Source organism: Pseudoliparis swirei, chromosome 22 (assembly GCF_029220125.1).
Source record: "Pseudoliparis swirei isolate HS2019 ecotype Mariana Trench chromosome 22, NWPU_hadal_v1, whole genome shotgun sequence".
NCBI classification, from domain to species: Eukaryota; Metazoa; Chordata; class Actinopteri; order Perciformes; family Liparidae; genus Pseudoliparis; species Pseudoliparis swirei.
In genome coordinates, this window is record NC_079409.1 from 15,502,080 (window position 1) to 15,563,027 (window position 60,948).

A 60,948-nucleotide genomic window follows, 5' to 3' on the forward strand; every position below is an offset into this window, starting at 1 on the left:
AACAGAATTGCAACTAAAGTGCAAAGCACAACAACTTCAAGTTATGTTACTTTGGTTTAAGCATGTGTGTATAGTGTTCAAGCAACGGACAAAAACTGTAACAGTTCACATTCTTTCGATCTCAGCTCAATGCAACTACAAAATAATAATGCATGAATGCATCGGTATTAATAATGAATGAATGCATCACTCGAAGGGTGATCGTGTTCTGCACATTTCATTTGTGACTTGAAGAACATTTAGTTGTAAATACCTCTGTACTTTTACTCATGGAAGATTTTAAGTGCAGAAATAGAAATGATCCCTCAATGTGCCGCCGCCTGTTGTATCGACTATCAGGTTAAGCTTTAATGGAAACAGTCAATTGTTAAAGGTGTAGTGTTTCGGATTGTTCTCAGGTTGAGCTACATGTCTGTCAGCTGTTCTTATTTGTAGTTGAGTGAATAAAGAAAAACTATTGTATAATGATCTCTGCCATAGAAGATCAGATTCTGGGAAATTGGGCAACTCTGAGGAGGGTATTCTGTTTTAGCAGATTTTGTTTTTCTTTATTCTATTTCTGCCAATAGAGTTCCTTAAAATCTTTAACTCAACATCCACTCACTATATTTCTTACAGAGCTACAGTGCATATACCTTGACTCATGTTGATGATTTCTTCTAGATCAGATGTATTGTACTCTTCAAACATTTGTTATTGTTATTGTTCGTTCCAAAATGAGATAATCACACACGCCGTCGTTAAATAAAGTGTTGTTGCTATGTAACCGAGTCCAAATGTCATTCCATCACCAGGTAGTTATTAGAGGAGGATGCAAATTACGTTCTGTGGGCCTGATGGGGACCATAACGTTCTGCCTGCCATTGTCAGAGCACTAAATGAATCACTCTTACCGTGACCGTAAAAACACACGACGGCATAAAGCGGGTAACTGGAGAGCAGCGTATCTGGTGAGCTGAGGAGTCGGTTACCACCGGAGCAACGCACAGGTACCCCGGTGAAGGTGGAGTTGGCTACGAGTAAGGCCTCACTTTGTGGTACGGGACGCCAAAGCGCCAGCTGTCAGTTCAACCAGGAACGCTGCCAGTGTGTGTGTGTGTGTGTGTGTGTTGGGGTGTGTGTGCGTGTGTGTGTTATTGGTGCCAGTAAGAGACAGTGCCAGCGGTGAAGTGGCACTAGACAGATCTAGTTTCCCACCCTGAACAGCAGTGTGTATGTGTGTGTGTGTGCATGCGTGTGTGTGAATGTGTGTGTGTGTGTGTGTTGTGTGTGTGTGTGTGTGTGTGTGTGTGTGTGTGTGTGTGTGTGTGTGTGTGTGTGGTGTGTGTGTGTGTGTGTGTGTGTGTGTGTGTGTGTGTGTGTGTGTGTGTGTGTGTGTGTGTGTGTGTGTGTGTGTGTGTGTGTGTGAGTGTGTGTGTGTGTGTGTGTGTGTGTGTGTGTGGTGTGGTGTGTGTGTGTGTGTGCATGTGTGTGTGTGTGTGCGTGTGTGTGCGTGTGTGTGTGCGTGTGTGTGTGTGTGTGCGTGTATGTGCGTGTGCGTGCGGTTAAAGTTACAGCAACAAGTCTGCCAAATCGGACCAGGGCCGATGTCCATTAATCGAACCGCGCCAATCTTAAAATTCTACGTTATTGTTGTTCCAAACTACACGTGTGTGTACATTCACATGTAAACATGTGTTACTGTAGCTCCTGATTCTCAGCTAAATGCAAGGGACACATTTCCAGGTGGCAATATTAAAGCTCAGAGTGAGTATGGAGAGCAGAAAGTCCCCTTAGGACAGATGGGAGGGGTCAAGGACACACGACATGGTGGTGTCTTTGTGTTCATGTTAAATTTCACTTTTACTTGACAAAGAGTCATTTCAACCCACATGGCGTGGTTCACCAGCGCGTTAACACAGTGTTGGGATATGACCAGTTGGGGATGAGAGAAATTAGAATTTTTATGATACGGAAAAAAAAGAAACAAGTGTCTGAAGCCAACGTCCCGTATAGGTTTAGGTCTGATGACTTCTCGTTGTGTTCATTGTATGCTCTTCATTCAATTCCAATGAGGTGTTTACAATTTAGTAAAATATGTTGTACATATTCCTGTCATTTTATCCTCCTCCTGTTATGGTTTCTGTGGTTCCTTCATCATGTCAATAAAATGCATGAATGAAAGCAGGATGGCGACACTCCAAGGAAATTAACATCACAGCGCTTTGAGAGCGATAAGGATGTGACAGACATTTAAAGCATTAGCCTCCTCCATTCCTTCATCTTTCTTTGGTTTTATAGAGATGTGAACATCACACACACATATACAAAAACACACACACACTCATGGAAACAGCAACAGTGGACACAGCAGGGATGCCATCAGCCCCCTGAATGATGTCACATCGCTCCCACCGCCCAGAGAAACCCTCCATAATGCTCACGCCTCCTCTCTCTCCCAATGTCTTACAGATGAGGATTTTTATTTTCTCCACTGATTTAAATCTCCTAAACAATAACCAGGTTGACCTACACATCTATTTGGGATCCAAAGTGGACAATGCAACTGTTTGGATAAAGAAAAGCTAAAACTATAACTGCACCTGTTGACAAGATGCACACATCTCCTGAAAATGAGCTTCTGTCAAGAGTGAACTTTCACCCTCAACGATGAAACACTTGTTTGTAGACCTGAGTGTTACTGTGACTCACTGGGAGTCACATGTTGGATCCGTATGTTTTATGTCCAGTTAACAATTACATTTCTGTTTCCAACCATATAGTGTTGACCGATAGGACTTCAACCAGCTGCACACATGAATCTTTTAGGATATTTTGACTTCGCCGTCATCCTTGAGGCAGTGCAGGAGCAGGTCAGGAGGCGGAGCAGGGAGTGGGAAGTGCCTTTTGTTTACAGCTCCTTGATATTTTTTCATTGTTAGTTCTTGGATAGCCAGATATTTGCTCCCGGTGTATTACTGTATGGTGATAATACATGGTGCATGTTTTGTGTTTGGATAAAACCAGCATGCGAGCCACAACTGCACCCCTCCGCGGTGCCTCACCCCACAGCCGTCATGGTGCCCACAGGCCTGGTTGTCAGCTCAGCCCTCATATCCTCCAGTTGATATTCTACATGCACAATGGAGCTTTGAGTTCAACGCTAACGGGAACATGCCAGCAGACTCGCAATGACAGTTCCAACATCCTGGTGTTCAGCAGGTATATTTACCACGTTCACACATTTAGTTACCTTCGCATTGAAAATGCGGAAGGTTATGTTTTGATTGCTGTGTATTTATTACCTTCGCATTGAAAATGCGGAAGGTTATGTTTTGATCGTCATGTATTTATTTATGTATTTATTTATTTATTTATTTGTATGCGTGTTACTCGCATAACTAAAAGAGTATTAAACCGAATCGCATGAAATTTGGTGGGATGATTGGTTATTATCCGGGGACCATTTGATTAGATTTTGGGATCGATCGGGTCAAAGGTCAAGGTCATGAAAAGGTCAAAATCTTCTTTTTACCATAGCACGGTCAATTTATATCCAATTGACATGCAACTAATGCCAAAATGTTCATAATTCAATGCCCAATCTTGTGGTATGCGACGGTATGCGCTCTACCGAGTGCCCGTTCTAGTTTATTTATTTATTTGTATGCGTGTTACTCGCATAACTAAAAAAGTATTAAACCGAATCACATGAAATTTGGTGGGATGATTGGTTATTATCCGGGGACCATTGATTAGATGTTGGGATCGATCGGGTCAAAGGTCAAGGTCAAGGTCATGAAAAGGTCAACATCTTCTTTTTACCATAGCGCGGCCAATTTTAATCCAATTGGCATGCAACTAATGCCAAGATGTTCATAATTCAATGCCCAATCTTGTGATATGCGAAGGTATGCGCTCTACCGAGTGACCGTTCTAGTTTAGTGTGTTAGCATGCTAACGTTTTCTTATTATAACTAACCCCAAAGTACATCTGAGACTGATGGAACAGCGTCATTAGTTTTGCAGGTGTTTAGGCAAAACAAAATATTGGACTTGGTGGTTCTACGGGAAAGTTCACAGTAACATCGACAATTTTAAAATTCATCATCTGGGAACTGGGAATGATAATGTGAAATTTAAATTACATTTATTTATTATTTGTTGAGGTATTTCAGACTAGAATAATTATATACATATAGATACGCTATTAGCATGGACAACAGTATTATACGCGTTTGTGAGATCTTTTGTATAAAGCTATATCCATTTCGGTTGTACATATTGTTCATACATCTTTATATTATGTGATGATTGGTCAAGCTCTTTGGTCACTCAACTTAGTCATGGCTAACAATTTTAAGGAGGCTAGCTCAAGCAGAAGCCCAAACAAGCGGAAAATCCAAACGGTGTTTGATGAAGTTCTTGATGTGTTGTGTGTTTAACCGAGAGGAAACAAATCTGGAGGTACTCTGCTCGACTGTTCTCAGATAAAGACAAGCAAGCAAATATGTGGAGGCTCTCTCAGTACTGCAAGGTTGACATTGAATGCTACACATGAGACGTGATACCCGGGTCACTAAGTTAATGTACATGCCCCCCCAGCCACACAAAAACAAGGAAAGTCAATCGTGAGCCTCGTACCTGACAGATTGTTTAAGAAGGTTCCTTCTTGTTCTTGGAAACAGTAGTTTGACCCAAACATGTTCTATGGATCTATACGCCGTTATCTAGTCCTTGATGATGTCCTCTCCATCCGGTGAGGAAGACCATGAGATACAGCTGAAAGCCCTGGAAAAAGTTGGTGACCATGAGTTGATTTTTTTCTTTGGCCCAAATGAAATGTCAATTATTCTATTTTCTATTTTCTGTACCGAGCTCTCTGGAATGTACACACCATACACACAACTCGTGCAGAACGAAGTTTAGTGGAGGACTTGCTGGATGTAAAACACGAGTCCTTAAACTGCCACGAAACACAAATGCACACACAGGTCAAGAAAAAATGAATCAGTCCCACTGTACAACAGCGGCTCCCACACAGAATGAGCCCACTGCGCCCCCCCCCACCCCCACAAAGGGACCTCCAGTGTGGCGATGCAAAAACAATCACACGAGCCACGCACATATGAGGAGAAATCCGACAAAGCAAAGGATGGTGGTGATTATGACACATAGCTATGCCACCCACAGTGGTGCCTGTGCGAGGGCAGAGCACATCCAACTGAGCAAGTGTAACACATGCTCTGTGTCAGCCCTCCCCTGCACTGGCATGTAATGTATGACACATAGTTGAACCACCTACAGGCCTGCTGTCTCCACGCCCAGCTGCTGCTGATGATGATGATGATGATGATATGGGGGGGGGGGGGGGGTGAGTTACGTCCAAGAAGACAGATTATATATCGTACTCTGGTGGAAAAAGCTGTGTGTGTGTGTGTCTGTGTCTGTGTGTGCGTGATGGCCTAGTATTACTTGTTTTTGTTAAAATTTTGTTTTCCAAACGTCACTTGGGGGTAAAACAAATTAATGTAGCGCTGAACGTCATCTGCTGTTGCATCCCACCCCCCAATGTGGCGTCAGGGGCATCTGTCCAGGAATATTATCTGTATTTGATGAGCCGTGTGGTATCGGTGCGTGCATTCGGTGGCTTGTGGCCACCTTTGGGTGATCCAACATGGGGCGAGGGTGAGTCTGCAATAAGACTCGCCGTCTTCTTGAAGGTTTTCAAGAGACCCAGACTTGGGTCACTCACTCTGGGAGGATGACTAATTTGACGATGACAGAGAAGTAGAGGCTGTTACTGGATCTGACCTCTCCCACACACACAGTGCTTGCCTCGCACACACAAACACAAGAGCGGGGCCATAGTCAGGAATATTTGTGATGAAAGGTGAGGAATTTCAATACATTGTATTCTTCTTTATTTTATTCCTTTAATCTTGTCAAATGTTTCCGCTATTGTTGCAATCTAATCATTGTGTTTGTGACTTTGAAACGGATGAAAAACTGGCATAACATTTGCTGAGCAGATTTAAAGTTGAAACTATGTATTTCTGACTTGCGTCACCATCGGGTCAGACTTCCATTTCACAAATGAACCGATTTTCCAACTCGTCAGTTCAACATTTACAATGTGCTGTACGTTGCCATGCTGCCACCATCCCTGTAACAGGGAGGCTAATAATGATTTATTTTCACTATCAATTAATCTGTTGGTGAATTTTATGTTCATAACATGTCAGCAAACAGTGAAAAGTGCCCATAACAAATTGTCTTCAAAGTGCTTGTTCAATCCAAGATTTCAAGTTTATCATTTAATTCAATTCAATTCAGTTTTTTTTTCAGCCCATTATCACAAATTACAAATTTGCCTCAGAGGGCTTTACAATCTGTACACATACGACATCCCTGTCCCAGAACCTCACATGATCCGGAGTTTTTGTGTCTAGTTTCCTGTCTTATTTTGAAGTCCCTGTCTCTCGTGTCCTCTGTTTCCCTGCACTTCCTGTCCCTGTGATTGTCTGCCCTGTACCTGATTGTTTCCACCTGTGCGTATACCTTGTGTGTCTTGATTGTTTCATTCCCTTCACCTGCCCTCAGCCACTCTTGTCTCGTTATTGTCTCATGCCGTACACCTGTTCTCCCCCCTATTCATTGTGCCTGTCTTTCCGTTGTCTCCTTAATCTTCTTGTGCCTGTCTTAATGAGTGACTTGAACCTGTTTGCCAAGTAAAAGAGAGCTTTTCTGTTTCTTACCTGGAGTCCTTACTTGTTCCTCTGTGCATGAGCTCTTGCCTCACTCGATCCGTGACGAAGTTACAATGATACAGAAAAAAGAAAAGCAGAAGATTCATAACACGTTTTAAGCTGAACGTGGAAAATAATGTTCTCTTAATAGATGACTGATGAGAACATTGTTTTGCATTTAAGCAGAAATGGAATATCCTTTTAATAAGTATGTTTTCTGGGTGGTATAATCACCTGAATATATAATTGTTTTGAAATAGAGCAACATTAGCAGTTATTTGGATAACCTAATGAATATTTAATCTACTTTTAGCTCTGGTTTGGTGTCCACCAACTGTCTCTTTAGATGTTAAATGCTCCACTATGTTCCCCAACTATTTTCTAACTTTGTATGTGGTTTGGTGCTGAGCATGGAGGGGATTGTCTGTTTTACACGCTATTCTCACTGAAAACGAAACAATGGTGATGAGGCTGGTGACAGTGAACCAGAACAGGGATCTGAAAGTTGCTATAGAGCTCCGTAGAGCCGAGGAGAGCTGCAGTCAGGTGATGATAACTTAATGGGGTTTGTTAACATAAGCGGCCCCTCTCATTTACCCAGCTACAGGTCATGTGATCCAGCGTAGTCGCCTTAAAAACGGGGCTAAAAAAAGTTATTTGTCAATCCACTTGCGCAGTGAGTCCAAATCAACTGCACTGAGTGGAAGAAGGTGATAGTAAGACGGACGTCGTTGGTGAGACGTGAGAATGAATGAAGATAAGGAAGCAAAACAGCGTGGGATGGATGGGAGGAAGAGAGCGTGCCCTTTGGTCACTGAGGATCGGAGAGGGGAAGAGGAAGCTCTGCACTGTGCCAATAGGAAGAGTTTGTTCCTCCGTGAGATACAGGAGACAGTGTCAACACACACAATGTGCTCAATATAGCTACTGTCACACGGCCAGGCATATCTCTCTCTCTCTCTCTCCACCCTGACACTTGCACCTTCCTCAACACCCATCCTGCCTCGCTCACGTTCGTCTGTCTCCCCCTCATCTGAACAGGTTACATTCTTCCTTTCCCTCCCCTCGGTCCTCCCCCGCGGCCCCCGTCCATCAATGTCACGTCCCCGCAGCTAAATTAACTGATCTCCCTTCCTTTGCTCTTGTTCCCCTTGCCTCTCCCCTCGCTCTCTGTATATATTACAGGCTTGACACGCTGCCAGACATTGGTTTAATATAACACACATTCTCTGTGCCTTCCAGCCGCTCTCACATTACCCTCTCTTTCCAACTCCCACCGCCCGCTTTCATATGGGCACTGGCCGCTTGCTTTTTCCATACTTTACCCACCGCAAAAGGAGCTTTTTGTTCTTGAATAGCTCCCTCATTGCCATGGTAATCCAACAAAAAGAGAGTGCGGTTTTTCTGTCTAGGGCCTCGAGAATGAAAATAGTAAGTCATGATGGCTTTTTTGTAAGTGGCCCTGAATCCGAGAAATCAGTGTGCAAATGTATCATGAAGTAGTCGGAAGTGTGTATCTGTATGGTGTGTGTTGGTCCGAATTTATCACCGAGCCATTCCCCAAACGTGTGGTCTTCTACTTCTTCCAGGTGGAAATATTGTTGCCACCTCGGCCTTCCTGTTGATCCCCCTCTTCCTCCGTCTCACTTGTCCTCCAACGTCACCCTCCCCACACCCTTCCTTCCGCTCCTGCACCACCCTCACCACTCGCTGTGGTAATCCCATTACTCATGTGCGAATACCAGCTGGGGAAGAGAGGCAGGCAGGGAGGCAGGGAGGCAGGGAGGGAGGGAGGGAGAATGTGGACAGAGGATAACTGTGTAAAGGCCTCGGGTCTCAACTTGACAGTTGGAGTTTTTTTCAAATTCTTGTCCTATGAGAAGAACATATTGATTGACATTGCAAATTGTTTCACTGTAATTCGAGAAGTGTCCAAACTGTGAACCTTTATGACCTAAGGAGGTCAGAAAAGTGATTGAGAGAGACAGAGGGAGTGATATCTGGCTGTGTTTCGCGACGGTTGGACCGGCAAGCTTGAAAATAAACAAGTTCTTTGATGACAAAGGACCCATTGACTCTCTTATTCCCCTCCTCTCTTTCTCTCTCTTTCTCCCAACCCTTACACAGCTTTGCTCTCTTTTCCTCTCTCCCTCTCTGTCTTTTTTTTGCTTTCTCTGTTTCGAAAAGCGTGAGGATGGAGGGTGAGAGCGTGTGCGCGTGCATGCATGGGTCTGTGTGTGTGTGTGTGTGTGTGTGTGTGTTGTGTGAAGGGGGGAGGCATTAACGGCCACCCTGCTGCACTTGTTGTCCCCTCAGCTGCCGGCTTTTTCTTTCATCCGGCCTGCTCTCCTCTCACCCTACACGCCTTTTAGTCCAGGCACCCTTCTTCCCTTCTCCCTTCCCTCTCAGACAAGAAGTGAAACGGTTTTTTCTCCTCCGTCCAGGTTCTCCACCTGAATAATTAAAGCTGTTGATTTGCATGCGTTTTATCCAACTGAGGTTGATTATGTAAGATCCCTTGCTGAAAGTCAAAGATAATAGGAGCACTTACGAAGAATAGGTGAATGAAAAAAAAGCCAGATAAAGAGAGAGTGAAAGAGTTTGTGTGTGCGTGTGAGTGTGTGTGTCTGTTTGTCACCAGTGGCATGAATCATCACATACCCTATGTACATATTACACCTCTGTTGGTTGTTTAACGCCCCGTCCAGGAAATATAATCCTGCCTGGCTTCCACTGGTTGATGAAATCGGGTTCTGCGGGAATATGCATTGTTTTTGTGTGTGTGTGTGTGTGTATGTGTGCGCACTGCCTGTGGTGGCACTGGTTAGTGGGCTACCACACCCATTGTCCACGGTAATTACAATGAGTCGAGCCATCTGTGTTGTAGAGGCCCAGACCAGGAGAAACCGGAGTGTGAGTGTCAGTGCTGAGTGGATGATGCTCTGCAGTTGCACCACTGGATAAAACAGTTTATAGAGTTTTTGACCTTCTTGAGCCACCATACATTATCTTAGTTGATCTCATTCTCATCGTCCATTCCTCGTTGGGATAACTCATCTATCACTTCACATGTGATAAAGAGTAAAGAGGATGGGGGGTGGGTAAGGCTTTCAATCTATAGAGGAGATACCAGGAGATGCTCACACCCACCCTACTGCAAATGGCCACATACACACAAACAGCCCAGTGACAAAATCTCCGCTCTCCTTTCATTCTCTCTGTCTTTCTCTGCGGAGCGTCTGTCTGTCACTCTGATTAGGAACGGACAGAGTCACATAAAGCACGGAGGGGATGAAAAAGGGCGGGATGGGAGATAGAGGGAGTTACAGATGATGTGGAACCAATAGGACAAGGCTCTTCTGTGATACACTCTAATTGTCAAACACATCATCAAGTTCACTCGCCAAGATCCAGCTGGGTCTAATTTAACGGCATAATGCATGAGACCCTTTTTTTCTTTTCTTTTTTTAAAAGAAATGTGATAAAGTAAGTGAAATGTATCTTTTCTTACTCTGCAGAACAAAATATCAAATATCAAACACATCCTGATCATTATGATCAGGCATGTACACAAAGAGTAAATATTTTCAAAGATGCAACTTTTTACAAAATATGTAAAGGTGTCTACCTGTGGTAAAGAGTTAGTAGAAAGAGGACATTCACATTCACATTCAACAAAGGTCTCTGCCCCCGGGAGCACTACGTACTGCTCTAAACACGACTGAAAGCAAACACACTGCAAAAGTGTTGTCTGTTAGACAATAAACTAAAACAACAACAACAACAACAGAGTACTATCCTGTAATGGATTGTGTCTTCTGCATTGGCCTTTTTATATTGAAAAACGTTTTCAATGTGATTGCTAAATTCCAATTAGATGTTGTATTCGCAAACATTTCTTTATAGTTTTATAAACAGAAATATTTTTTGTTGTGGCCAAAATAGATTAAAATGGGAAATAACACTGACAATGTTCTCACACCTTCAACTCCTGAGCGTGTAGCTCAATATAATAATGACCCGAGGAGAGAAAACGAGTGCGAGGCAGGCAAAGAGAGGCAGGCATGGAGAGGTGGCAGAGGATGGAGCGGGAGGAGGAAGAGAAGAGGTGTGAGAGTGACGGAAGGTGGACGGACGTATGGATGGATGAGTGGTAAAAGACGACTGGACGGAAAACAGCCGGAGTAGCAGCAAAGTAAAGAGGGAACGAGGGAGAGAAAACAGGAGAGGTGGATAAACAGACAGAGTGAGGGAGGAGGAGGAGGAGGACAGAGGGAGGGTGCTGAGTGAAGCACTGTGTTCATCAGTGTTCAGAATGTACTGTGCTGTCGATTTGTCTGTAAATGTCATCTCCTGCTTGAGTAACAATGGAGCTCACACACGAGGCAGAGGCAACATTATAAACACACACATCAAATATCAGAGAGGAGACGCCGCGCTTGTCCACCCGGCACTTAATCCCATCATCACTTTCCCCCCCTCTCTCTCTTAGCTGTTTGTCTTGTCCTCTCGTCTCTCACTCGGGGGACGCTGAAGAGCTCTTCACCTCAACCGGAAACAGGGAAATCAGAAAATGGGGGGCGTACAGGTCTACGGGGGATGCATGCCACAGCAACACACAGAGAAAGAGGGGAATAGTGCATCTGGTTCCCACGTCAGGTGTGTGCAGTGGGTTTCCTGCTTTGAAGAAGAAGAAGACAGGATAGCTGTTTCCCTGACTGAAGGTTCAGCATCCCATTTGGTTCTTCTCTCTGGGTCCAGTCTCTTATCAGGCGGAGCAGAGCACGTTTCCTGAGCCTGTCAGAGAATGGCCAGCGCAGGGAGGAGAAATCCTGTTTGTAAATCACCGTGCTGGGACGCCGCTGCTGTCAGAGGACTTTGTTTACTTAGTTTTACAACTGCTCTCTTATCCTGTTGACAAGGCGGCGGTGTGCATCGCTGATGTCCCAACAGGGTTATAACAAAAATAAAAACACACACGAAGCATCCACTGCACCAGGTGCCAATGTACGAGAAGGCAAAAGAGGAGATTCTCTTCACCTCCCATTGAGGCCTCATAGAGGCCGCACGTATCGATAACACGTGTACGCCTCCTATCAGAAGAACATCACAAGGAAGCAGACGTCCGGGTGTTCAAGGTGACAGGAAACGTGTCCGGGCATGACACCGCTCCATCAAACCAGTCATGCTGAACTTCTGATCAAGTGAAAGTTACATAACACATGAAAGCATGTCACGATGTAGACATGCACACGTGCTAAAGAACAGTCTGGTTAGTGTACATGTTTGTCTGTGTGTGTGTGTGTGTGTGTGTGTTTGCAAGTTAAAGTCCATGATACAGTTGGCTGCACCTTTGAAGAAAGAGGAAAAATGAGTTAGTGACATGAGAAACTGGCAAACAGGATGCAGGTTCATATTCAAATCAACCACAATATTTTGTGTTTTTTTTCGTTGTTTTTCTGTGAATTTGACATCAGATTTTTTTTAATTCTCCATATTAGAGTTTCACTCAATTACAATTGTAAAATGATGTGAAATTATTGTCTCTTGATACAATTTCTTGAAATAAAGAATGTCCATCTTCCAAATGTTTTAAAAGAAAGTTTAAAAAAAGGCTTATTCTTGTTTCCTATAGTTCCAATTACGGTTCAAGTACGTTGCACATTTGACGAGTTGAAAGGTGCATAACATTACCTATAGACATATAATAAAACAATAAAATAATAAAACAATAAACAAGACATAATTTAAACATACTTATCGGAAACAACAACCAGACAACAGTACTTTAAAACAAATATATATTATATCATAAAAGTGCCAAGTGGGGCAAAATAAGATGAGTATTATTCTTGTTTTCTTGAACACAGGCAAATTCAAAGAGGCTTTATTGGCACGAGCGTATTGAAAGACAATATTGACAAAGCCCAATCTACAAGTTGGTAGGAACAGGGAAAAGCACAGAAAGGTGTGTATATGTGTGGTTATACACCTGTGGCCTTCAAGTTTGGAGATGTGTGCTCACAACTGGGTCCAAATATCAACTTACAACAGTGAATCCAAACTTAGACCATAGTAAAGTTGGAACACATTCTTATTTTCATTATTGATCCACCTGTATACTTTATTTTTGTATTACTTAATATGTTGTTCTATAAAATGTCCCACCATAAAAAAAGGTGAAAAATGTCCATCACAATTTTCTGTCTCTGGCCTAAATAGGCGGTTGTCGCTAAAGAGACCGGCAACAGATGTTACCCGCTCTGTGTTTTAAATATAGATCTTGAATTCAGTTCAACAGCCTTTGCATATTGGACCATGATTGGCTTCCAAATTGGTTGTGATGCCATGATTGCCTCCAAATGCTTTCCTTTGAGCGGATGCATGTGAAAACAGCTTTTTAGATTCACAGCAACACACATTAACGCACAGTGAAGAACACACAAGTAACAACATGTACTTTTGAGGGGAGGTGGATTTAATATCCTGAATGCATAACTTGTTTTTAGTATAATTCTTGCATTTCATATTTTCAGATTTAATCACTGAGGCTTTCATATTTAATTTGCCAATGTAATAAGTGTAATTATCCTGATATGAAAGGGCCTAATTAGAGCCGTAACCCCCGACTGACGCAGATGGACACCGTGAGCCGAGCCGCTATCGCGCCTCTCTCGAATCGCAGGATTCGGATGTGACGTCACCACGGCAGCGCGCTGTGGCGGTCTCCAAGCAACGCCGCGTGCTGCAATGACGCCAGCCCAGGCCCCGGCTCGTGGTGAGTGGGCGTGCCTCGCCAAGTTAGCCCCCCCCCTCCTCCTCCTCCTCCTCCCCCCACACCCCGTCAGTGTGGGCGGGCCCCGATCAGAAGAGAGCGAGCGAAACACGACACCCGGAGGACGGAGAGACGCACGGGGGGAGGAGAGAGCAGCAGTGAACGGTGCGAGAGTGGAGGACTTAAAAAAAGTCCGTAAAGAAAGAGAGGTTCCTCTTTAACGTTAATTTCTGTCAAAGAACAAAGCTTTGCGGCGAAGAGATGTCAAACGGCGACGAGGATGCGGTTGAGAAGGTGTAAACAGCGAGCGGAGAGCTAGCGAAATAACTTGTTTAAAAGAAAGAAGGAAGAAAAAGAAAAAGGCTTTTCGGCTGTGGGTCGAGTCGGGGCGGTCGGTCGTTTTCCGCGACGCTGCCGCTGCTTGAGCAGAATTCAACGCTGGTAGTTACGGGACGAAGAAGCGGGGGCCAGCAGCGAGGTCTCGGGCGCGCGGACGGGGGGGGGGGGGGGGGGGGAGCAAAGCCACTCGGTCGGCAGAGAGCCGGGGAGACGGACCCGGGAAGAGAGAGAGAGAAAGAGCCGCTACAAAAAGTTTTCAGCGCATCTTCCTCACCTAGTTTTCCAGCTCGGGAACCAGAGGGGGGAGGAAGAGGAAGAGGCAGAGAGACTGACTTTTTTTTTTTCTCTACTTCTTTTCCACAAGCAACTTTTGTGGAATTCATCCCGTTCAGTGAACTTTCATCCGCCGGCTGTCGAGCGACGCGACACGCAGGAAGACATGAAAACACCTGGAGACAATGGTAAGTTATTGCGAGACTCTCGCTGCGAATGTGTAGCCACCATTGTGTGTCTCGTTTGCTCGCTGCGGTCGCGTCCCCGTCGGCGGAGCTCACAGGAACCGAGTCGCTGATTCACGAACACGCCGCGGAGTTTATCGTCGCGCGCTTCCAATCACAAAACCTGTTGATCTTATTCTTGGCTGTTCTCGGATCAGCGCCACGGTCCGTACGTTAGATAAGAGACACGGACACCTGGTGCGTGTTCAGTACTGTACTCCCGCTCAGGAGGAAGTGGTTAAACTACTGTAGAGTTGTTACGGCCACATCCTCCGTGACACACTTGACAACCTTCATTTCACCATCCGCCACCTCGGAGAGAACGGACTGGAAATCCTAGAGTGAGAGAGAAAGAGAGAGAGAGGGACGTGTTGATAAGTTACTGAGACTCTTCCTCTCCTGGTGGCGTTGAGGTGATTGGGTCTGGCCAGGTAGACACGCAGGGAGAGGATATTCACCCAGTTACTTGGCAAACATTTGTCAGGTACTTGGCCTGTCAGCATATTGAAGTGAGAGCCGGTGGGGGGGGGGGGGGGGTTCCAGTAGTCAGCTGAGGTCTGCGTCTTCCTGTCTAATTCCTGAAATGCTTGCATACGTTTGTTCTTACTCTCTTCTCATGAAGCCGATGCTTTCTTTTTTCAAAAGGAGGAAGTGGGAGTTTGATCATTTGTGCCAGTTATCCGTTCTGGGTGTCAGTAAACACACTGCCTGACATGAACCTTTCTTTTAACCTTTCTTTTAGTTTCAGAACTAACTATAAATACTGGATTAGTTTCAGAACTAACTGTAAATACTGGATTGGTATAAGTTAATTGGACTTTGTTTTAATCTCAGGAGAACCAGTGGATGACATCTGAAAGTGTATGACATTGGTGTGAAATCCACCGGCCGGTGTAAAACAAAATATACATAGTTGATTTTTTTTTTCCTTTGCTCGTGACTGACAAACTGTGTGGGACCCACTTGGGATGTTCCCCTCCCTTCCCCCACCCTGTCCCCTCCTGACTCCCGCTGCACCCAGCCTCAGCCCCTTAACCCTCCACATTCCTACACACACACACACACACACACACACACACACACACACACACACACACACACACACACTCCTTGCAGCAGCCCCAAGGAGGCTGCCATGACATCACACCACGTCCCACCACAAGTAGCCCTTTATTACAAGGAACTCAGCATTTGTGTGGCAGCAGATAGCTTAAACCCTTCAGGGAGGATAATAAAAATTGATTGTGCTTCGGTTACTGGTTTGATGTACGCGGTCGGTGTGTTTGTGTAGTAGGTTGGTTGTGTTTGCCTTCTATTGAGTAAAGATAAATAACATTAACTGGTCTTATTTACCATTTTACTTTATGGATAGGGACTTTGAGTCTTGACATTTGTTTTTGTATTAATGGATTTCGCAATCAATTTATAATGATTAGTGCTGAAAAAACAATTTCGGACTACTTTATTGAATATTTGTTTGGTTTGTTATAAGTCAGAATACAATCAAAAATCCTCCTGAAAATGTCCTTCACCCTAAAGTGACAGTTTTAAATCCTAAAATATACTGGATAATAATTATCCACAGTATACTTTAATTTAAGACGATGACACATTTTAAAAACTAGAACCGGCAGTTTTTGCTTGGGAAAATAACTATTCATCACTAGTCAAAATATATTATATATATAATAATAATATATCATTTATTTTCTGATCCTTTCAAATTGAAAAATAAATAAATGATGAAATTGGAAGAATTCCCTGGTGAATATCTAATTGATTAATCTTGTCAGCACCAGTTGGTAAACATAGAAACTCTGTCTGAAACTCATTATCTAACGACAGATCCGGTTTTATAACGGCACCTTTTATGGAACTGGTTGATCCGTGGAGCCGCCCTGATCGCTCTGATCTCCTGCAGTTGCAATTAGGACACGAGTTCTAACCTTTAACTTGTTTAGATCTCATAATTTAGAGTTTATATATTTCTTGAAGGCAGAAGCGTATAACAATGCCAGAATAAAGAATGTAATCATCTCTTCCTGGTCTGTTTGATGATGTCGGATTACGTCCCATACGGTAAGCTGCCTCTGAATGCAGCTTACCTCATTTCTCTCCATCACCGGACACTTCCCGTGCACTTCTGTTTTCCACACTCACTTCATTAGTCTGGAGACCTGATTGGACTTCTGCTGAGAGAGAGAATTGATTTGATGAAGCCGGAAGTGGCGGGGCTATAGCTGCATCTGCTGTTGCCGATTGTTGTTGGCTTTGTGATTTGATGTAATCGTTTTATTTTCTTTACATTTAATCATGTTTTCTTACCTGGTCCTTGTTAGTGTCTGATGTAGTTTGGGGCACAGCTGGGAGGTAAAGTATTGGGAGTTGGTGGAATGTAGTCTCTCGCCTTGCATAGACTTGCATACATCCACATTTTTGTTTCCCTCAAAAGCCGTGCGAATGATTGATTAAGCTCTAGTGATGACGAGGCCATGTATTTACAATAATAACTTGCCTCCTGTACGTCTCTCCCACTATAATGTTGTATCTGCACTCCTGCTACACACGCACTTTGCACTACTTTTGAGTTTCACTTGTTTTCTTCCATCCCTCACCAAGAGTTAAAATTTTTCTTCTGCCACCACTGTCGTTCTTTTCTCTCCCTTACGGGATAAGGACTGGTGTGTGTCTTTGTGTGATGGAATTGCATAGTGGGACCCCTGGCTCTGGAGTGGCTATTGTGTGTATGTGTGTGTGGAGTATGGGACAATGGTGGGAGTGGGGCAGCCCCTGGGGCTGATTGTGTGTGGACTTGTGGGGCCAGGGACCTCTCATTGTACTCATAATGGTGCGGAGTAGCTCATAGTTTGGTGGTGCCTTTGACAAGTGAAGAGACCGCACTTCTGTATGCGTGTGAAACGCAAGTGTGTGTGTGAGGGAGAGTGAAAGAAAGAGTGAGGTAAATGTGGACATCCCAGTCTATTTTTCATCAGTCATTCAACGACAGAGTTTAATGATGATTGTTTTGTGCTGCTTCCTCGGAGTGATTGACGTGCTTTTGAGCCAATTTACCATTTATTCTAGACACACAGGCACACACACAGATACACACACACTCAGTCTCACATGTAGTCCTGTCTTATGAAATGGCAGGGCAGGAGACAAAAGGGTAGCTTGTGAGCAAGAAATTGAGAGGGATAATTTCAGCTTTTCCCTGGGCGTGTTTGTGTGCGATTGCAAGCATATGCTTCTCAATCTCAACACACAACCACTGTAATGATAAGCGCAGTGATTAGCCTTATCTGTGAAAACTCCCTCGCTGTGCTGACCACAGCAAAACCACGACCAGCCATTATCCCAATACAGTTTTACAGCCTTGTTTATGAGACAGTGCCCTGCTTTGATCAGACTCAGACAACACGGTTCAAGCCTAAACTAGACGATGGTCCAGAACAGAACTGGGTATTCACTGTCAAATTGTGTCACAAATCAACCCTGATTCCTGTGGTGATCATATCAGCTATTTGGAATACTGCTAAAGCTGTTAAGCCAAACATACATTTGCTTACAAAGCGGTAGGCTGAAATCTTGAATGCAGCACTCAATATTTACACTGCGATAACACTTAATTAGATAGTGATGCTTTTAGTTGTAGTGTAATATTGAATTTTATGCTCGATAATCAAGCGATTGATTTTCTAACGGACAAACTGAGCGTTCCCGGCGCAGAGTCAGCATGGCTCCCGATTCGTAGTCACGACGGTTCTTCACACAAGTTTTGATATGGTCGTCTGCGATGCTAAGTTGACAAATGACTTCTGGTAGAAGGGCCTTCAGTTGTGGAAATGTCTGTATTTAGCCAGGAATGTGTCCAACGGGAACAATGTGCTCAGCCAGTCAACACTAATGGACCTCCCCACCATTCGTCCGTGCCGCCCTTGACCAGAGCGACCGCAACCAACAGGGCAGCGTTACCCTTTGGCAGCTCACCCCGGTGCTTCTAACCACTGTCCAGCACTGTTAGTGGCCTGTCACCCCCCCCCCCCCCTCCCCCGCCCCAGGGACCCACACATTCACCTCTGATCTGGCCACTGATTCCTCTAGATTAGTGTCTCCTCAGACCTGTTTGAGCTGCTTTGGTTGTGGTGTAAGACACTAAAGAGCTCCATTTACAATTTAACTTTTTGTGCGGATAACACAGCAGCAGAACTAAATGTATCCGGAGGTCATGTGTGTGTGTGTGTGTGTCTGTGATGCGAGTTGAGCCTAGTTTTACTGATCCCATTGGTTGCAGCCACTACATGACCCCGTATTGCCTGTTTTGGTTATTGGTCAGGGATGGTACGAGGGTGGGTCTGCATGTCTGGATGGTGTGGCCTGTTGACGGATAACGGCAACACTTGTGTACTAACATATGTGTAAGTACACTTACAGAGAACACACACACACACTCGCACACACTGCTGCTTTTTATTGGAATTCTTGGACCTCCCACATTCCTGCTTAGAAGGTTAATAGTTGCCGGCTGTGTTGCATTACACACGAGGGGAAAACAGTTACTATCTCCGCAAGCCTGTGACTTGCAAAGGCATGCATACATTCATATAGATTATTCAACATATTTGTAATACCTCCTAATCCCAATATGAATAACACTGATTTGAAAAATGCGTTCAGAATAAAGCCTACTATTTTAGGAGACGAGAAGTCACATTTTTAATTAAAACTAGCTGCTTTAAAATGCTTAGATACTCCACCGCACACACACACACAGGGTCTTTTTTCATATGGGTATCGAAATTCATGTGGAGAATGCAATGGGGTGTGTTGGTGTGCATGGATTGACCTGCGCTGTCCTGCAGCTGTTTGTGTTTGCGCTTGCATGTGTATTGTAATTTAATACGGGGAGTTTACAGAGCTGCATTGTTGTAGAGGTGACTCAGAGCGAGGCACAGAATGGCATGTTATTGTTAAAGAATATCAAGTGTGTGTGTATGAAGGAGACAGGGTTGTCTGGGTGGGCAGCTGTGCAAAGGTATCACTTGTGAACAAAGTGTGTACCTTGCTGCATGTGGGTGTGTATAACAGCTTTTTGGTTGTGCCGGCGCCATTGAAACTGATCTGAGTCTGATGACACACACACACATGAAGGTAACTATTCCTCTGATCCTTCCAGATGAGAGGTTTTATCTCGACTCCTCCCACTAGTATGACCCGTCCTTTAGGTTGGAGCCTGGAGTGTCACCTCTTTGCCGGATGGAGTATAATCGGGGTGTAATATGGCAAGATCATGACAGCACTTTGTCAGTCTTGAAGGTACTTCCTCCTTGATGCCTTTTCCCAATGCTCCACCTATAAACCACACCACAGCCAACCACCTGTCCTGGCTCGACGCACACACACACACACACACAGTAGTTCCTCGTAATCCTCTGCCGATGCCGCCCAACGGCGACCATTTTTGCCAATGGTATAGGATTTGGCCCGTGTTGTAATCTATACTCCTAATCGTCTAAGATTAACCCCAATAATACTGGCCATGCTGAGGCATCTTTACAGCAGGGATCTGTGGCGGCTAATGTACATTCCAGGTTGGATCGGGAAAACAAAAGGACGAGATCTTTTATCCATTCTGAATTCACATGTACCGACACATTTGACTCTCTTTCATAATGGCTTCTGTGCATTATGTTGGGAGTGTCTTTATTGCAACAGACCGTCAGTCAGTGTATGCGAGTGTTCGTCTGCACTAATTGTATGGTTTACTCATCTATTATTAATTATTGTATGTCCAATATTGACTCTTTGGAGTAGCAGTCTGAAAGGGAGAGTATTTTTTTAAACTTGCAGTGATGTCATATTTTCTCGTTGGTTGTTCGAACACCAGAAATGACCTCTTGTGACAGTGAACACGATTTTAAGTGGATTAGTGCGTGTGTGTCGTTAAGTGTATTAGTGCGAGAGAGCTCTGTCTGTCCCGGGCCTTCTGGTTCAGGTAGGTGCCTAACCCCTCTCTAACCTCTCAAGTCCAGTGCAGTCAGCAGACACTCCCTGCAGAAAGGCAGCAGTGTTTGAATAGTTCCTCTGGCTATTTTTATCTGGGAATCTGCCTCTGTGCCGGGAGCGGGGGTGCAGGGCAAATATCTAATCTAATTTCGGCCGATGGGAAGTCACCAAAAGGACTTCTGTGCCACATGCATGGTGTCGATATTTCGTGCGAGTGTCTTTGTGGCTGTCTGTCGGGGATTGAAACGCTGTCTGGCGCCAAGTTAAACTTTCTCTCTTGTCACCCTCCGCTTCTCCTTCTCCTCCTCCTCTCTCTCACTTCCCCCACTCCTCCCTCTTTTCTCTCCACCTCTCTCGCGCCTTCCCTCCACCCCATGTAAGGAATGCAAGATCACGTTTGGAGTTTTCTTTTCAACCGGTCTTTCCTCTTTCTCTCTCTGTGTTTCGCTGTGCTGGCTCTCCGTCTCTCGATCTTTACCTCGTTTCCCTCCCTCCCTCCCACCGTGTTCAGACCCGTTCTCTTTTCTACGCAAGTGCTCATTTTGAACTTTGAGCCAACTCATCACAGTCTGTGTATGCGAGTGGGAAAGTTATGTGCATTTGAGAGGCGGGGCTAGAGGTGGAAATGCCCTGGCGGAGGGAGAACGTGTGTCTGGGAACAAACTGTCCCGAATGGTTGTCATTGAAAAGATTGATTCTGTATACTTTAAGGAAATCTAAACTTATACACTTTGCATTATAGTTAACACCACCTTATTGGCAAGCTGGCAGCTCAGTGCACAGACAGATTGTGCCAATAACAACTGGACTGTTTGCTGTTGTGTACATGCAGACCCCGAATAATTGCAAGTCAAGTGTGCGTGTGTGTGTTTGTGTGAGTGAGATGGTGTTTTTATTTGGAACAGGCTCCTGTTTGATTGTGCACACACAGATGCACATGTCCCTGTAGGGGAGTGAAACCTTTTTAAGCATCGATTGACCCTCCCATCCCATCATCCCCTCCGCCCTCTCACTATCATTTCTGTGTCACCAATCTATGGACTAATACCCCAGTGGCAGCTCTTCTTCCATTAGCCTCCTCCTCCTCTTTCCTCCTCTCTCCTGCTCCATGTGCTTCATGTCACCCGACTCTGTCTCTTTCTTTCACTGGACACCCTGATTTACCAGCCGCCCTGACTCGATGACCAGACGCAGCGTGGTTGTCCGCCAACACGGCCCGATGAGTATAGAAAGCTGTAAGTAACTGTGAAAATGTGGCAGCAATAGGTGGTGGCTGGTGTTTACGTCCCCGTAGTCGACCTGAAAATTCAAAATACGAGCTGAAAGTCCGACTAGACCACACGGTATCGAGTGCAGGCTGGCCTGCATGTTCGTACATGTGTCCACACACACGCCCACACAGCCTGGAGCTCCTTCCAAGATGTGTGGTCATGGGCAGAATAAAGTGCGGTGGATTGCACTCGCAGCAGGACAAACATCTGACTCTATTTTTGCCCGATGGCCATCGTCCTCTTAAATGTTCATAAGACTTCCTTCCTCCGTGTGTTTGTGTGTCGGCCTGAGAGAAACTGAATAATGCATTGGATCATTGGAAAGGTATTTATAGGAAAGCACAGTGATTAAACTTCAATGATAAAACCGGCCATCAGTGCTGCGCATCATATAGCATATCCTCCTCAATGCAAACACACACACACACACACACACACACACACACACAGGCGGTATGCGCTCATCTCATCACTTATTTCCTTAGGAGATTGTCTCTAAGTGAGTGTGCCAGCCAGTCTTTGAGTATGTGCTATACCACTCTCCACTCTTTTAGTGCCTTGACCCAAACATATCAGATATCCTATTTCATTCAGCTTTATTTCCTCCATGTCAACACTATGATTGCAAAACTGATTCACCAAATATTCATGACCACGAAGCCTCTCATTTCACTGTACAGACGGTGCTCCAAGAGACAGTATAGTGCAATGTACTCCTACATATATTGAAATGTTTAATGTCTTTTGATTAGTTACAGCTAGGGATGGGTATCGTTAGGATTTTATCGATACCGATACCGATACCGGTATTGCTTATCGGTATCGGTATTTTTTTTTCGATTTTCTCGATACTTTTCATAATTTGCTCAAATTATAGACATGAATACACAGAAGTAACTGTATAATCTACATTAGCTTCTCAGAAGCAGACAAAATAAATATAATAATAACTTGGCTCTCTCCTATCATGCTTTTTCCTCAAACAGACTCTGGAAGGGGGTGGTAATTAGGGTTAAGGGCTGGTCATCTCCCTACAGTTGGAAAAAAATAGCAACAACATAAACTAGGGCTAACTTACCCTACAATTAGATAGCGACTATGCTAAGCCAGCAGCCACTAACCAAACGTACCTAAATGTCATTGTCCCTCGTTTAGCTATAGAGAATGGAGAGGCCGCTGTCTGGCGTTGTCTATGGGATTATTTGGGACATACATTAGAAGTTGCTTGATGTTCGAAGTTAATAATTGTAGAGTTATAAACAAAAACAATGTTACCTTCACGGTCGTGAGGGGGCAGCGCCGTCCCCACTTCGCCAGGTTGCACTGGAGGAGGAAGGCGTTGTTGTTGTGCTAATGCTAACATTAGCACTAGAAATATGCTGCACCGTTTGAGATTCACGAGTGGTCTCTTTGCAAATGCTTCATCAAGTTGCTTGTGTTTACCCCCAAGCAAAAAACTTGAGAAGATTGCACTGCACTTTGCTACTATCGCACTCAATTTTTAAACCACCCAGACCTTTGATCTTTCGCCGCCATGACTGCATGACTGCCACAGTCTACACAACACAAATCAAAACAATGATAAATGCTAGCCAATCAGAAACAGGGGGAGCGGGGACCAGAGGGGGGAATATACCGATAGCAGCACCGTATGTCCAGCCAGCGGCGGTAAAACCGACCGTCAAAAATCTTATCCGGTATTGACTTAGTGTACCTTCCTCGGTACGGTATCTAGTTACAGCCCATGTTTAAAGATTTCATCATGGAAAGATGTGCATTTTGTATCTGAGATGCTGGATGGATGCTATTGGATCGTTGATGAAGGAGAAAAGTTAACAATTTGCTGCCTTGGTTGGTGACGTCAGAGTTAAGCAGCTTGACCGTCCCCTGCTGTCCTCGTGTGCTCTAGCGGCTCGTAACAGTCGCCCTACCCTCGGTCACAATAGTTTTATCCACGTCCATTTTTAGAATCAGATGTGGCCCGGTGCATGCGGGTGGCTGCACACGCACATATAGGCCTATTGTACACACACAGTGGTTGTTGTTTTAGAGGATTGAAGCGTTTGATGAACAGAACAGTGAGCTGGATCCCCTGACCAGTCACAGGGGGAGAGAGGGAAGAAAAGCAGGGAAGAATGGATCAAGGGATTTACAAGGCATGAGGGGAAAGATGACGAGCGGACGAGGGACTACCGGGAATATGATGGAGGAAATGGACAAAAGGGACTTGAAAACAAATGAAGGAAAAGCTTTAAAATCCAGTAAAATGGAAATTCAAGCAAACTATTCAAATGTATTCCAAGTTAAAAGATAACAACAGGTCCAGGACACATCACAGATCCAGAAACACTTAAAGACATGGCAGCATAAATCCTGAGCAAGGAATCAGTTGAGGATCGAGTCAAACAGAGATTACATAGCACACTTTCTCTAACCTACTGTGCGGTTAATGTTGATACTTTGTTACTTTGGAAACGAGTACGACCATCTTTCACCTGTCTAAATATGTCAATCAAATTGGAACGCTCTTGACTGCAGGCTACAGAAATGTGATATCAGTGAGTTACCTTTGCCAATGCACACACTCGTACACACCCGGGTCGTTGTCGTCTCACTCGTACACACCGCCCCGCTTCTTATACACCGCTCTTCCTCCAGCTGGCCCTCAGCTAGTATCCTCGCCGTTTGTATGCGGGTGTTGTGTAAGTAGGGTTATTGTGTTCATCTGGCCCAAGTATCAGCTGCGGTCTGTGCAAAGGTACACTCTCTCCCTGAGGTTAGTCGCGAGAGGAGACAAGAGTGTAGAGGTGTGTGTGGGAACGTGGGATTTGTGCGCGCATGTGTGACTCATTGATGTCGGCGATGTGAATGTATAAGCTTGTGTCTGTGTCATTTAGGGTTGGGCAATAGGTCACAAAACATTTCCCACAATCATGCTTTTATCTGCAGTGGCCAATATTTGGCTCACTGCAAGGTTGAATTTCATTGTTGGAGTCAGAAGAACTCCGACTATGGAGCGACCACCAACGTCCACTTTTCCAGTGTATTCCAATGGATTGACGTAAATGGTGACCTGGTTTAAAAATCCAAACTCTCCCACAACTTGTTCAGTACAATCCAAGTTTCGTTTATCCAGTTGTATGCTCAGTACTTCCAAAAGACACGCATCAAACTATTTAATAGGCGTCTGCCACGACCGTCTCAGGCTCGGCATGCACGCTGCAAGTCGGTGCATGAGACGGTCGTGGAGGCGTTTGAGAAAAACAAGTTTTCTCCACAAATCCAAGGCACACAATGACGAGTCATTGATGTACAAATGGTCTTTTTGTGGGTGAAGTATTCCTTTAAGTTGTTTGCGATAACCACATTTATGTGGCAAATTGAGTGATCTGGTTAATACGCAGAACTGGTACGATGGAATAAGGGAAAAGGAAAATGCAGAAAAAATATATTAATGCCGCTTGTTCACATTGATGGATATTTTTAATCTTCCACAAATGTTATCCAATTAAAAGTCAAATTGACATTGACTCCATAATGTAACTCGGATAACACAATTTAGATTTTAAATTGACCATGATTTAAAGTATTTCCTGAATCGTACTGCAATATAATCAATACGGGTGTATTGTGAATGCACCGAGTCTGATCTATAGTCTTGTGTGTGTGTGTGTGCGTGTGTGTGTCATCAAACGGGTAACGAGATGGTGTAACTGGAAGCGGTGCAGCTCTCACTTCTCGGGGAACCCCCGTGCTACTTTACACCTCGGGTGGATGAGCCGAGCCCTTTTGAATCAGGACAATAGTTTTGAATGAATGCTGTCAGTCTGTATAATGCATGTGTTCACGTCTTTGTACGAGAAATGTAACTGAGATGTAGCACCATTGCATGTTCACGCACATGTGCACACACACACACACACACACACACACACACACACACACACACACACACACACACACACACACACACACACACACGTGTTTCATGTTGTCAGTTCCACTGAGCTGAGGTAATCGGCGTCTGTACACTCGGCTCTTACATAACAGCATTAGGCAGTACACTGACTGAGGGGAGAAAGTTCATTGGTCTCTCTCTCTCTCTCTCTCTCTCTCTCTCTCTCTCTCTCTCTCTGCGCCAGTATGTTATCACTGTGGACTTTACTTCCGCATCATTCATTAATTTCTGTCTTTTTTCACTTCCTTTCTTCTTTTTTGTCTCATGACTAGAGAATAACATCAGAAGTAGGATCCTGTAGCAATATGCTAAATAGATACGATGGATATAGTTTTGAAGCATAATAAGTAGAGTTTGGTTCCCCAGTCGGCAACAAGTGATGAAAGGTGCACATGTGTCTTTAGCATCCTGGGTCTTAGTCCAACACACGTCCTGTGTCTTGTACTCTCCATCGGCCGTTCCTGTCCTCGTCTTAATTGAACTGTGACAATGAACTTTGTCTATAAAATTAAAAAAATTGGAAAAAACAAGAACCGTCAGATTTCCACAGTACAGGATGGTGTCCAATATTGAAGTTTTTCGTGATATAAAACAAAAGAATTAGGGGAAACTGAAACTATTAATTGCCTCCTATTCTTCGTTAGTCCTCTATTCAAACACACTGTAGACAATGTTAGTCTTAGGATTCCTCCGTCTCCGGTGTAACTCGACATCAGATGGTTTGGTGTCATGGTCATGTGTCCAGTATGGATCGCTAATTAATTCCATTGTGTTAACAAAGGGAACCACAATCGATTCATTCACTGCCGGGGCAACAGGCAGAGGATCAGAGTGACGGTGCGTTTGCCCATAAACACCACGCTCGCCACAGCCTCTCGTTTGTGTTGCCACGGAGCGGATGAAGATGCTACAAGAGACTGACCTGCAACTGTGGAGTCTAGTTCTCTGTGTCCGGTGCAAAGGATGTGAGAGAGGGAAGACGACTGGTCAGTGCAGAGCAGCTGTGTGTTGACTACCTCATCAGCTGCAAATGCTGCGATGGATGACTGCCACCATAGTCACAGCAAGGGACACACAGCAGCTGACTTTTGTGCGGTCAACTTCTTTAAGGCCTCCCATCACACACCTCCGTATCTCTTCTTCTCCCTTGTTCTTCATTTCAGTAGTTTGCCCTCTCTCATGTTACACCATCATCAACGCCATCATCATCGTCAGTCTCTCTCTCTCTCTCGCTCATCCTCCCTCTCTTGGGGTCTTGCGTAACATCCAGCTTTATTTGCTCCAGCTGAGGATTCTAATCTCTCCCACGAGGCAAAACGCAAGAGCCGAGCAGGAGAGAAGAGGAGCCGAGCGAGTCGACCTTTCTAACCTGCCCGTGTGCGCTGCTTCGTTAACTCGATCACTCCCCCAATTATTGAGATCTGGAGCATGGCTTTGTTTACAGTCGGCACTAACACACTGTTAAACTGTGTGTGTATGTATATATATATGTTTATGAATTTTTATATTTTGCTGTTTATGCCTTCTATCATGTGACGTGTGTGCTGGTCCCGCCTCCCTGCTGCAGCGCTGAAGGTGCGCGGTCTCTTGGCCGCCCCGTGCTAACTGGGGGATAAGTGATTATCTACACAGCCCGCAGGAGGAGCACGCACACACAGACGTGCACATACACACACTTTGGGAAACCATGACGATGTGCACATTCCATCATTGTGGCCAAATGTGCTCATATCAGTGGGAACCTGTGCTGACCTGGCTCCGGTCCATGAAGACATAGGGTCACCATAATAAATACGCAGGTTTGCGTGTGTGTGTGCGTGTCTTGCAACTGCAAATACTCCACGCAGAGCAATGTTCATTCAAGCAAATGTCCCCTCTCTGATTTCTCTCATGTACACAGAGGCACAACGAGCGTAGGCTGTGCGAGGTGCATGTTGCGTAAGACCGACCAACACGACTTATCCAGCTTTAGGAGACGCGCTTAAGAAGCTGACCAAGTCGGGTGAGGGTCAGAGGAGCTGGAAAATGAGGACGCAGAGCGGACGCAAGAAAAGAGCAAGAGCACAGGAACAGGGCTCGATGGAAAAGCGAAGGAACGGAGTGACGGGTGAGGAGGAGAGGAGGAGAGGAGGACGTGGTGACAGGCGGTGACTCTGCATGTGTCGCTTGTCTTGTTACGACAGGATGAACACAAACACATAACCACGCTGTGCTCTGCCCTCCGAGTCCCCATCGCAGCCCACTGTCATGCACATTGTGTGTGTGTGTGTGTGTGTTGAGATTCTCTCTGTCCACTCGGGACAAAAGACGACCGTGTCTCTCCGCACAAGTCTTTGTTTGTTTAGCGGACGCATGCTGACTTCCGCAGACGTGAACCTGATATTTTTTATATCGGTGTTCAACACGACACAAATGCTGAATGTTGATTTCCCTGAGCCAGCGTGTGCTGTTGCCAGTCCGATGACTCACCACTGTAAACACCACTCACAGCAGGTTTTAATGAGCCGGTTACCGAAGTTAAGAACTAAGCTTTCACGGAAGGTGCTGGTGAAAAATACACTAAGTTCTTCGAAATAGTATAAACACCATAATTTCTGGCACACTTTGGTTTCAATTCTTATGAAGAAGATATTTAAACTCCTGCATTGCCTTCTTTAATCCTGCTTGTTGTGAGCGCATCACATTCCTTTACTTTGACCTCTCCTGCGGTCAGCATGTCAAAACCATAGGTTGGTCCTCTCTCTCTGTTCCTTTTTGTTTCAAACTACAAATGATTCCCATTTGTATGATTTGTGTTCATTAAAGAGAGCACCGTTTCCAAGCACTCTGCCTTCACATTTGTCTGAGCTTTTTGGGGCAAATTGAGCCAAATTATGGTGTTTAGCTTCTTTTCCCCTTCGCGTTCTCTTTACTTGTGGAGGCAGCTTGTTGCTCTCGTGGTTCACCACTGTCAAGTAAATGTAGAAGAAACACTTTAAATCCAAATGACTGTATATTAGTCGTGATAAACGTTTGTTCTGGTTGTGACAGTGACCCTGTCTTTATCCCGGTTGTTTTATACCTGGTCTTTTATTTATTTCTCAACTCTCATTGCCCTGCTTCTCCTTTCTTCTCTCTCCCTTTTGACCTTTTTCTCTCTACCCCCCCCACACACACACACACACACAGAAACCTCTTAAAGTATGACTAGCAGATGTGGACAGAGAATTTCCCTTCATCTAAAATTAGCCGAGATGGAAGAATGGCAGGAAAGCGCACAGGGTCGGACGCACAAACAGGGGGGGTAAGGGGGGTGGGGATGGGGCAGTGATGGAGAAATAGACGATAAGTGGAGGAAGGAATAGGTTGATGGGACTCGGTGAAGTAGTGTGTATTTTTGGTGCTGTACACACACATTGCTGACGCACATGAACCACTTAAGATGCAAAGTGTACCACTGACTGGTACTTAAAGCGTGCTTGTATTGCTGCGTAATGCACTGTGTTAAGTATTGTTGCGGACCGGTGAGAAACACATTCAAGAAGCAGTCGAGGTAATCAGATATGTCGATTTAGAGGAACGGCATATTGGTTTGAAGCGTCGAAGCAGACCCGTTGGCTTCATCCTTACCATGATGCAATGCGGCTGCCCGTCTTTTACATGTATTTTGTAATGACCCATCAAGTAGCACTCTGGAAGCTGGATGTTGTACACAGCTCCAACGCTGCTCCCCCCCAAGCAGCAGGAAGGTGTTAAGGACAACACTGCCGGTTGGCAAGCTGCTGATGTCCCCTGTTCACGCGTCACCCAAGGGCCGTGTTCAGAATACCCGGCCAGAGGCCCTCTGCTTCACCCTGAAGTTCAGTTTAGGTCTCCCCTGACGATCGCAAGGGAGTGCATGTGTTGGATGGGAGCGCGTTCACTTGGTCAACAAGTGATACTTGTGTGGCTTTCATTAGAGTCACCTCCACTTTTCAGAAAGCACGCTGCGTTACAGCGCGTGTGTCCATGTTTGTCCCGTAGAGCTCAGTTCAAGCACCGTGTGAATAAAAGCCAGCATCATCAGCACAGCATCACATCGCGACCAGAGAAAAACACGATTCCCCGGGGCTAGCCACCAATTCCACTCTTGCATCTAGCCTGAACAACAGCGTGCAGCTCATAACAAGAAGCACACACACGCATGTATTACAGTCACAGGCTCCCCTCGGAGCTTTGGACTCCGTGATCGTGATGTTTTATTTGTCTGTGGCTGCTGTGTATTCAGGATTTGAAAGGTAGGTCCAGCTGAAGAAGTCAAATCAAACGAATGAAGAGTGAAATATAAAAGCGCACATAGTTAAGAGGAGTAATGTAATTATTTCGGTCTAAATATAGCTTAATTCGGCCTTTTTGTTGCTCACTTTACACACTGGAATCTTTTTCACAGCATTATTCCGTGGCGTTGCGTTCCACATGCAAGTTTGACCCCGGGATGTTTATTTATGTCTCAAGGGAGGCGTACGCCCCATGCAGGGCGACTGTGGATCAGTGGTCATTCAGAGGATCGGCGGCTCGATCCCCTCCCGAGTCGATGTGTCCTTGAGCAAGACACTTAACCCTGAAGCTGTGACTACGGTGTAAGTCACTTTGTATAGAAGCGTCAGCTAAATGAAATGTAAAAAAACTCATTTTGAATGTGAATGCACATACCAACATGTCATCATCCATAACCCGTGTTGTTGCTTTATGCATGTTGTGGAAGTCAGCAAACTCAACGTAAACACATTTTACCGTGATTTCATTACATTAAACTAATAAAAAGGATTCCAAAATTACTACGAATGGATGCAGATTCATTAAAAAGTCTGAATTCCTGCGTTGGCAGGTCTGTTCCCAAGACAGCAAACGTATAACCTTTAAAATGCTTGTTTTGTGAATGGAGTTTGGATCAATCAGTGCAAGACAACGCTAGCACTGTAAACTCCATCAACACTCAAAATAACGTCATCTCAGCATAAATACTGCATTGAAATGATTTTCTATACCCTATGAGTTCTATATTTATACACGTTTCCTCTAGTCTTCTGCAAGAACCGGGGCACCGATGGCTACAATATCCATTTCTGATTCAACGTCAGCTCGTCAGTGGCTACACACGGACTTCAAATAGTCTTTTGTGACAGTCACACAAATATCTTGCTCTTATTCAAATATTTAAATATGCCTCTAATTGCGTCTTTGCACTCGGGGCTAACGGGACTTTGACTGGGCCGTCTGTGTATACGGCCCATTAATAAATCATCGTTTTGGTTCGGTACTTTTCCAACTGTCAACAGACTTGAGAACAAACTGTCAACAGATGAGTACCATGCTCATCAGTCTGATGGATACGACAGTTTGCATTAATTTAGAAACCAGGGCCACATTATACGTGTCATTGCTTTGAATGTTTTGCTTTTTTCAGTCGGTTATTTAAAAAAATGGAGCTGTTCTTGTTGCACGACTCCAAGAGGAGATTTGAATAGTTTCAGCTTCTCTTGCTCTGCACTTTGCACGTGACGGACCATGTCATGGGTTGCATGCTTCGTGTCCCTAAAGCCCCTTCCCACAACACCCACCGACATCTGGCTTTTGTCTTCGGTGGGAAAGGTTACAATCGGCATCCATTCCCTGGAGAAATGACTCTGCAGTGGCTCCAGGTATTCAGCGTCTCCAGCTCCAATCGGCACTGATGGAAACACGACACCCAGAGGGGAACGCTCCTTTTCGACCCCTTTTCCGGTGCAATGCTAGCGCGATGCACCTTAAAGTAAATATATAGTAAATCAAATCAACAGGTTTGTATCCCCACGAATAGTTTGTGATTGTATTCTCACAAACTCTCCCCGTGAGCAGACGACTGCTTTTAATTTGAAGGTATCTCGTATTGGTGCGCACGTGAAAGCTCTTAGTCAGTTCAGTGTGGACATGTGAAACTCTTGATAAGAAGAGGTCCTTATTAAATGACTAATCTTTTTGTGGAACAAGTTCACATTACTATGGTTGTCGCAATTAATTTTTTTATTAAGAAATAAGATGCTGCCTTTGCCTCAGGACCAGTAAAGCGGAGCATTCAGAGTACAATAGACAGAGCAGTCTAATGTGAATATGCATCAGCATATAGGTGACATCTCCATCAGGTATAGATTAATATATAAGCAGAATAACGGTGGTCCCAGATCGGCTCTGTGTCTTTTTGGGGGGAAGTGGAAGTTATGCCTCAGCCTAATTAAACGAATGTAATCTGCTCCATCAAAATAATGCTTTATTCAGTTATTTTATTTAGAATGCTAATTATGAATCCCCACCGGGACCGAGTAATGACCATTATTCGATGTTAACCTGCCTTATGAGAGGACCCCATGATTCAACCGCTGCTGAAACATTACTCGATTTATATGCAACAATTCCGTTGGTTTGTAGTCACGGCTCTAGGGACCGCTTCACTAATTTCTGCTGTTTTACAGCCTGAAGAACAGATGAAATGTACAAAATGATACCTGTTCATGAGTCTCTAACATGGTATTGACACATAAACACAAAGTCAAAATCCGATGTGTAGTCTAGAGATCGAGTTTGATCTCTCACTGACGAGCAGAGATGCACAGCCGGATCTGATTTGAAGGCCACCGGCGTAAAGATCAGGCGTCTCGCTGCTCCGTCTCTCACTCGCCATCGTGAGTCCCGGAGAAGTTGATCCCCTGTGGAATGCGTCTGCTCCGGACCCGAGACAGCCGGCCTCTGTGGGCCGTCTGCTGCGTCGTTTCACAACACCGTTTATTTCTTGATGTTGTGGGATGCGGAGGGGCAATAGAATCAGGATAAAGGTTCTCGCCGTCAGAGAGAGAGAGAGAGAGGCCTCGCGGAGTGTTTTTGACGTGCGCCGTGTTATTCTCCTCCAACTCTGTTTGACGCAGGCGGCCTTGGTGCCAGCTTGTTGCAGGACCGCTGGGTTGGTTTACACTGGAGCCTTGTTTGCCTTGAGCAGCCCTCGCGTTCGGAGAGGGTGGAAAAGTTTGTCTTGTTCCTAGCCAAGGCTCGTGGGCACACACACACACACACACACACACACTCTGCCATGTAGTGCAGATCTCTGTCTCCTGACGACTACCTGTTGCTGGCAGAGTCTGCCTCCCACTCCTTTCTCCCTGCGTCTCTCCATCTCGCCCTTCTCTTCCCTTCTTCTAATACCTGGTCTATTGAGTCTGTGTTCCAGGCTTCAAGGGATTAATCGCCGTTTATGCTTTATTTTTTTGTTCTGTTCGTTTCTGGGCTGTTATTTTTTAGGCCTTAAGTGTCTGGTTGCTAGGTGACAGTGTGATAAAGAGAGAGAGAATAAATGAAGGAGAGTTTGCGATGTGAAGGCTGAATTACAAAATCATTCACGCACTGAGTCAGCACACACACACACACACACACACACACACACAGTCTGAAGCTGGTATTGTGGACTTGTTCTTCTGGTTCTTTGTGTCTTTTCATCGCGTCTGAGCTGTTTGTGTTTGTCGCTGTCATTTATGTTTAGAGCTTCTGGCTCATCTTCAGTACCTGCTGTCATGTTCACAGCTAAGTGAGAAGTTGCACATGGCCTGAGTTCATACTTATTCGTTTGAAAGAGTCGACTCCAAATTATTGTACTTTTACATTTGTTTTGACAATGAAATCACAATCTCTGAGGAGTAGATTGAGCGAGCTATGTTGAACTATCTTGCCTCTATCTCCTGTTTTGGTTTCTAATCTTGTCAGTTTTGTGCGTATATATGAAATGACATCCACAGACACACACACAGGAAACAGATTTGTTGTTGTGGTGCATAACAGTTGCTGACATCCTGTCCCACTCGAGTACCACATTCCAGGAAACTACCTCCCAAAAGTGACACCTATCTCTTCCTCGCACATGCGCACCTGACACGTATATGGTTTGATTATGCCACATCTAATTTACTCCTGTGTGGCAAAGTCACCCTTTGACCTTTTGACCCCTGGACCTTACAAACACACGGTTGCAATCTAACTGCACATTGTTGGGGATCACAGCGCCAAGCTCACCCCCCCCCCCCCCCCCCCCCACGGTCACATGTGGCTGTTCCACACTTCTCAGGTTTTAATTAATAAAATGTTATCAAAAACAAAACGTCAGTGGGTAAAACATAATCGGGCTGCAACTATTGCTGAATAGCTTTATTCAACTTTTCAATGACATGTTAGTCTAAATATTATTGTTAGTCTAGATATTACTGTCCTGTCAAACTGTCACATTTGAAAAGCTGGAACCAGAAAATATTCTGAATTTTGAAGAATTACCCTGAAATGATTATTAAACATAATTAATATTCAGTCGATTTGTTGATTTGCTTTTTCAGCGCTGAAGAGAAGGGTGACATTTTTTTCTCTTGCAATCCACATCATATAGATAGATACATAATGTATTTATAGCATGTCCATCTTCTAGAGCCGTCACAGATCTGGAGCTTAGGCTGCAGGACATTCTTATGGATGTATATATATATATATTTATGTATGTATATATGTATGTATATATACACACACATATATATATAGATATATATATATGTGTGTGTATATATATTTATATTTATGTATGTATATATATCTATATATGTGTGTATATATATAGGTATATATATATATATAGGTATATATACACACATATATATGTGTGTATATATGTATATGTATGTATATATATATATATAGGTATATATACACACATTTATATATGTATGTGTATGTATATATATATATAGGTATATATACACACATTTATATATATGTGTGTATATATATATATGTGTGTGTGTGTATATATATATATATATGTGTGTATATATTTATATATATATACGTGTGTTTATATATATATATATGTGTATGTATATATGTATGTATATCCTACACACTGAGGTGTGCACACAGTCAAACACACACTTCCTGGCAGTGCTGAGTGAAGGCAGTGTGTTGTTGAACCAAAGGTGAACCGTCCACTGGCCGCTCACTGCCTGTTGGCCGGTGAAGTCCATTAACACCAGTATGTGAGGTGGGCCGGCCGAGTGGAAGAGAAGCGCGGCGCCGGTGGCCCGCAGCACGGCTGTGTTACATCTTAACATCTTTCCCCTAGAAGTAACTTTGAGGAAAATCCTGGCAAAGGGACAACATATTTGAGCTTCGATGCACAGACCCTAACTATTTAAAGCCACATTTCATTATTAGTGTGGGGAAGCTAACTTTTTAAACGATCACCTTCATTTTCATGTAGAGATCAAACTTTAATGAGAGTATGATTCGCAATGTCCTCACAGAGCCACGTTTCAATTATTCGCACACATCTCCCAAAACAATGTCCAGACAATTCATCACAATGAAATGTATTTGACACACAAATACTCCAGCGATTTGACTCCGTATAAAGCTGTCATTAGGCTTTCACACTTTGACAGTGTAGTTTGTCAACTAACGCAACGTGTGAGTATGTGTGTGTGTGTGTTGTGTCGAGGGATGCGGGTGAATGTCCCGGGAGCAGGGCGTCACTTTGGTGAGAGTAAATATACCGAGCAGCGCCCGGAGAGCAACGGGACTCTTCTCTCACTGACACAATATTATTCTGCTGTTCTTGACACACTCTGGGGATCAAAGGTGCACGCAAACACACACTCTCCCACCAGACTTGTTTATGAGCGTGATTACACCAAGAAGAGTCCGGTTGTCCGGCCAATCGGGCGCCTCGGGGCTTCATGCCCGTTTGAGCGTGGACGTCTTTGTCCACACGGTGCCCGTCATACGTGCATTTGAGACGTTTGCTTTTTTAAACGTCCAGTTCCCATGTGAACAAGTTGTGTGTGTGTGTCTTTTCTTAGAGCTCCCAGGTGAAGAACCGCCTGTTGTGTGTACATGTTGCTCGTGTGTTGTCCTCCGTGCTCAGACACCACTTGGGTCCTCGCAGCCTTAAATCGAGCCGTCGCCAACGTGCTTTAAAAAGCAGGCGAGCACAAGGCGATCACAGATTTACAGATTTAGTTTCACGCGTTTGTTGGTCCGTTAAACTTGCCGATCCTCGTCGACCCCGGTGGATCTGTACATGTCCATCTATTGCACGTGACAGTTGGCAATTGTTTCCAGTCACGTGATAACTATTGATTCTTTGTTCCTAATGTACTGACATCATTTGCTGCGTGGAAAATTCCAAATGGATCTGAAAAAAACGGTTTTCTTTGAACAATTGTAATTTGTAGGTAATTGCTAAATGCTCTGGTGCAACCCTGAAAGGATCACATTGGAGTTAATATATTTTTTAATGAAGTGCCTCAGTCAGTTGAAAAAACCCACATGTATGCTTTATGTTATTTAGTTTTTAGTCCACCCTGGAAAACCCCTTCACACACTTCAAAGCCTTCTTTCCTCACCTAATGGACATTTAACGCATGTCGTGACTCAACAGTTTTACAGTCCAGCAGTCCTGCATGGGAATTAGATTCGGAGGGCTGCGGGAAAAGAGGATCCCGATGGACCCTCTGGCTTCTCTTCTGCTCCTCCCCTACGATTTCCTGGAAAAGACGTCTTGTCCGTTCACTGGAGGACAATAAAGAGAGGAAACCTAACGTCATGTCCTGCTCACTCCATTTCCCACTTGTTCCCTCATTCCCTTCCTCCTTCAGTACTTCTGTACTTTCCCTCTTCTCTCCATCGATGTCGTGTGTTCTCTCACACGGAACAATAACGTGTGTGTGTGTGTGTGTGTGTGTCCTCCAAGGCCACAGAGCCCTCTCTTCCTTCTCGCTCTTCTCTTCCTCTCTGCTGCTACATGTGAGGAAGAGCCTATATGAAATGTAGACTGTGGTTGACCTCTAAGAATAGCTGAGCGGCCTGCTAGACATAAATCTGTTTGTTTACCCCCCCAGGTACTCGGGTTAGCAGGGGTTATGAATGCTCTTGGCTCCTACAACAACAATTCCTCTCTGGGAATTTAGTCTCCGTCTGGTTTATTAACAACTCTCATTTCTCTTGGAGATTTTTTTTCCCAAACCATTAAAATTTACTCTGCATGTTACAATAAAACTGTCATCACAAGCTTGTATAATCAACCAAACAACTTGCCTACTCGTGTATCATCATCTAACTTGAGTTCTGCAGACTTTATAGTGAACCACTGGGAAATTAAAATAGAGACTGTCGACATCTTTGCTGATCTGCATCTCCACGACACATTCCCACCGGTGGCTGTGATTGCTGATTCTTCTTGATTATTTTTGTCAAATAGAAAATCTTTTCAGTTGAGTCACAGCAGTAATTAACCAACGACTGAAACAATAAGTGGACGCACAGAACATTCTCAAGTATATTTTTCTCATTGACGATTAATTGTACATGTCATTTCTTTGGAAACAGAAATGGCAGTTTTTCTGCTTCCAGTTCGTCAAATGTCTAAATGTGCATGTTTTCTTAGTTTGTGTTGATAGAAAGTTTAACATTTTCTGCTTTGTCAAACAAAACAATCAATTTAAAGAAATCATCTTTAATTCTCAGGTGATGAACATGTTTCACTATTTATTTGAAATGGTGTTGACCAGACAATAAATGGGTTTATTGAGAAGATAATTCATATTAATCATTGTTTGTTACAGCCCAACTCATCCTCTCTCGTACAACAAGTATTGCATACTGAGATTATTATAAACAAAAAAGGATCAAATCAAAGTACAAAACGTTATATGTTCTGCCAGGAGTTCATATTTGAAGATTTAAGTAGTATTTTTAAGAAATACATTTTCTGTGAAAAGTTCCCGCTCAAATGATTCACTCTTCCCATCCATGTTTTTTCCTAACTTTCCTGTCCCTCTGCTGTATCCCTGTCTCAGTCTATGTCTCACACTCTCGTCTTCCTCGAGTATTGGCCTCATGAATTTTTAATGGCCTTGGTGGGAAGAGTCCAGACACTTTGGGATTCAGGCATACGGGCTCTGATTACCCTCCTCCTCCTGTGGAGCCCACCCCTCCTCACTTCTCTCCCTCCTTTCACTCTTACTTTCTCTGTCCACCCCCCCCCCCCCAAGTCTTTTATTATCCCTCCCGGTCTTGTGTTCCCGTCTTCTCTGTTCCTCAAGCTCGGCGCTTGGGGCAGTTTCACTTATCCAAGCAGCTGTGACAAAGACCCGGCTGTGTCTGCTCATATGTGCATGAATGTGCTACAGGCAAATACAGAGTCTGTCTCTCAATTTTTTGCACTTTTACAGACTCTCTGAGCCGACGGTGACCTCACCCCCTTCACCCACGCACACTTGCACTGGTCGTTTCCCACATCCACGCTAAAGCCGAGTTGGGTTAAAGTCGTACGGCGCTCGCCAACTGCCGCTAATGGCTGTTCAGAGGCCCTGTACGAAAATCCTGAGTCTGCAACTGGGCTGTTAGTTTGGCACGGGCCCGTCAGTTGCTGTGCTGCTGAGTAGGACTCTCTCTCTCTCCTCCTCATCCCTTTTCTCACTCCACTACTTTGTCTGACTGCCCGTCTGTCTCTGCCTCCTTCCCGTCAGCTCTGGCGCTCCTTGGCACGCCGGTCAGCCAAACGCTTTAGAGCGGCTACCAACGCTTATTTTCATCACCGACGAAGTCGCCGTTAATTTGTTTCAATGACCTGATGAAGCATGTTGTCAATAAAATGTCAGAAAATCGTTTGGAAAAAAATGTCCATTATAATTTGTCATAGCACAAGCTCCACATTCCTTGATGTAGTCCAAAACACAAATGTACTCGGCTGAAGGGACCGCGTGGGGCGTTCTGTAAACGAGCACCGCGTCTCTCCTCAATGCATTGTGGGTAGACATCGCTCTAAAACATTTACAAAGATTGCAGTGTTTACATCCGTGTTTGCTTGGCAGTCTTCTTCCTACTCACCTTTCCTGCTGTGTTGCTACATCTTTTGGTGCATTACAGCGACCAACTGTTGTTGTTGTTGGTGAATATCAGAAATTAGCAGCAGGGACATGTTTTGTGTTGCTATAAGTGGTCAAAAACGCCTCGATACCATAAACCATCATATATATTTATATATTTATATATATATTTATTTATATATATTTATAATATATATATATATTTATATTTGTATGTATATATCAAAGAATAGAAGCAACGGGTCCCATTTAATAAGCTGGATAAAGTTGGACCCTCTTGTTAATAATTGCCTCATCAACTAGTCGTTTCAGCTCTGAAATGTGTCACGCTGTGTTTATGGGGAGCACCTCGGGGCTCACTGTCGAGGTCAAGGTCACTCCGACAGAAAGAGCCGGGGATCAAACGTCCGACCGCGTGTTAAAGGATGACCCGCTCGGCCCACAGCCGCCTCAAGACATCGAGCTCCAAGTTCTGGATGATAGAAACTGCAGCGACGCATCGAATGAATCAGGAATTATAAATAGGACATGAACTGAGGTGTAACGCAGCGAGCAAACACGGCCAACAGATAGCGTTGAGGATTCGTCTTGAGTTGCCCGTTACCCAGCCGTAACGCAGCACCTGGTCTCTTCATCTTCTAAAGCATTTCGCTCTTTCTTTTCTTCCTCTGCCACTCTTTTGCTTTCATCTCTCCCCCCTCCTCCCCTCCCTGCTCACGTGGTGTGTGAGAGAGTGGAGGTCATTGTTGGACTGGTGAGTGGCGCACATAGCTGGAATAGCAGCCGTGTTGGAAGTCTGCTAGGGGCCTGCCACCAGGATCACACCGAGGAAAAGAGGCATCCGCACTCCCAGAGGGGAGGAGGAGGGGGGGGGGGCATAGGAGGGTGGAGGGGGTGGGGGGATAAGAAATCCGATCTGGATGACAACAGACTACCAGACGAGCTATGATCTCATCGCTCCCTTAACCTCCCTCCTCCTCCTCCTCCTCCCTCCCTCCATCCCCCCTCGCTCCTCTCCCACTCTTGCCATTGTCTCTCTTTCTCTCTCTCTTCACACTTTTGTTTTCTCGATCTCCCTCCCCCATCTCTTTTTCCTCTAACTTTCTTTTCTCTGATCTCTACTTGTCCTAGTGCTCACCCCATCTCATCTTGCCTTCTTCTCTTTCACTCTGACCACCCCCCCCCCCATTGCTCCCTCCTCTTGCAATCTCTCCCTCCCCTTCATCCTCCTCCTTTTTGACCCTTTTGCATCACTTTATACCACCTGCCCCTCACTTGTCCCACCACACACACACACACACACACACACGCACTTGCACCTCTCTAGTGTCCCAGGCCAGAGATTAGGCGCACCCCTATCGTCAACCCTCCACACCAGACTCTACATTATTGATGCCGTGTGTGTGTGTGTGTGTGAGTCTTGCGCATGCATGCTGTAATGGCTATCTGGTGTCTCCCCCGGGAGGCAGGGGGGGGGGGGGGTGGTGAGGGAGGAAAGGAGCCAAAGAGAGGGAGAGTCGAGGTCAGAGAGGTTAAGTGTGGCGGAGGGGGTTAGGATGTGCTCTGCAGGCTCCTCCCTGCTGCTCGTCGCTCTTCTTCCCAACTTCATACAGAACGTAGACAACACTCACACATTCCAAAAATTCTCCGAAGAAATTCTCCTCCTGGGTGAACAGGGCCGATGAAACGGATCAGAGTGTCCGATAGCCGATCCGGTGCGAGTCAAGAGAGCTCAGCCTGGGTTGGACTCTGGGTGGACAGAAGGACAAAGGCACCTGTTCTTGCTCTCAACATTCCTCTGAACCTAATCCTGACTCTCTCTCTCTTACACACACACATACACACACACACACTCTATAAGCAATGTGTTTTTATACACGCTGTTGCTGATGACAGCGTCATTCCAGTCCTCCATGTATTTACATGGGATCCATTTCAAGGACGTGTGTGTGTGTGTGTGTGTGTGTGTGTGTGTGTGTGTGTGTGTGTGTGTGTGTGTGTGTGTGTGTGTGTGTGTGTGTGTGTGTGTGTGTGTGTGTGTGTGTGTGTGTGTGTGTGTGTGTGTGTGTGTGTGTGTGTGTGTGTGTGTGTGTGTGTGTGTGTGTGTGTGTGTGTGTGTGTGTGTGTAGTGGTCCATGCCAAAGTCAAAAAGATCATTACAGATGCATATTGACTGACACGCATGCTCACAAAGTCACAGACTCACATTTGCAGAAACTCGATCTCTTCAAAGTGGAGATGTTATTGTGTTTTTACACGCAGACAGTTTCACGCCCAGTAAATACTCCCAGTACGACCAGTCATCTACTGGTGCCAGTTCAGCCGGTTCAGTGGAACTATTTCTAGCTCGACAGCAGCACCAACGGTTCAGGTGTTTAAGATCCGGTCAGCAACGCACATTTATTCATCTCAGTCCGCTTGGCGTTTCGAGAAGCCGCGTCTCCACTTGCGTGGACACGGGACGCCGTCGGCTTGCTTTGTCCGGAAGGAATGTGTTGTCCTCTGCCGGAGGAGTGTGTGTGTGTGGGGGCGGTTATGTGTTATTGTTGGATTCTCTACCGGACGAATATGTTTATGATTGCCCCCGGTGGGTTCCTCTGTGATGGTAGCTCGCTCTGGGTCGTGCAACAAGTGTTTTGCTTGAATGTTTAAAAGAGGAGGAGGAGGAGGGTGGGAAGTGCAAAAGGAAATAGAAAGACGGTGAGGGAGTGTTGTTTCATGTGCATGCTAACTGCTTATGGGGTCTCTGGAAAGTCTGAGAAATAACAAACACAGACGGCTCAGTTTATGCAGATTTGACACCGACGGTCACTTCACACATCGTGATGCGTGTTATAAAAGAACAATAATCTGCCGCAGAGCTGCCGGCGCAGACCGTTTGCCGACGGCCTCATCGGCCACACACTATCTCAGCGCGGGTAAAATCCCGTCTGGAATTTGGAGATGGAAACCGTGTAGGCACATTGTCCGACTGCTATTCAAAAGCCTTGTAATTGAGTCACAACATGACTTGAGTAGGTGGGACAACTGAGTGATTCATGGGCCGTGCCTTGCAAATGCATCGTTGTGATTGGAGGAAAACCACTGAGAAACAGTGGGGAGGAATTAGCCAGTATAGCTTTAATATGTCTGCCTACAATAATAAAGTTATCAACTCGTGTTTGTGTACGTACAGATTCATCGATGTCTGTTGGATGTGCTTCAGCATTATGTCGTGTTACGCAACAGTGACTAAAGGGTCTGAGATTATCAGATCTATCGCTGCCTCTGGTTGCCATCCTGCAAATCCATTGACGAGCCTGCACATCTGTAATCTGTTGATTTGGGCCTGTTTTTGTTTCCGTTGTTGTCTTTTCAATTTCCAGCCCGTCTCATTTCCATTGTGACGTTACGTGCATCGCAGACACAGACACTGGTTTCATGAGAGCCGTGCATGTTTTTCCACATCGCCCCCAAAAAAAGGAAGTAATAATAATAGTATAAACCACGGGAGAAGCAAAACGATGCTGTACCGTTTCTCAAAATGTACAACTTTCGATTCATTTTGATGGCGACAGCGGGGGTTGTTTATGTTCAATCCGAGTTGATGTATACGTGTGTTTCTAACAATCCTCTTCCGTGTGCGTGACTCAGTTGGACAACAGAGGAAAGCAACACTAATCCACTATTGTCTTGTGTTTCATTACATCAGACATGCCACATTTGTATGCCGGGCAGTCGGTGTAATGTGGAGCTTCATACTATTTGCACCAAACATAGAATAGCATCAGCTGGCATTGGATGTCCTGCTCAACGACACACCATCAGGGTGGATGCTAAAACTCTGAGAACACCACCTCCTCACTTGTGCATTACTCCGCGCTCTGAGGATGACTGTTGATGGAGTTACATCCAGTCCGGGCTGCTATATCTAGCTGAATATTATTCTGTAAGAGTCTATTTTGCTCGGTCGTGTCAAATTTCCTTGACCACCCAGGCAACAGAATGTTAGTGGGAGACTTGCATAAACATTTTCAAACGCGAGCGCTGGCACAGAAACGGTTTCTAACTTGTGCATTTGGGCACACACACACACACGCTCATGCTACCAGTCATATTACCCACGCCCACAGTCTCGTTCTGCGTCTCCTACTCTCGTTTCCTTTGAGCCGCGGGTGGAGGGAGATGGAGGCATAGACAGGAGAGATGACTGGCCGTGTTGTTTTCCTCCGCTCATAGGAAAGAATGACTGCATGGGAGGAAAGAGGTGGAAAGGTTTTACATGTGCCGAACTGTTCCACGGAGCCCCCTCTCACTACAACGTTCAGTGTTGTAGTTTCACTGTGTGTGTTTATGTGTGTGTGTGTGTTTCCTGTGAAGAGCTGCTGCCCCCCCCCCCCCCCATTAAGCTGTCAAGCTTCTTTAATTTGCCTTTCTAGGTTGTTTTAGTGGAGACCCCTCGAGCGGTGAAACACCTGAAAATGAAAAATGGGCCAAATCTCGTTCTGCGCCCTCTTTTCATTCAACTGCATCACAGGCACCGCCAACATCTGGAAGAGCTGTGACAGGCCAGCTGACCAAATCATTATTTTATGGTCACATAAATACTCAACACCTGTGCTGTATGACCGGCTCTGTTGACGTTTAACATGCAGAAACAGAACGTTGCCTTAGTCAGACAATTTAAAGCATCTGGGCTTATTTTAGCAAAGATGAAGCTTACATTTATTATGTTATGACATATCAAAGTTAAAAAGTACGAGTGTCCACCCACACTTGTTCTTCTTGTGCATGGCTGTAAAGAGGCGTCATCCTTTTAAAGAGATGTTAATTTGATATGACATGTGACTTGTTTAAAAAACATATATCTTTGTTTATGTCATTGGAAAGTTGAACAAGTATGAAATACTTATTTAATGGCATCCCATAACTTTGCCCTGTTAACCAGCAGTCCTTCACAATCTGCCTGTTGCATTGATAACTCTATATTTCATCATATTTTTACAAGTCAAACATCGTCTGTCAACATAAACAAATCCAGGTTCATCAACGTTGTCTTCCTCACTTCCCCCCTGACCCTCGCTGGGCTGGCTTGTGTCATCATTGTGAAAAAGTTCTGCCGTTGTTTGGTTCTTTAAAAACTTTTTTTTTTAAACGAAATAGCATGAGAATCCTCCACATAAAGATTGAGTGGAGAGTGAAAGGAAAGAGAGGACACACACACACACACATTCACTCTTTGCTTGACTCAGCCACTCTGTTGTGTTCTCTACACTAATACATCCTCCACACTCCTCTCACCTGAAACGTACTGCACATTTCTACTATCATATCATGTTTATCTTTTCTTTTGGAGAGCTGTTAAGCTGTTTTTTAGTGGTCTGAATAGAACCGGGTTTGTCAGAGTTTATTTGAGATTTATGTCGCTCAGTTGTTCAATACTAGATGCAGTGTTGTCGGTTTTCAGGTTAATTTATAACACGCGCTGCCCACAACATCATTCACTGGTATTGTCGGGCTCCGCTGACGCACACTAACACTCCCGCTCTCTTTATCTTTCTTTTGCAGGGATCGCCTTCCCAGACTGGGCCTACAAGCCCGAGTCGAGCCCGGGGTCCAGGCAGATCCAGCTGTGGCACTTCATCCTGGAGCTGCTCAGGAAAGAAGAGTATCATGACGTCATCGCGTGGCAGGGGGACTACGGCGAGTTTGTTATCAAAGACCCAGATGAAGTGGCCCGGCTGTGGGGTGCCAGGAAGTGTAAACCCCAAATGAACTACGATAAGCTGAGCAGGGCACTCAGGTATGATGACAGGGAAACTTTGTATTCTTTGTGTATGTGCAAGTGTGTATTCTTCCAGAGTTAATTGCTCCCGTTCCTGACCTTTAACTTCTCTTCTGTGGGGACCAGAAAGTGCCCCAGATGAGCCGAGGCTTGTGATAAGGATGAACATTTACCACATGCTAATATTTAAAGAGCTAACGTGCTCCACTTGATTGACGAATTAACTGAGGCTCTGTAATCACATTGATATTTAGATTAGCCAATGAGCTAATACATTTCCATAATGCACTTGGAATGGAGAAATGTAAAAGTGGTCCGTGTGCAAAAGCCGTGGCCTTGGTGGACGGACGCTGGATGGCTCCTGGGATATCTAATGTCGTCCTTTTGGAGCGGAATGAGCCTGAAATAGTCCCGTCTCTGGTTTCCACTAATGGGCAGGGGATGAAATTGCTCCTTTTCCAAATAATTCAAGGGCCGCCAGTGCCTTCCCGAGGCTTTTCTCAGCAGCGAAGAGGAACCGTTGACCTCCACAAGGGATATTGACGGGTGGTGTAAGAAAAACCTTAAAGAACTTGTCAGCCTGGCTGTGAAGGAGGAACACTTGAAACCCGTTGTATCTAATCATTGTAGGCCTTTATCAGATGGTTCACAGGATGGAGATGAAAAAGAGAGATGAGGAATGATGAGCAGCAAAAGTCCTCACTCGGTCGTAATCCAGGGATGCCCAATTTACGGTCCGCCCCATAAAACCATCAGGGTGCCCTGACTTGCCTCCCTCTTTAGCGGAGGTCACTGGAGTAGGAAAACGTCTCTGCAGCGGCACGACGGAGGAGATGAATGAGATGTGTCTGGAGTGATGCAGCGGGAGCAATGTCTTTACTGGACTGTTATGGTGAAGAAAGAGCTGAGCCTGAACGCAACATATCACTCTGTCTGTGTTCCAGTCCCTCTCCCGTGGTCATGAACTCTTGAAGTGACACCCTCTCCCAATGGCCATATGGCTTATTGCATGAGAGCGATGTGGGCACATGTTGAGTGACTCCAGAGTTCGTTTTACACATGTTGATAACTGAGATTGGGGCAAATATTTCTGCAATGGGCTTATGAATCTCTCAGACTCCCCTGACACGACAATAATAGTCTAGGATGCATCGGATTCCAGTTCTACCGCCGAGCTGCTGGAAGCATTTCATTCAGACCCACAGACCCCAATAGCTTCAACTCTCTGGCTCTGTTTCACCAGACATTACATCAGTCATGCCTGCCAAGGCACTAATAGCACTTAACCAACTCTATAATACGCGTAGATGCCATACGAGTGACCCTGGCCACATGCCGTCACACGCTGGTGACCTGGACACGTTTAGCAAAGTAGCGTTACACCACTGACCCATTTGGCTGGGCCATCTTTACACCTTTCGGTTATATCCATGAAGGCCTGCTTAGACAATACATGAACACTGATTTGGATGTTTAGGTATACATATCACGTGAAAATATTAGATTAAGTGGTCGCAAATCAGTTGTGCGACTTTCTACATCATAATAGTTTATTTGAGAAATTTCAATCAGGATTTAGAAAACACCACAGCACCGAGACGGCACTGGTGAAAATTACAAATGACCTCTTAATGGCAGCAGATAAAGGACTCCTCTCTGTCCTGGTCTTGTTAGACTTTAGTGCTGCATTCGACACCATTGACCATGACATCCTGTTACAGAGACTGGAGCAGTCGATTGGCATTTCAGGCACGGCACTAATTTGGTTTAAATCCTATTTATCAGATCGATCTCAGTTTGTATTTGTAAACGATGACGCCTCGATAACCACCAACGTTAATCACGGAGTTCCACAAGGTTCTGTGCTTGGACCAATTTTATTTACCTTATACATGCTTCCTTTGGGCAATATTATCAGGAAACACTCCATAAACTTTCATTGTTATGCAGATGACACTCAACTATATTTATCGATAAAACCAGAGGAGAGCAACCAACTCTGTAAAATTCAAGCATGTCTTAAAGACATAAAAACATGGATGACCTGCAACTTCTTGATGTTAAACTCAGACAAAACCAAGTAATTTTAATCGGCCCTGAGCACCTCAGAGATCAATTATCTGGTGATGTGGTTTCTGTAGACGGCATTGCCCTGGCATCCAACACCACTGTAAAGAATCTTGGCGTTATCTTTGATCGGGACTTGTCCTTTAACTCCCACGTAAAGCAAATCTCAAGGACTGCATTCTTTCATCTACGTAATATTTCAAAAATCAGGCACATCTTGTCTCAAAAGATGCAGAAAAATTGGTTCACGTTCGTTACTTGAGACTGGATTACTGCAACTCCTTATTAGCAGGCTGCTCTAATAAATCTCTTAGGTCCCTCCAGTTGATCCAGAATGCTGCAGCTCGTGTTCTCACTAAAACTAAGAAAAGAGATCACATCACTCCTGCACTAGCTGCTCTGCACTGGCTCCCAGTAAAATCAAGAATCACTTTTAAAATTCTTCTCTTAACCTACAAAGCCTTGATTGGTGATGCTCCATCATATCTTAAGGAGCTTGTCGTACCATATTGCCCCACTAGAGAGCTACGCTCACTAAATGCGGGACTACTTGTAGTTCCTAGAGTCTTAAAAAGTAGAATGGGAGCCAGAGCCTTTAGTTATCAAGCTCCTCTTTTATGGAACCAGCTTCCAATTTCAGTCCGGGAGGCAGACACAGTCACCTCGTTTAAGAGTAGACTTAAGACCTTCCTCTTTGACAGAGCTTATAGTTAGGGCTGAATCAGGTTTGCCCTGGTCCAGCCCCTTGATATGCTGCTATAGGCTTATAGCTGCCGGGTGACGTTTTAGGATGCACTGAGTACCTATCTCCTCTTTTTTCTCTCCTTAAGGATGAATTTTCATCTCTCAATCACACGTTACTAACTCCGCTTTCTCCCGGAAGTCCTTTTGACTTTACGTCTCATGGGGTCATCGGACCCTATGAGACGGCATAGATCCTATCTGCCTGATGGATCGTCTGGGTCGTGGAATTCCTGCTCATGACTACGCCACTGTCCTGTTGAGACTCCGCCTACTCCTCCTCCCCACCGCCATCTGCCTGATGGATCGTGGAGGTCTCCATCGTGGAATATGCCTACTATGAACTATTCATACACTCTGTCATATTCATTGAATGTATTTTAACTCTAAATCTGTCCTTCTGTACACATTACATCTATTGCATCTGTCCATCCTAGGAGAGGGATCCTCCTCTGTTGCTCTCCTCCAGGTTTCTTCCCTTTTTTTCCCCCTGAAGGGTTATTTGGGAGTTTTTCCTGGTCCGATGTGAGGTTTTGGGGCAGGGATGTCTATGTGTACAGATTGTAAAGCACTCCGAGACAAATTTGTAATTTGTGAAATTGGGCTATACAAATAAACTGAATTGAATTGAATTGAATTATATCCCCATCAGTGTATTTGTGTTGCTTGATATGATTCACCCTCCCCGATTGACTTCATCGTTTGTTTGGGACGGTAGCATTGCGGTACTTTGTAACCGATGGTTGGTTGAATCTGCTTTGATGATCTTTGAATTGGGTTTGCTTGTTAAGCGGTAAATCGAATTGAACTAACATGCCGATAAAGCAAATCGCCTCGGGACCAAGACCATCGTTGGCGTAGGCCAAGAGGAACCAAGTCACACAAAATGGATATAATCTGAGCTCCACAAATGCTATGGATATGACTTCTGCTTTCGGCTTCACGAGGAGACAGCGGGTCACAATTTTGTTTGACTATAGAAAGAAGATCCATCAAATCAATCTCGTGATCCATATTTGAACACAATGACCTCTCGGCGCATTAGAGTTCAGTCATACAAATCCCTCGGGGATCTTCCTCAGCTGATGCCATGTTGTGGTAAGAGGAGCATCTCGTTCTGTGTTGTGTGGACCCGGCTTTATGTTGACCTGGTCAGATTAAGATAATGTCCATTACAGATGGGATCCTAAAGGCACGAGGGAATTAACATGGACTACTAATGTGAGCATGTGATGGACACACATCCACAAACAGACTTGGAGTCCAGATTTAGGATTCCTGAATGGATGAGGATACTTGATGTGATCAAGCTGTGTATTTATAGCATGGCCATCCTCGAGAGCTGTCACAGATTTGGAGCTTAGGCTGCAGGAAGTGCATAATATATATATATATATGTGTGTATGTGTATATATATACATATGTGTATATATATATATAATACACGTATGTGTATATATATATACAGGACTGTCTCAGAAAATTAGAATATTGTGATGAAGTTCTTTATTTTCTGGAATGCAATTAAAAAAACAAAAATGTCATGCATTCTGGATTCATTACAAATCAACTGAAATATTGCAAGCCTTTTATTCTGATTTATTGCTGATTATGGCTTACAGCTTAAGAAAACTCAAATATCCTATCTCTAAATATTAGAATATCACGAAAAAGTATACTAGTAGGGTATTAAACAAATCACTTGAATTGTCTAATTAACTCGAAACACCTGCAAGGGTTTCCTGAGCCTTGACAAACACTCAGCTGTTATAAATCTTTTTTTTTACTTGGTCTGAGGAAATATTAAAATTTTATGAGATAGGATTTTAGAGTTTTCTTAAGCTGTAAACCATAATCAGCAATATTAAAAGAATAAAAGGCTTGCAATATTTCAGTTGATTTGTAATGAATCCAGAATGCATGACATTTTTGTTTTTTTAATTGCATTACAGAAAATAAAGAACTTTATCACAATATTCTAATTTTCTGAGACAGTCCTGTATATACACTACTGTTCAAAAGTTTGGGGTCACTTAGAAATGTCTTTATTTTTCAAAGAAAAGCACTGTTTTTTCAATAAAGATAACATTAAATTAATCAAAAATACACTCTATACATTGTTAATGTGGTAAATTAATATTAAAGGTTGAAGTGTCTGGTTTCTAATGAAATATCTCCAGAGGTGTATAGAGGCCCATTTCCATCAACTATCACTCCAGTGTTCTAATGGTACATTGTGTTTGCTAATCGCCTTAGAAGACTAATGTCTGATGAGAAAACCCGTGCAATTATGTTAGCACAGCTGAAAACAGTTATGCTGGTGATATAAGCTATACAACTGGCCTTCCTTTGAGCTTGAAGTTTGAAGAACAAAATTAATACTTCAAATATTAATCATTATTTCTAACCTTGTCAATGTCTTGACTATATGTTCTATGAAATGTTCAATTCATTTGATAAATAAAAGTGTGAGTTTTCATGGAAGACACGAAATTGTCTGGCTGACCCCAAACTTTTGAACGGTAGTGTATATATATATATATATATATAGGCACGTGCACAGACATTTTGGGGGGCAGGTGCTCAAACCAAAAAAAAGGGCACCCAATGCCAAAAAAAAATTCTGACAGAGTTCAAGATTCAAGATTCAAGATGTTTTATTTGTCACATACACACACAGGGTGTGCAGTGAAATGAAAGTGGCAATGCTCAGCAGGAATGTGCAAAGGAAAAAGTACACACTATTTACAAAAAAAACAACACAAATTTTTCAGTAAGTGTGTGTGTGTGTGTGTGTGTGTGCCTAAGAGGGGCAGTTGTGTGGGTCTATGTGGGGGTCCTGGTGAGGTCGGCGTTCACAATCCTGATGGCCTGAGGAAAGAAACTCCGTCTCAGTCTCTCTGTTCCTGGTTCTGCACCTCCTGGTAGTCCTGCAGGGTGGGGGGGGAGTGTGTTCACAGTAGCCAGCTCAACGCACTTACTTCTCTGCTCCTGTCCTGAGCCTGAGCGCAGCGTTACAAACCAGGCTGTGATGCTTCCTGTCAGGGCGCTCTCTACAGCAGAGTAGAAGGACTGAAGGATCCTCTAAACCTCCTCAGCTGCCTGAGGTGGTAGAGGCGCCGCCTTGCCTTTCTCACCAGTGTCTGTGTTTGTTGACCATGTCAGATCCTCCCTCTCCACAGTAGTCCGTTATCCCCAGTGGTGAGTACCCTCTGTTGTTGTACCCTCCTAAAGTCCACAATCAGTTGGTGACATTCATGATGAGGCTGTTGTCCTGGCACCAGAGTGACAGATCAGCAACTTCCTCCAGGTAGGCCTTCTCGTGTTTGTGGAGATCAGGCCCACCACCACTGTGTCATCCGCAAACTTGATGATGGTGTTTGAAGCATTAGCAGCAATACACTGATGACGCTGTCCTCAACCTGCATTTCCTCTGGCAGCATCAGACCGCTAGCTTACATTTTCTTTATGAATAAAGATGAATTATTATATAGCAACAACAGTACAAGCGTTCTGATTGGCTAATGGGCGTCATGCCAGCCACGTATCGCCCTCCTCGCTGGTCTGATACAGATCCGTTTTGCCCTCTTACGTCATTTTAAAAATGAGCGATATTGATAGACATCAATAGCCAAGAGCAGTGGTCCTCAAACTAAGGCCCGCGGGCCGGATACGGCCCGCCTCCACATTTGGCCCGGCCCTCTGAACAAGAGAGGCCTTATGATTTTGTTTCAGTCTGGCCACGCAAATCCTAGACTAGCCCCTGTTAAATAGAACGGAATAAGAATTCTCTCTCTCTCTCCTCTCTCTCTCCCTCTCTCTCTCTTTTCTCTTGAATTCTCTCTCTCCCTCTCTTTCTCTCTTCTCTTCTCTCTCTCTCCCTCTCTCTATTCTCTAAACATAACTAACGTCAGTAAACAGCTGGACGAGGCTTTGAAATCACGGAGTTTTTGTTTGTTTATTTTTTTAGGAAACGTCGGACCAGTTGTGACGTCATGTTTTCAGCAGCGTAATGTTGTGGTTGATTTATCACAAAACAACGTCAGGGGACAAACACCGTCAGGACCTGTGTGTCTGGTGCTGCGGGTCAGAGGAGAAGGAGGTGCAGCCGTTCAGTGGCGCGAGGAGCACTGCGCGGAGGAGGGAGGGGCGCGGCGGGGGGAGGGAGAGGAGGGGGGGCTCGTGAGCGCCGCGGAGCGGGTCTAGGTGAAATTCTCACAAGAACTCAAATAAATGCCCCGTCGGATATTAAAACACATTTGGGGGGACTTGATGACAGAAAGAGTAACTTTTATTCTTAAATACGGATGAATAAAAAAATGTGTCTCCAGCAAAAAGGGCACTTTACTCATCCAGGGCAAAGGGGCTGGTGCTTGAGCACCACTAGGGCTCTATCTGTGCACGTGCCTGTATATATATATATATTTATGTACCGGCTTTAGAGGCTGATGATCAGAATTCTCTCTAGCTTCCTCTTTCGTGTCCTCTTCCAGCGCTGCCGGCCGGGTCGTGTCCCTCTGTTCCTGTAAATTGAGCAGAGTCACGTCAGGCGTGAAGCGGTCGGGGCATTCAACAATATCTCCCACACACACGCCTGCGTCAATGTAGTCACCTGATTTGACACCAGAGCTGTCGTCAGTCCTGCGCCACTAGAGACACTGGAAAGGAAGCCTCGCAAGACGCACATCAATAGTAATGTGCCGAGAGGAAGAACGGCACTGAAGATTGATGAAGTTAAAAAGGAGGCACAGGAACACACGTGTGAATGGTAACGGTCCCATGTGTAGCAAACGGTTGGAGAGCGGGCCGCCTTGTGCCCTCCATGTAGAACAAAAACCTGGACGCTGCTAATAACGGAGACCACATGTGGCAATTACCATACACACACACACACACACACGCTCACTTACTTGAAAAGGCACGTCTGTTTTGAAGTGTTCTTTTTATCACTTAGCTGTGGTAATTATTATTTGTACCTCAATGATCTTATTCTTTCATGTCTGCTATGCACATGGTGGAAATTCCCTTAATCAGCATGTGTGTGTGTGTGTGTGTGTTTTCCGTTAAGGGGGGACACAGCCTCAGTCCATGCGTCATCTTGGTCTGCCACTCCCACTGCTGCTGTGAAATTCCCGCTCCTGTTGGGAGGATTACCCCCCCACTCTGTGTCTGTTTATTAGCCGTGTGCACATTTATCTGCATGTGGATTTATCTGCTTGATGTTGAAAGAGGTTAGACTAATATGTCATTTTTGGTTTTAATGAATGAGTTTGTTCTTCTTTCTCATTACAGTGAATCAAATGCATGAAAACCGAAGCGTAAAGCTGGTTTCTCTTGTTCAGTGTTTCAGATCCTTTGTGGATTCTGCTCTTTTTTATCTCACTGCTCAGATATATATATATTTTTCATTTATTTTAAATTTATTTAACCAGGAAATGCCTCATTGAGATAAAAAATCTCCTTTACAAGAGTGTCCTGGCCAAGACAGCAGCAGTAGCACGTCACATAAAGTTTCATACAATACAACATAAAACAGTGACAGACAATATCAGAATCAGAATCAGTTTTATTGGCCAAGTAAGTTTGCACAAACAAGGAATTTGACTGGGTAAAGTGTCTCTCAGTGCTTACACAAAATATACATTACAATACAGAACAAACAAAACAAACAGTGCAACGGTCTCAGAAGTTTTTGAAAGTGACTTAAAGTATAAAAAACAAAATCACAGCATGAATAAAACCAAAACTAAGACTCAAGTCAACACAACACAGCTTACACAGGAGCATATGACCTCCGTCATATAAAACATCAACAACCAGATGAATTTCCCTCCAATTCTTTCAATCTATTTTTAAAAACACCTCAAGAGACCCAGGTCTGTCTGCAGCAAATTCCAAGCTGCAGGAGCAGCAAACTTAAATATTAAAGGGCTATCTGACATATTTGGTGCGAGTAATGACTGAAAGGAACGTTGCGATGTTTAACCATCGGCTGCGTGTTCGGGTCGACAAAGTAAACTTGCCCGCAAATAAAAAGGCCGAGCCTTGACCCCTCCTCCTGTTCCCTGCACCACAAATGAGCCAGCTCTCATAAATAAGGCCCGTACACAAACGAGAGTCGGGGTCGTTAAGCCTGTTGCCAATCAGCCGCTGCAGAGTGCCGGCTTAATGAGTGTAATCATGCTAAGAGGTCCCAGCTCCTCGAGACCTCCAGGCCCCCCTGTCCTCTAGTCAGCAGCCCGCATCGCCTCCAACACAGTGGTCAGAGGTCAGAGGGACTGCCGCACACAGCTGGCAAAGATTAACAACACAGGACATGTGCACATTCACATACACAAATGCGCCATTGTACACAGACTCTTGCCAAAGCATGTTTGTGGCGCTTGCTTCGTGTGACTGGCCGCCACAGCTGGAGGCTTGCCCCCACGGAAAAACTCTTCAGTAGAACGACGGCTCCACTCGTTTATGGCGATGCTCTAAATGTAAAATATGTTTACCGTTTGTATCGCGCTAAAACGACTCGAGGGCATGCAACTAATACCTGAAGGGAATTGGTGGTAATATGGTGGCGTATGATGGTGCGATTCCACTTTTACACTCTTCCGTGGAAAGCCCCGAAAGAAAGTAGGAACTTTGAACTGCTGCTCTCCGGTGAGCTGCGCTGTAGATCTAGAAGTAACGCCGCTGCCGGAACATCTGCACAACAACCTGCTGCATCGGCCAGTGTTACTCACCTATCTGGCTCGGCCGGTTTAGAGGTCAGAAGGCCTCTCTACACCAGCGCATTGTGTGGAAACACCCAGCGCCGGAGCGAAAGTGCCGAGGGAGCACCCGGCACCGCTGGACCACTTTGTGCTCTCCGTGAGCTCGTGTGCTCGGTCTCTCCATTGTTCCCTTCTGCAGCATGCATGTGTCTAGCGTACATCAACGTTGTGTGTATGGCATTGTTCCTGACTGAATGAGCCCTTTATTTTCTATGAGGGTGGAATACACACAAACACATACACTTGCACACACGCACACACAAGTACATATTTGCGCCACCCACAGAGCATGTGACCGTCGTGATTTGGACCCTGACCTGATCCCCCTCTTTACTGTGTGTGTGTGTGTGTGTGTGTGTGTGTGTGTGTGTGTGTGTGTGTGTGTGTGTGTGTGTGTGTGTGTGTGTGTGTGTGTGTGTGTGTGTGTGTGTGTGTGTGTGTGTGTGTGTGTGTGTGTGTGACCACATTTCCTTTTTGAGACAGGAAACACTCGTCAAACCTTGTTTCCTCACAAAGATGTGCACGTGTGCAGCTTTTACACACACACCTGACGCAGCTGTGTGTGTGTGGAGAAAGATCTGGCTGGGGTGTGTGTTTAATGGCCAATGCTGACGAAAGAGGCAGAAAATAAACACGGGGCTCATGGGGAGTATTGTAATCCCTACTTCCTGTCCACGTCAGCGCCTATTTACAGCCCAACAATGGGCAAGGCACAGCCTGTCCACACACACACACACACACGCACGCTTCAATTCATTAGTGTTGAAACTTGTGTACGTGGAGTCATCCCGGTATGGACTGTGAAGCGTATACAGGTCCATACCGGTCTCATATCACAGGGTGATATAAGAAGCCCTTGAGAACCGGTTCAGTCCTGACCTGAACGCACACATGGAACACATTTCCTCTTTACCACAACCACACCTCACGACTGACAGACATCAGGCTTTGTACGCTTCTGATATTTCCTGTTTTGGACCTGGAGTCTAATGGGGCAACACACACACGAGTGGTCAAACGCTCGTGCACAAACCTCCAGGTTGTTACCGAATGTTCCAGAGTCAGCAAAGCGATGTCCCCACGGCCAGGAGAACCGATGGATGATGTGCAACTTGTTGCATTTAAGATGTGATTAACGGTTAACAATCAACTTCTTTTGAGTAACATTTCCAATTCTTTACTGCACTGTGGTTGATCAGGATACCGGCGGCTGTGCTTTCCAACACGGTGGGGCTTCTGTGTTACGTGAGCAAATCGACGGGTTTAGGGAAAGTGCGTGCGTCTCTTCTTTGATCGTGACTCTGTGTAATCGCAGCTTTAACCCACGGCTTAAAATCAGACGGTACCAACGGCTGACATAAACCCTGCCCTGTTCCTCTTTGCGTTGATTGGTCGATGTTCTCTTTTGGTTCAAAGGGGAGCGAGATGAGGCGTCATCTCCCGGACGATGTGTGCTGCGGGTATGTGTGGGCACACGTGTGTTTGAGAATAAGATGGCAGTTGTAGAGTCAGGATATGGGAGAGGTGTGTGTGTACGGCGTGTGTGTGTGTGTGTGCGTAACGGTGTGTGTGGTGGGCAGCTAAACACAGGCACTCAAAGAATCTCTTTCTTCTCTTTTGAAGTGAGTTCAAATGCTCTTCAAAGTCCGCTTGTATGATGGTGCAGGAGGGGGGGGGGGAAAGAAGGGGCGACCATGTGCTCCAAACACCGCATCAGTTGCCGCGGCTAGGATTACTCAAAGTTGTTGTCTGCTTCCCACTATGCATCTCGGCGTCCTTTGTACTCGCTGCACGTGTGTGTGTGTGTGTGTGTGTGTGTGTGTGTGTGCAGCCAAGCGCACACACACTATTTCTGTTGGCTACGCTCCCTACGATCCAACTGCCATGAGCCGGAGTCAGATGTGTCAGCACAGTGATATTATTGGCCTTTGGGATGCGCCCATATTAATGCCAATGTTGCTATAATTACACTGGTCTCAAACGAATGCAGCCTAGGACGACAATAAGTTTAACCGCCATGAAGGACGGGTCTCGATTCAACTGCATCGACATCGTGGAAACTGCAGCATGTGGTTATAAATTACACGGAAAGAAATGGAGACGTCTAAAGTTGACTGTTTAACTGTCTGGAATCGCAGGAGAAAGTCAATTTCTCTTGAGCTTTACCGAATACACTTAACCTGTTTTGTATGTGTAAGTGTGCTGTGTGTTAATAAAGTTGAGCTCGGTCCCATTTTGCTCCAATTGTCTCAAATGATGCTCTCTGACACGCAAGAGAAATAATTTTTTTAGAAACTTTGGATTTTGTTTGTTTTCTCCCCGTCCGTATGGTGTCAGACCCGTGTGTGGACCCCGCGGCGCCGCGCGCCGACTTCCCCGTCATCGGCTAATTCGATGGCGGTCTCGTTGTGGTTTTAATTGTGCTCGTCTTCCTGCCCTCGGCCCGTCTCCTCGCTCCCGGCTGCTCCTCTCCCCTCCTTCGTGGCCCTTGTGAGTGTCTCCCCTGGAGCAGAAATTACATGCTGCTTTGTGCCTGGCGTAAACAATGTTTTCAACAGTGCAGGCCTGTCCTGTCTCTCTGTCTCTCCCATCGCCTCAGGGAGAGGTAGAGAGGGAGGGAGAGAGAGAGGGAGGTAGGGAGGGAGGGAGGGACACCCAACCAACCAGTCTGTGTAATAAGAGGGGGGGTGAAGGGTGACGCCTCCCCAACAACAAAAACAGACACACACTGCCGTCTGGATAACTACCATCCAGCATAATGATAGTCAATGGGCTCGCTTTAACTCTGCATTCCCTCCGTACCCTGAAGCCCCCTGTCTTTGTCAGCAAACTTCACTTAACTTGTGCCAGCAGACACGGCTGGAGGAAGGGAAGCGCAGCCGGCCGCTATGAAAGCAGGCAGGTATGCAGACACCATGAGCAAGTGTGCAGTCTGGTTGAATCCTCCGTTCAATAGCCAGGGGTCGTGTTGGAGGAGACGGGCGGCGGCTTTGCTGGAGCCCGTCACACAAGCCGATTATCTCATGGACAAACGCACCCTCTTTGTTCCCGTCGTGCTCTTTATCTCTTTCTCTTTCCTTCGCTCCGTCTCCTTCGCTGAGTGAGGGCTGGCGGAGAGGGATGTGGAGGTTACGTAAAGTGGATGTGGATCTGGGGAAGAAAGCGGAGAGACGTTACGTAAAGAGCCGAAGCCGGACAAAGGTGAACACAGATGGAGCCTTGTTCTGAGAGAATGGACGTTACGTAAACCGACAGATGTGGAGAGTTATCGGTGGCATCAGGAGTCTGTCGAGCAAATGGAACCACGGACACTGTTGTTGCTTGTCTAACACACATCTGAGGATAAAACCCTCTGAAAGACACTTCTTCTGTCTCCTAGCTTCCTGTAAGACGGGGATAGATTTATTGACGATGTCGCACGTAGAAAATACAAACATGAAGGCGATGGCTGACGCCGTTGGGGCCTTAAAACCCATTTATGTTCCACATTTGGCGTCACGCATTGACCTCTGGTATCTTAACTGTTTGTTTATCCCTCCACTCGACATCACTGGGCTCCTCAGCTCACCCCCCCCCCATCCCCCTTCCTTCTCTACTGAGTCTGCTTTGTGCAAATGTCATACAACACTCTGTAATATCTATCATTAGAAGGGGGGGGGGGGCATGAAAGACTCGTGCTTATTAAAGTGTGTGCTTGAGTGTGCAGGCACATCTGTCAAAGTCGCATGACTTTAGGAACATGATTATATTATATAACGAAGTGTGCATCTTAAATTGAGTGTTTCAGTGTTGCCAGGCCAGTATTTATATTTCCTGGCAGTAGACATCCAATAAATGTTCAGTTATTTAACCCCGTGTCTTTGTGTCTTTAGGCGTGTGTGCGCACAGTTTCCTGTTTCTATGTCACTCATCGTGTTATTCTCCTTCTAGATATTACTACAACAAGAGGATCCTCCATAAGACCAAAGGCAAGAGGTTCACCTACAAGTTCAACTTCAATAAACTGGTTTTGGTCAACTACCCCTTCATCGACATGGGCTCCACCGGTAAGCTGTGTGTGTGTGTGTGTGTGTGTGTGCTTATCTCACAATGGTATGATTACACTGGAGAACATTCTATATTATTTCTCAGTATTCTCCCCCTCCTTTCTCTTCTCTTCTCTCTCTCTCTCTCTCACCCTCGACGTCTCCAGGAAGCAACGTTCCTCAGAGCGCCCCTCCCATCCCCACCGGGGCGGGGAGCCACTTCCGCTTCCCCCCCTCAACACCCTCCGAAGTCCTCTCCCCCAACGAGGACCTGCGCAGCCCCGGCGGCATGTTCAGCTCCGTGGCCCGGCGGATGGCCCGCGGCTCCGTCAGCGACTGCAGCGACGGCACCTCGGTCAACTCTGAGATCGAGGAGGGGAACGTCGGGGCGGGAGAGGATAGGGGAGAGAGGGGCGGTGGAGGAGGAGGAGGAGGTTACCGAAGTATCATCCATCCCCGCCTGTCTCACGAAGCCCTGTTCCGCATGTACGGAGGACCAGGGAACCCCGTCGGGCACCCGGGCTCCCGCCACACGGGCCACCGGATCCACCCGGACTCCCTGTCGCCCTTCCCCGTGTCCCCTCTGCCCGGGCCGGGGGGAGCTGGCCTCCTAGCCCCTCCTCTCTCCCCGGCGCTCTCCATGACCCCGACATCTCACCTGCCCTACACCCCCTCACCCACCCTGTCACCCATGTTAGGCTCCCACTTCTCCTTCAACCCAGAGGACATGAAGCGCTACCTGCAGGCCCACACCCAGTCGGTATACAACTACGGCCTCAGCCCCCGAGCCTTCCTCCACTACCCCAGCATCATCATCCCTCAGCCCCACCGGCCGGCCGCCGACAAGTCCGGTCTGACCGGCGAGAGAGGGGCGGCCGAGAGGGCGGAAAGGGCCGCGACGGCGGGGGGAGGGGAGCGGCACCTCCATCCGTCTCTGGCTCACTCTGCCCACCACCACCAGCACCCGCCTCATTCCGCCCACCCTCACACCCACTCCCACCCCATGCACCACCCGCTCCACCTGGGCGAGGAGCCGCCACACATGTCCCCCTTCAAGTTCAAGCTGCAGCCCCCGCCACTCGGGAGGAAGCACCGGGACGGTCAGAGCCACAGTAAAGCCCGGCAGAGCTCCCTGTCCTCCGGGTCCATGACGTCTACGTCCGGCCTGGGCTCCTCGCTGTCGTTCGGCAGTGACCTGAGCTCGGCCAGCGGCTCCGGCCTCGTCTCGGCCTCTTCCTCCATGCAGTCCCTAAACAGTGCTGGACTTCCCAAGATAAAGGTGAGACGCTTAGACCCAAACATCCCCCTTATGATCCACTTTGCAATCCTCAAGGTATTGCCAGATAGTGTCCTTAACCCTCCTGTTACCTTTCGGGTCAATTTGACCCCATTCAATGTTTAATGTCGGTGTTCTTTGGGGTCAATTTGACCCCAGGCTGTTTTTCACTGTCAAACATATAAGAAATATCAACTTTTTTATATATTTAAAGGGCTGTTTAGGTAGTCAACAAACATAAAGTACCTCACACTTAAACTTGGGAAACAATATTAATTCTAATAATTTTCTGGAGGTTTTAATTGCTGGGGTCAAATTGACCCCGAGGGTAAAATATGTTAGTAAAGGTAACAGGAGGGTTAAACTCTTTCAATAAAGTTGTCTTCAATCCTGCTCCCTCTTAAAAACATTGCTAAACTAAAATGTTTATGCAATGTCTGCGCGTTTCTGTTTTCTGATTCCCTGCTTATCTTTGTCTCTGTTGCCGTTGTGTGTACCCGTCCAGGTGGAGGCCATATCTGATATTGAGTCCGAGGAAGAGGTCGAGGTGACCGACATTAGTGATGAAGACCCAGACGAGAGAGACGAGGAGTTCGAACTCTTCTCCCCTCGCCACTCTCGAGCCCCGGACCACCACCGCCACCTCCTGCACCACCACCACTACCACCTCGCTAACGGCACGGCCGCGCCCCAACACCCACCCCATCCCGACGAGGACCTGGACGAGGATGTCTTCAAGGCCCCGGCTCCGCCTCCGCCTGGCCTGATGCCCTTCTTCACCTCGCAGCACACGCACTCGAACGCACAGCGCCCGCTGCCCGGCGCCCTCAAGAGCGAGCCCGCCGACGCAGGGGACCTCAACACGCCCCCGCCTCAGACGAGCTCGGTGGAGCCCCCCCAGACGAAGTGCATCCCCCTAAAGCTGCGCTTCAAGAGGCGCTGGAGCGAAGACCAGCGCATGGAGGCCTCCCAGGAGGAGTCGGACGACAAGAAGGTACGATCAGAGGAGGAGAGGGAAAGAGAGAGGGAAAGAGAGAGGCAGAGCAACGGCCGGATGGAAACGGAGGAGGACGGCACCGGCAGCGGGGAAGGGGACAGTCCGCCCCCGTTGACCCCCGAGGGCTCTTTAGCCGCACCGCTGGCCTCGCCGCGCAGGGCGAGCGCCGAGCTGCATCGAGCCACCGCTCAGCTGTCTCTGGAGAACAAAGACTGCTGATGAGAGACGCGGCCCAAACACGACTGGAGGGGCCGCGGGGGGGTGGACACGGCTCCTCGGTGACCTCTCTCCCAAACTAGAGTCCTGAAGCCACCAGTGAACTGAGAGCACAGTCCAACACGCAGAGGAAACCAACACCGTGAAGACCGCCTGACCTCCAATGGTCTGGATCAGGGCTCTTCTGGGTCACATCCTTTTGGGAGGTGGGACTCATTCAGACTCAGTCACCCCCCTCCCACCTGGCCAGCTCAGCTCCAGATGCGCCGCCCCAGCAGTTCGGCTCCTGCCGTCAGGCCCCATCCATCAGATCAGCAGCCAGTCAGCACTTTCCTCAGGACACACACACACACACACACACACACACACGCTCTCTCTTAAAGCCCAGCAACACACCTTGGATGAGGATGTGCACCTTCTCACCTATGCTACTTTTCGTTAAAGAGGCCTGGGACTTTGATAAGTGCCTGTATCCAAGAACAAAACCCTGGAGTGACGTAGAGGAGCGAACAGAAGCGGCTGACGGCGTGTTGAGCTGAGGACATCCCGGTGGGGAGGGAAGTGTCTCTGAGGCTCGCGGGGCTGTTGGGTGTGAGCGACTCTCTAACCTGGCCCA

General features: G+C 45.7%; 1 protein-coding gene across 1 annotated transcript; it reads left to right on the forward strand.

The window, feature by feature from the left end:
* The first annotated feature begins 13,674 nt into the window (after nt 1-13,674).
* On the forward strand, nt 13,675-60,489 carry erfl3 (Ets2 repressor factor like 3). Its single transcript, XM_056445066.1, has 5 exons — nt 13,675-14,303; nt 44,030-44,264; nt 57,749-57,864; nt 58,011-59,122; nt 59,625-60,489. Exons 1-5 carry the CDS (start codon nt 14,282-14,284, stop codon nt 60,333-60,335), a joined length of 2,196 nt encoding a protein of 731 aa, XP_056301041.1. The 5' UTR covers nt 13,675-14,281; the 3' UTR covers nt 60,336-60,489.
* The last annotated feature ends 459 nt before the right edge of the window (nt 60,490-60,948 follow it).

Coding starts and splice junctions, on each gene's coding strand:
- erfl3 (XM_056445066.1), top strand. CDS start 14,282: ATGAAAACACCTGGAGACAATG. Junction 14,304..44,029: donor GAAAACACCTGGAGACAATG/GTAAGTTATTGC, acceptor TTTCTTTTGCAG/GGATCGCCTTCCCAGACTGG. Junction 44,265..57,748: donor AAGCTGAGCAGGGCACTCAG/GTATGATGACAG, acceptor TTCTCCTTCTAG/ATATTACTACAACAAGAGGA.